This window comes from Lathyrus oleraceus, chromosome 3, assembly GCF_024323335.1.
Source record: "Lathyrus oleraceus cultivar Zhongwan6 chromosome 3, CAAS_Psat_ZW6_1.0, whole genome shotgun sequence".
In the NCBI taxonomy this organism is placed as follows: domain Eukaryota; kingdom Viridiplantae; phylum Streptophyta; class Magnoliopsida; order Fabales; family Fabaceae; genus Lathyrus; species Lathyrus oleraceus.
In genome coordinates, this window is record NC_066581.1 from 318,384,720 (window position 1) to 318,456,808 (window position 72,089).

The following is a 72,089-nucleotide window of genomic DNA, read 5'->3' on the forward strand; positions in this document are numbered from 1 at the left end:
AGATGCCGTGAACCTTTGGATCTATGATGTTGCATGCCATTTCATCACATCATTCAACATATGCATTCCTTCGGGAACATAAAAACCTGTTGTGTTCATGCATCATTGCATTTCATCAGGCCTATTCAAGAAAACTCATTATTGTTTAGCCTTTATCCAGAACCTGCTACAATCAAGCTGATTATTCGACATTCGTTCAAGTCAGAAGTATGTCTCGAGTTACCATGGACAAGTTGCTGGAAAGTCATGAAGCTTTGAGCTTGGAACTCAACAAACTGAAGAGTCATTTTAGCCGTGCCTTAGGTCTCATGAATGTACTGTTGAGCTATCATAGGCCAGTTTTTGTACCAAAATTGACCATTCCTGTGAACGTGCCTGACTCTATTGCACACCAGGGGTTACCTCATGCACACCATCCTCAACCTGGATCTCCAAAGGCTCCATGCCAGCAGTCATTTTCTGCTCCCCGACCCAGGCAGAGTAACCCAGTGCAGAATCAATATCCCAATTAGCAAGGGAACTATGCTCGGCAAGGTCAGAGAAAGAAAAAGAAGTCAGAGAGGCTTATGGATCATGTTCCTATGTCATATAATAGACTTCTCCCTCTCTTGCTCACTCATTGGTATGGCTAAGGGAAGTTAAGGCCCTTCCAACGCCTCCTCCTCCATACTATAATGTGAACGCTAGATGTGTATTTAATTTTGGGGCACATGGACACTCAACCGAAGACTGTCTGAGTCTCAAGTACAAGGTACAAGATTTGATTGATTCAAGGGTTATTGTGTTCACACTATAAGGCCTGAATGTAGTATGCAATCCCAAGACTCCATAGACAGGCACATCTCAAATGCCATGATCACTGCAACTAGAGGCCAAGGTAGATCTGAAGAAGTTGTATCTATAGGACTACTCCGTTAACTTCTGCCAGAACTAAGACCCCAAGTTAAGGGAAGAATAAGGCTGACCACTCGATAGTTACTGGTTTGTTCAATCATTTTTCATGTGTAATTTTTCTTATTTGTCATTTGTAATATTCACTTGTAATAAACTCGTTTGCTTTTGAATAATAATGACATTGAAATAAATATGCATGTTTTGAGTAAATCCATTCGTGTCCACTCATACTTCTCATCAGTATCAAACTTTTGTTAAGCAAAATCAAAAGGAGAATGATGAAATTGAAAAGACTAAGTCACTGCACGTACGCTTTTGAAGAACCTTGTTGACGATGTAAGGCATTACTTCAAATCCCCAAACACCAGAGTTATAAGAAAGATAATCCCTAGTTAACCCCTTAGAGCCAAGGAGTAGGAGTTTATTTCTTAACATGAAACCCTCAATCTTAACTCGGAGCAGGGTAGTCGTCAGTTAGTTTGACCATGCATTCAAAATTCAAAATAGGAGTGTCCATTCTTCAATTAGTTATATTTCCCGCGCAAGAACAACTTGTTAAATGATTTTAATTTCGGTTGATTGCGATTCAGTGTCAAGTTGTAAGCATGGATTCTAAGTTTGTTCTTAAATTCTTCATGAGAGGATGAATTCGTGTTCATGATTCTTGGTTCACTCTGGTGTCTGCGCAAGATTGAGGTGGAGTTGAGCGAGATTTATTGACACCGCGTCAGATACTTGTGTGTTGATTGGGGCGTGGAAGACGATATCTCGTCTATGTGTGAGGCAATGTTGAGCGTTTTCTCGTTCCATGAAGAGCGAAGCTTGGGATGAAGCTCATGTGAAATCCGGTTGGAGTGATTAGAAGCTTGGGTTGAAGCCCAAGTGCGTTTATGTATCCATACATCCCCCTCCATCAATTACACCCCTGGCCCATGTTCTTGGCTCTCAATTTTTCATTGATACTATTTTTGTTAATCTCAATTAGAAATATTAGGTTTAGTTCTTAGTTTTAGATATTAGGAATTAGCATTTTTGTTGATTAATTAGTTCAATCCATAATTAGTTTTAATTATGAATTTACTTAGAAATTAGGTTTAGTCAACTTGTAAGATTAGACTTAGTTTTCTTAATTTTCCAGAATTAATTCATTTGGTTAACCTTGCCATGATTAGAATTTTAGCCTTTAGATTTTGGTTATTTCATTTTTTATGGATTTTGTTTAGATTAATATGGTTAATGTTTGATTTTATTATGATTAGACATCAGGTTAATTTTCCACTCAATTTGACATTTGTGTGATGATTTCCATGATCATATTCATTAGAATTCAAGTTGTAGTTTGGATTGTGAATTTTCCATGTTAGTTGGATCGTAATTCATGTTTAGGTAGATTTTTAATCCTTAGAATTAATGTTCACTTGAATTGTCCATTTAATCGATTCATTTGGTTTGTGATCATATTGATAAATTGAAAATTCCATTTCAATTTAGAGGATGAATGTCTTGTGTACCTAGTTCATTTGTCATGATCACATGATAGATCTTTGATTATATTTCATGATTAATCCATTACCATTTGAACTGATTTAAACCATTGAATATGCTTACACTTGTTGCATCATTCTCATTTGACTTGATCTCATGCTAACTCCATTTGTTGTTTTATGTTTTCGACATATGACATTGATATTCAAGCACACTTCTAGCTAGTCTTGTCTCTAACCAATTCATTCCCATTCAATAGCCTTGTATTGTTTGAAGTACCGCGCCACTTGTATGCTTTAGGCATGGTACATAGTTTGTAACTTGTATAATTCTTTCCATTTCCATTTATGTTGTATTACTTACATCCCCCCATTGTGTGTCATATGTCCCCCACCCCATGATCATATAATAACTTAGGTTTATTGCTTTTATTAATTCATCATGCATGCTAATTAAAAAGATTAAAAAAATGATAAATAAAGCATTTTAAAAGAAACAAAAGGTACTTGATCCAACGTCAAGTTTGTTTTCTAAATAAAATTCACACAATTGTAAAATGAGTGTTTGATCCAATGTCAAGTATCTCCCATTCATTCCTTGATCCATATCTCTTTTCCATTCTCTTCTTAATCTCATTCTATCTCCCTCTTCCATTCTTCACACATTTTTTATAATAAACTTAAACACTTGATCCAACGTCAAGTGCCTTTTTCAAAACCATTTTCATAACAAATGGAATGCAAAAATAGGGTGTACGTGCTTGTACACAACATTCAAGTACTTGGGTTGTCGGTCGTACCTAGCTTGAGGACCTGACACTTGACTCCCCCCTTAAAACATCTAATGATTCAAACAAGTTATATCTAGGTGCTATGAGGGAGAAAAATAGTAGTTAGGACTCCATTATCCTCTTGGCTCCCAAGTATTCTGATTGTTGGCCGTACTTAGTCAATGGTCAGATACTTGTCTCCCTTTAAGTTCCAATGATTAAACTTGCCAAACTCTTTTGAAAATTCAAATCTCTTTTGGACTAAAAAGAGTGGTTAACATAACATTGTCCTCTCAACTCCCGAGTTTTTGGACTATTGATTGTATCTCGCCAAGGGTCTGATGCTTGTCTCCATACTAAAATCAACCCCAACAAATCAAATCATATTTTGCCTTAATGCACTCTTCTCAAAACCTTTCAAAAAGGACGTGTTACTTCCATTCTATCGTGAATGACGCTTAAGCCTCCATGTGTGAGCAAGTAATGTTTAACTGCTAGAGTGTGATCCAAGTGTATCCATTTTATCGCAAACAAGCAAACACTTCTCGCTCCCATGACAGAGTATACAAGCAAGTGAACAGTAGCACACAAACTTTAGTACTGTTCAGTAAAAACAACTAAACAAATGTTTCGTTTGTGAGCCGAACTAAGGAGCTCTAATTTCCTCATTGCACGTACGAGGGTACGTAGGCATAAGGGCCCAAATCTTGGCGAGCACACTAATTTAAAACTTATTCTTTCTCCCATCTCATTCTCTCATCTCATTCCTGATAGCAAGCAATATAGATAAACAATATCCATACACATTGATATAAGCAAGTGGTTCCCATGGAGTATCATAGATGTGAGGGGTGCTAATACCTTCCCCTTGCATAACCGACTTCCGAATTTGCTCTTGGTTGCAAGTCCATTCTTCATTTGGGGTTTTATCGCCATTTCCCTTTCCTTTAAAATAAATAAAATCTGGTGGCGACTCTATATTTTTCGTGGCGCGACAACTCCCATCTTGGGGGAAAACAAGAGATGAAGTTGACGACAACACAACAATATTTGAGTTTTTTAGACTCTGAACAAACTAAAGGATAATGTACTATTGAATTTTCACTTTGATTTAGTTCTATACTAAGTTTGAAATGATGTAATGTTGTGAACTGTTATGATATACCATCACGTGAAATGCTCAAGTTCTATATTTATATGCATTTTATATTTGGATAGTATGGAATTATAATTTTCCTAGTTTTTTTATGTACATATCATGCTAGTACTCATTTTCACTTCTATATAATGTTGAAACTGTGATTGAAATACTTCACGAAGTGACATAGGAAATAACTAATTAGATCCCGATAAAAAATAGAACAGTCACAAATATTACTCTCAATGTGCATTTGAGTACAATTGTATCGTATAAAACATTTTTTGTAAGAACAAGATTTGGTTATGCCTCTAGCCTTATGTTTTGATGATAACAATTCATAATCTCTTAGAGAACAATTTTGTACCCTAATCAATTAGTTTAGTATGCAGATACTAGATTCAAGTTCTGACTCTGAATGAATGACATGTGATGTCATCAGATTCTGAACCTAGTGCACTCTGACTCTGAGATACACAATTTACAAGATAATCAAGCTTTGGACTCTGTACTTTAACGCTTCTGAATCTACATTCATCCAAAGCTTTGCAACTCTGATGCTTCTGACGCTGATATACTCTGAAGCCCGACTCTCTCAACAATTTTGAATTGTGTCACCAAACTCTGAAGATCAGATTCTGATGAACTATGTCAAGACTCTAAAGACCAAGGTTCTAAAGTTTCTCTCAACCAAATTATTAATCTTATCTTATGCATGCTTCATCACTTAACTATAAGAAGCCCCTGAATATTGACGATAAGATTAAAAGGTTTTACATAAGGAAAATAGTACATAGTACAAGATCAAATATTCCTTTCACTCATTAATTTTGTGGGCTAAGGAGTGTACCATTGTACCATTTTTCCTCCCATTTTCTCAATCCGTTATGCAAGGATACATATTCAGTTCGGTATTCCAACTCTACCTTCCAACGGACCTTTTCATTGCCTATATAACAAAGACTTGGAAGAATGAAACAATGCGACGTTACACATTCTAAGAATTCATCATCTACGTGAATAGTACACTTGTGAAATATTTTGAGAGAAAATAAAAACACACACCAGAACTTTTGTTCATACTCTTCATATAATATATTTTGTGTGAAAAACTTGTATTCGTTTGTGTATTTTGCTTTTTGAGAAGCACTTTGTAAACACACCTTTGTATTTCAATCGATTTGATTGTATTTTCCTTGAGTGACTAGGGTTTAGTAAACATATTCAAGAATACATGACTGTAGGTCTTTGTGTTGTAATCAGTTTGGTTATAATGGATTAAGTCCTTATTGATAAGGCAAAATCACCTTGGTGGATGGACTGGAGGTAGCTTAGTTACAATGAACAAGATAAAAATAATTGTTTCATTATTTTTGTTTTTTGTTTTCTGCTTGTTGGGTTGAAAAAGTTTTCATTTTTAAAAACCCAATTCTAACCCTCTTTCTTGTGTTTCTTATCACCTTTAATTGGCATTAGAGCTCCATTTCTGGTGTTGATTACATATCAAACACTTCACCGTATCAGATAAAGATATAGTTTGTGAAACACAATGGCTATTATCCCACCTCCAGTTGCTCTTGTCGCTGACAGAGATCACTATAGTGCAAAACCTTTAGTTTTTGATGGATTTAAATTTGATTACTAGAAATATAGAATATAAAGTTTCTTTATTGGTCATGACGTGAATTTATGGGATATGGTAGTTGATGACTACATACATTCTATTGATGTTAGTGGTAACAAGATGGAAAGAAGAATGATGAAAGGTCAATAAAAGAAAGATTACAATAATCATCATAAAGCAAGAACCATCTTGTTTAATGTTATTTCATTCACTGAGTATGAAAATATCACCAACAGAGACACTGCAAAGTCTACATTTGATTCTCTAAGAATGACTCTTGAAGGTAATGCTCAAGATAAAGAAACTAAGGCACTTGCCTTAATACAATAGTATGAAGCCTTCAAGATGGACGATAATGAAACTGTCGACAACATGTTCTCAAGGTTTCAGAATCTTATTGTAGAATTAAAGGTTCTTGACAAAGGTTATTCTGCTGCAGATCATGTAAAGAAAATTATCATAAGCCTACCCAAGAGATTGAGGCCTATGGTAACTGCGCTGATGCTTTCTAAGGATCTGAACAAAACAATTATGGAATAACTTGTTAGTTCTTTGAGAAGTCATGAGATAGAGCTTGAAGGGGATGAACCTCAAATAAATGTTAAATTAGAGGCTCTGAGGTCCATGGGAAATTCTTAAAAGACTAAAGCTATTCAAGCTGAAGAAGATAAAGATTCTAAAGACGACTCATAAGAAGAAGATAAATTATCTCTTCTCTCCAGACATATCAATCAACTCTAGAAGAAAAGAAAAAGCAAGTTCAGAGGCTCTAGAAGGACATGTGGACACTCTTAGTCTACATCTAGACATAAGAAATCAGGTGTTGGCAAGGACTTTATCTGCTTTGTATGCAAGGAGCCAAGTTACTACAAGAATGAATGTCCCAAGCTGAAGAAAGACAAAACAAAGAAGAAAGACTTCAGAGGGAACAAGAAAGTTCGGATGGCTACCTAGGATGATTCATAATCCTAAGAAGATGACTTTGAGGAAAAGAAAGCTAATGTGGCGCTGATGGCATGCACAGAATCTCCTGATGAGAAAATTCAATCAGGATCAGAATCTGAGTCAGACTCTGAAGAGGTATTCCCTAAGCTATCTCGTTCTGAATTAGAATTTTTTCTTTTTGAAATTCTAGAAAAATATCAGAAGCTTTAGAACAAATACAAGGATCTGAAACAAGTCCATGTATCTGAATCTGAAGCACATAGTAAGCTTAAGAAAGATTTTTCAACTTTGAATGAAGAGAACTTTATTTTAAAAAAATGAAAACTCTGCTCTTCAAAGTAAAAGTTCCAAACTCTAGGAATAAATTATTTCATAAGCTTATATGGATTTTGAAATTGTCATAAAGAAATTTGACAAATCTTTTTAGAAACTTCTATCTAGAAACATAGATAGAAGAAAGATGGCTTCAATGATCCATTTAGTTAGCATAAATGGAAGAAGAGGAATTGTTTATGTGCCTAAAGAAAAACCTATTTCAAAACCTAAGGCAAAACCAAAAGCTCTGAACTCGCATTTCCCTTATGCTTATATTCAACGTTATAATTCTGCACCAAGACCCAAGGGTTCTAAGAACTCTGGGAGGACTAACAATAAAGGGCCCAAAAAGATGTGGGTAAATAAGGACAAGATAATATATGTTGCATACATCCTTAACAGTTCAGTTGAAACACCAATCATGGTACCTGGACTTTGGGTGCTCACGACACATGACCAGAAGAAGGCATATGTTCCAAGACCTGGAACTTAAGTTAGGTGGCTTTGTGGGGTTTGGAGGTAATCAAAAAGGAAAGATCATTGGTTCCGGAACAGTTGGTAATTGTTTTATCCCTTATAATACAAATGTTTTATTAGTTGAAGGATTAATGCATAACTTATTGTCATTAAGTCAATTAAGTGACAATCGTTATGATATAATCGTTAATCAAAAGTCTTGTAACGCTGTTAGTCAGAAGATGGCTCTATCCTTTTCAATGGTAAGAAGAAAAATAAAATTTATAACATAAGAATTTCTGATCATAAAAGTCAAAATGTAAAATGTCTTATGCCTATAAATGAAGAGCAGTGGGTTTGGCATAAACAATTGGGCCATGTTAGCATGAGGAGGATTTATCAACTAAATAAGCTTAATTTAGTCAGAGGCCTTCCTAATTTGAAGTTTACTTAATATGCTCTTTGTGAAGCATGTCAGAAAGGCAAGTTTTCAAAAACTTCTTTCAAAGCAAAGAATGTTATTTCTACCTCTAGATCTTTGGAACTTCTGTACATTGACCTTTTCGAACCAGAGAAAATTGCTTCTATCAATGAAAAGAAGTATGGATTAGTCTTTGTAGATGACTACAACAGATGGACATGGGTTAAGTTTCTAAGACACAAGGATGATTCACATTCTATGTTTTCTACCTTCTACTCTCAAGTGCAAAACGAGATAGACTTTATAATTGTTAAGGTTAGAAGTGATAATGATGGAGAATTTGAAAACAAAGATTTTGAAAAACTTTTTGGTGAAAATGGAATTTTGTCATACTCTAATTTTTAATCCTAAGATCCCACATATCATTTGCATCATTTTCACACAAACAAAGTCACATCTTGATCCCCCATACCCATCTTTGGGTTTGCTTTTGCAGGGATCACCATGCACCTCTTCGTTGGTGCTTTACCTTTGTGTTTATATGATTTATTGCTTATCTAACCACTAATAAATATAGAAAAAATATGTTTTATTTTCCTTAATTTTATTGTGCAAGGTAAGGCTTTTCAATCAAGAGCATCTCAAAGTTTTGTGGTTTACTTCTCAAGAAAAGTCAAAGGTTCATGTGTTTATTTCCATGCCTTCTTCAACAAGCAACTTCAAGCTTTGAGAAATTTAATCAAGAGTCAATCAAGTACACATTATTTTGAGTTCATATGATCACCCATATGCTTTGAAATGCAAGGAAAGTCTAAGTACACAAGCTTGTTCCAAGTGGTTTAACAAAAAAAGTCAACATTTGAAGTCAAGTTCCAAGGATCACAACTCCTACAATTCTTAACATTTTTGAATTATTATTTTTTCATATGACTCTTCTCAACATACTCTACAACTTCTCTTTACATGACAAGATCCAATTATGCTTAGATTAGCATCAAACGTTTGGAGACATTATAGGTCATTTGTGGACTTAGTGAAATTTGACCTATTTTCAAGTGACTTTTTCTCAACTTTCAAAGATCATAACTTATTCAATTTTTAACACTTGAGGCCTATTATTTTTGCACAATGTCATTTGTGATGCCCTCTACAAGGTTTCTTAAATGATCAAGGTCAGATAATGCTTGGAAGATCATGGAATTCATTGAGACATTATAAGTCATTTTCAGCCATGAAACACTTGAATTGTTCCAAGTTATATGATTAGTTTTTCATGCCAGCTTCAACATGCCACAACTTTGTGCTCAAACATCCAAATGCAACATTTTTGGCACATTATAATCTTTGTTAAGATGTCAACACATTGCAAAAAGAATGGGATAAAAAAGCCTCCTGAGTAGGATGCCCCATTGGGTTGAACATGGTAACTTAGAACTGAAGAAATTGCCATTGCCCAAAATTTGAACTTCACTAATCTCAATTCCAAGCCAAATTAACATGTGTTTTGGACCTAAACATGTTTAAACAAGTCTCTAAAAGTTAATTGACCCTTGAAACACATCATTTGGCTGAGTTTTGATGAGTTGCAAGTCACACTTTTCTCACATTCAGATCAAATTCATTTTGCACGAACTCAGCATCATTCCATATGTATTTGGATCCAAACACATTCCCTATAAATAGAGGAAGCTACTGCATTCATTTCCAAGCTTTTGAGAGCCATGTGTTAGATGGTGTAGCAGGTGATCGAGAGGGGGGGGGGTGAATAGATCACCACAGAGAAATCACGAATTTTAAAACTTTCAATTGATTTTTAAAGGCTAAGGGAAAAGCACAGTTCCGAATCGACTTCCGTCTATTATGAACCGACTACTAGAAAACCGGACATGCGATAAACCGATGGATAACAGTATGCCGATAACAAATAAACACACTAGGATAATCGTTTTAATGAAATTCACACACAACACTATATTCCAATGAACAAAAATAAGCAGAAAACTTTTATCAAATAGTTGGTGTGTTATGTTTAATGATCCTTATTGTCAATGGAGTTGCCAAAGCAATTTTCTCAAATAAAAACACGAAAATTGTTTTTCAATTATGCAGATTTTTTTTGCCAATGTACGATCATTCAACAGAAAAGTTAACACCATAATTGAATGATAAACTTACTGAAAAAGTAAAGAGATTAAGGATAGAAAATTGTACGCAGAGATTTTGGTAAGGAAGTTCCCCATTATCGTCCTCGCATGTGGGTACGTCTCCCTTCAATTTTGAAATCAAAATTGAGATCTTATTTCCAATAATGTTGCAAATGCTTACAAGGTTACAACACAAATAACAAACACCAATCCCACCGATTATGTTTAATTTGTCTTAACCCCGCTTGATCCGGTCCGATCAAGTCTTGAACCTCAAAATCAATGATCAATCCTCCGCTCCACTACTTGTTTGCGAAATCTCCCAGATTTCCAAACCCCTTTGCTATGGCTGAACTCGATCCACTTGACTTTAATGAAAACCCCCAAGAAACGATCCTTTCTTGATGGAAAACCTTCCAGTTTTTCAGAGAAACCCCCTTTGTATCCCTTCAACCCAACTTCGATTACAAATCCTACAGTTGAACGTCATCTCAAAGATCTCTTGATGCAATTCACAATGATTACTATGTTTCAATGTGATTGAATGCGAAAAGATGATTGAAAAGATAATGAAGATAAACTATCTTTCAGGTTTCTTGCTCACACAAAAATGCTCTCAAAACGTTTTCATGTGTTTTGTAAAAAGAATAATGTTTTACTACTTATACCAGAAAATAACAGAAAATTTTAGTTGGATGAGTCGATACATGTGATGCATGAGTCGATACATGTGTGTAAAAATTAACTCATGAGTCGATACATGACCCAATGGGTTGATACATTTGGTAACAAAAATGTTTTCCTAAATGAATGTATCATGATGTATCGATACATTGGGTATGGGTCGATCCATACTGGGATGAAAACCAAGTTTTCACAATTTTAATACAGCATGAGTCGATACATGAGTAAATGAGTCGATACATGTTTGGTAGAAAACACAAAACAGAAAGGTTGGCAGGCCATGTATCGATACAACCATCGATGGGTCGATACATACTGAAGGAAAATTTATTTTTGAGAAAAACAATTACACATGTATCGATACATCACCATATTGTAAGGGAAAATATGCCTAGCTCTTATTTTAATGATGTCAAACCTTTCTAGTCGCCCATAACGTGTACTTCGGACGGTGTCATCATATCATAGAATGCATTCATCCTCTAACATGTTCAGAATATAAGTTCAACGTGTCCAGGCATATAGGAGCATATCATAGATGTGAATCATGCACCTGATCATTGTTAATAAAGTTTATAAGAGATTAGTTTAAATTGATCAAAATACATCTCAAAACTCATTTTTGAGAGTTTAAGAACTGTGAGTCGACTCATGACTTGGAGCATAACTCTCGGGTCTGAACAAGTTGAGTCACAAGTCTGCTCAATCCTGGGAAAATTGAATGAGTCGACTCATCCACATGTTGCATCGACTCATTTCCTATTTCCATTTGAACCATGTAGCTACGGGTCTGAACAGGTCGAGTCATAGGTCGACCAAACCCTGGAAAAACTATGTTTGAGTCGACTCATCCCCTGGTTGAGTCGACTCATCGCCTATTTCACTTGAATAATTTTTCCTCGGGTCCATACAGGTCGAGTGACATGTATGACCAGGTCGATTGGTCATTGCTTGGATTCAATTTTCTGTTGTGTAATTTTGCAAAACAATTCTGTTATGTCTGTTATTTGGTCCATGCATCGTATAAATATTCTAGAGTTTCTTCTTCAATAAACAACAAGAAAAGTGAAAGATATACACTAAAGTACTTTTCATCTTCATTCTCTATTGCATTTCTCAACAAATACACATAACAATTTTTGTTGATCATTGTGCATTGTTGTGGTGATAACGTCCAAATAGGATTGTGTAATTTTGTTTGGGTTGAGGCTTTGTGTGGGTTTTTCTTGAATAAAACCATTGGGGTTTTGTCCTCCAAGAATTGGGGGTTTTTGCACTAACCTTTGCTTCACAGATTCAGACGAGTGAAAAGTTTGAAGAACGGTGGGTTCGGTCAAACAAGTAACGGTAACCTGAGGATTATGAAGAAATCTTAGGGTTCAAGCGACTTGCGATCGAAATCAGCCGAGCTGAAGTTTTGGAGAACGTGGAGTTCTTGCAATAAGGTAGCTCTAACCGGAGGTTTGTTTGAAGCGCTTGAAAGACTTGGTTCAACTTGAACCAAAGGGAGAGAAACAAATAGGATCTACAACAACACTAGGGGTTGATTGGTGGTGATCATTTGTTCTCTTGTATCAACTTTGCAACTTAATAATAAAGATATCTCAATTCTAGATTTAGAATTGAGGGCAGGTGTACCCTAAGCGAGGACGGTAGGGGAACTGCCTAAACAAATCTGGTGTTGTTCTCTCTTTCTCTTAACTCTTTAAATTCTACATTAATTACATTTTGTGTGAAATTAATAGTAAAATGAATCTCGCTTGATTGTTGTGCATAGTAGTTGTTCGATAAATTGGTGCGATCACTTTGATTGCAACTGAGTAAAATTCTACACATTCAATTTGAGTGAAATTGATACTTGGTGTGGAGTGCTCACCAAGTGTTCGATAAAATTAATCTCACACAAATCTATTAATATTTTACTTGCTCTCTTATTGTGTTAACACATTATTAGAGGTAACTATATCAAGGATTGTGGTAGTTAATCGATTGATTTAGATAGTGGTTGATTATCTCTATCATAGTTAATTGCATTCGGTTTCACACATATCCTATCTTTCCATTAATGGATCATTTAGATGATTATAATCTAGGGTGCTTCCGCAACCGTTGAAAACATTTTTAAAAAGCACTAAATTTCAAAAAACTGATCTATTCAACCCCCCTTCTAGATCGGTACTATCGTCTAACAAGTGGTATCACGAGCGCCTAGTGCTTCACATATAACTTTTTAGAAAATGAGTAACGATCCTAAAGGGGTGTACAATAGAGTGCCTATTTTTACTAATGAAAACTACAGTTATTAGAAAGATTGTATGTGTATCCATATCAACTCTATTGATAGGAAGGTATGGAAAGTCATCCAAGATGGTCCTATGGAAATAACCATGACCAATGCGGATGGTGTTGTTATACCTAAACCGGAAGCACAATGGAATGAAAAAGATGAGAAAAAGTACAACTATGATTGGAAAGCCAGAAACATACTCATCACCGCCTTAGGTGTTGATGAGTATTATAGGGTTTCCCATTGTACTAGTGCTAAAGATATGTGGGACTCATTGTAAATTACCCATGAGGGAACCAATGATGTCAAACTAGCTAGAATCAACACTTTAACTCAAGAATTTAACCTTTTTCATATGGAGGATGGTGAAACCATTTCCGATATGCAAAAGCAATTTTCTCATTTAATCAATCGGTTAAATGATCTAGATAGAACTACCCATAATGATGTTTCTAGTAATAAAATCTTAAGATGTCTTAACAGGGGTTGTCTACCAAAGGTCACCGCGATTAAGGAAGCCAATGATCTAAGGACATTGGACATGACAACATTATTTGGTAAGCTTCAAGAGCATGAGCGAGAGCTCATAAACCTTGAGAAACATGAGAAGAGTCAAAAGAAGGAAAATAAGGAGAAAGCTAAGGACACCGAAAGGAAGTCTATCACTTTAAAGACTTCAAGATATAAGTCATCCACCAATGCGTGTGAGAGTGAATCAAGTGATGATGATAAAGATTCGAATGAAGACATGGGGTTGTTCGTAAGGAGGTATAACCGATACCTTAGAAAGAATGAAGTTCAACATTCGGATAAAAATCTTGTCAACTATAGAAGACAATCAAAATTCCTGAATCGAGAGGAAGGTAAGACAAAAAAGTCAAAAGGATAATGCTTCAATTGTCGAAAGGTCGGTCACTATAAGACAGAATGTACCCTGTTGAAGAAAGACAAAGGAAGAGACAAACGTCACAACAAATCTAGCAAAGCTAGAAGAGCATACATTGCATGGGAGAGCGATAGTGAGTCCTCAAGCGATGATAACTCAAGTGATGAAGAAGAAAAGGCCAATCTTTGTCTTACAGCTCATCAAAAGAAGAAAAATAATGTAATTCATTCTAAATATGATCACGTTGATAAAATGTCTTATTGTGATTTGTAAAATACCTTTAGTACTCTACACAATGAGGTCAAGGAAGCTTTCAAACGCCTAGCCTCAAATAAGAAAATTTTATGTTATTTAGAAAAAGAAGATTTCTGATTCTGAAAAGGAATTAGAAACTCTTACGAAATCTATGATAGAGGTTACTAAAGGTAAAATTGAAGATGATAAGGGATTTTGGTTTAGATGGTCTGGATGCGAAACTTGTCACATTTGGAAAAGAGAGGTTAGAACTCTTCAAGCTAAATTAGACAAGCTTTACAACCTAAAGTTACCTTTGCTATTGATCAATCACATTTTAGAAATAGCATGAATAATCCTTATCAAAAATACACTTATGTGGTAAAGGATCAAGTTAGCAAAAGCATCTCTCATCCGAACTTAGATTGTTTATATTGCTGCAAAAGGGGATATAGTATTGCTAAATGCCGATTTAGGAGATTTTTGGTTCCTAAAGGCATTTTTCAATGGTTGCCCAAATGCAACCAAAGTTTCACTCACACACTAGGACCCAATGAAAATTGGGTACCTCATTCCCTTGTTTAAATTTGTAGGTGGAATGTCTTGAGGATACAGAGAAAATATGGGTTCTCAATAGTGGATGCTCAAGACACATGACATGTGACATTTCCTTGTTCTTTGACTTTGTGGCTAAGAAGAAAGGGTGTGTAACCTACATTGATAATAACAACGGAGCTATACTCGGAAAAGGTAGTGTAAGTAATCCCTCATCTACTACTCTCAGACGTCCTTTTAGTTAAAGGCCTTAAGCATAATCTTATTAGTATTAGCCAATTATGTGATAAAGGATATAAATTATCGTTTTTAAAAGATTGTTGCATGATTGAACATAATGATAAAAAGAATGATGTGCTTAAGGGCTGGAGGGAAAATAATGTATACATGCTTGACTTGAATGAAGTATCTCTGACTATCGCTAAATGTCTCGTCTCCATGAGTGAAGACTCTTGGCTTTGGCATAGGCGATTAACGCATGTCAACTTTGACTTGCTAAATAAAGTAATAGAAAAAGATCTGGTAGTTGGTCTTCCCAAAATCAAATTTTCAAAAGATCACTTATGTGATGCATGCCAAATGGTAAAACAAACAAGGATCTCTTTTAAATCTAAAAATATTGTTTTCACAACGAGACCCCTTGAACTTCTTGTAGCGGTAAATTCATGACCATCAAGCTATGGATAAGCTAGATGTCAATTAAACCAGAGTCGCCACTGCGCTTTTATTGTTTCCAATGGAAAAGGGAAAAGTACGAACAAAACCCAAAAAGTAAGAAGTTTTCAAATCAAAACTAATAAAATGACAGAGATTACAGGTAGTGGGGTTGGTTACACAGAGGGAAGGTGTTAACACCCAAAGTGTCTTAGGTACTCCTAGGGAGCCCTTTCTTGTGTGCATATGTGTTTTGGTATAAAATGATGTTTGAAATAAACAGAGTGGATGGATGAGAAAATAATTCATTAATTATATTTTTGTGTTTGACAAGACCTTCGGACTTGTGCCTACGTACCAACATAAAATGAGGCATCAAAACCTCGTAGTTCGTGGTAACAATTTCAAAGTGGATGCATTGCTTTAAACAAAAATTTAAATTTAACAAAGGCACAAAAGGGCCTAAAAAGTTTTGAATGGGTATTAGTTCTTTTTGTCTTTTTAAATTTTAAGTAAAGTATAGTTAAGTTCATTTACAAATTTGATTAAGGAACGAGTTTAAAAATTCAATGGCGTAAGGCCAAAGTTTCTAATTTGCAATATGGTCTATGTTTAGAAAACACAAGCAAAGAAGGTTTTTAAAAGGGGGAGAGATTTGAAATTAAAGAAATGGGGAAGAGATGAAGAGACTAATCCTAAGCAAAAATTCAAAAGTTAAGAGTTGAAAAGATCTGACCAATGGGTTGCAATCCAATAGACAAGAATGTCATATAGAAATCCAAATTTCCCTTGGACTTTAGAATCAAGCAATATCAATATACAAATAGCAAGATGAAGAGCAAGGCATCAAATAAAGATAGCCACATCCAAGCTTAGCAACTTCATGATCTTCTTCATAATCTCTCATGCATCAGATGAACTCAAAGATAGGCACTAGACACAGGTTCAAAGTAACAGCTTCAATAAGACCATGTAGCAGATGAAATCAAATGGGATCGCAATACTTGCTTCAGATGAAGTTTCAAATCACAAGCACTTGGTTTCAATGAAAGTTGGCATTGGCCAAGTCCTTTTGCATATGGAGTGTTGCCTAATTCTAAGTCCAATGTCAAAAAGAAAATCCAACAGTCCACACAAATATCTTTTAGGGTTTTTGTTATTATTATGTACATTAAGGTCAAAAGACCACAAACACAAACAAGCATATACAATGACAATATAATCACAAAATAAGGCTCAAATGAGCAAAGTGAAAATGACATTAAAGTAAACAAGTTGAATGGTATGAATAATGGCAAATGAATAAAGACTTAAAGTTAAAGTGCATAAAAATAAATGACTTGAAATTAAATGTTAGTTGTTAGTTGATTAGAAGTTAGTATTGCTTTTGTTTTTGTTTTGTTTAAGTCATTCTTTGGAGAACACTCAACCCACTATTCACAAGCATGGATCCTTGAACCAAGACATCTTCCAAAGGAAGGAAAAAGGCCAAGTTTCCACACAATACCATGAAAGAGGGGAGACTTACAATCTCACTTACTAGAATGTTGTGCCTTTTGTGTCAACAAATTTAGCGCTATGTTAAGCAATCGTAATTGGACTTATGTAGAAGTCACAACTATTTGAGACTGGGCAATAGAAATTTTAGTGTTAATGCATGTTAGAGATATGGTATTATGAACCATACTCCTAAAACATACCACACTTAAAAGAATATGCAAAAGGGGTGGACCTAATCTCATCCACACTTATGTTGATTTTGCAATCAACTAGCCTTAGGATATAGAGACATCATAAGTCCATGAAATGAATGAGAAGAGAATGAGATTGAGATGAAGAGGGAGGGGAAACGGAATCAACACAAATTGGTCAAAGGAGGACTTTTATCAAATTAAAATCATTCATTCATTTTGGGAGATGAAATGTATATTTCATCAATCCCCTAAGTCCAATGATTTTAACTCAACAAAGTCAAATCAACCTTGACCAAGGCCCAACAACACAAGTCAAACTCAACAAGTCAATATCAAAAGCTCAACACAATTTATTTTACATTTAAACAATTAAAATCAATTAAATAATACATTAAATTAAATTATGGTTGGTCAAAATCCTAAAACCTCGTCAAAATACTAAATAAATGGCCATGAGATTTATCAAAGGTCAAACAAGGTCAAAGGACCTTGGAGAAAAAATTTCATTAATTTTGGAAACTTAAAACTATTTTTAAACAATTAAAAATTTGCACACAAAAAATTAAATCATGAAAAATATTAATAATGATCCAAAAAATAATTTTAATTCAGAAAATGAAAGAGAAATTTATTTAAATTTTTTGGTGAAACTCTCATATTTTTTTGGATCAATATTAAAATTAATATGAATTAATGAAAATAAACAAAATAAAATAAAAATCAGAAAATAGCAAAAAACGTGGACCACTTGATCTCCCTCATTAATTGAGGTGGCAGATCAAGTGGTCCCCAGCGCACGTTCCATCATGGACACGAGTCAAAACGCTGCAAGGATGGTATGCAAAACCAATGCACGACATTAAAACATTTCAAATGGATCATGTGGTTCAGATGAGCGCCAGCACACCACCGGAGCCAAAGCTCTGGTCTCCTTCTCCGGTGAGCTTCACCGAACTGGTTCACTCACAACCATCACCAAAATTAAAAAGAAGGACATGAATTTAAAGTAAAAATGCTCAAGAGCTCGAAACTGACCTCAATTTTGTCTAACTCCAAGTATATTGAAATATACAGGGAGTTGAATTTTGAGGATCATGATCTGAGTTGCTTCGATTTGACCTCAAAGCAATTTAATCTTGTTGCCTACATTGGTAGGACTTAAGACAACCAAAGATCAAGAAGAATTATGGAGAATTGAGTGAGAATCGAAGAGATGAAAATTTCTGGAAAATACCTTCAATGCATGTCTGTATAGACTCGATCTTGCCTCCACTTGCTCTTGATCTTGCTCAGGACACTTGAAGGAATGGAAATGAATCAACAAAAGGTACAAGACTCTTGGAGATTTGAATCTCAAAATAGTGAGATTCAAACTCAATTTCCAAAGGAAATTATCAAGGTTATCCTTTGAATGAGAGGGTTTTGGAGATTGGGATTCAAAGCTAGCGCAGAGTCCTTAATTCTAATCACAAGGGTCTCTATTTATAGCCATATGATTGCTAAATGCACATTTGAAATCAAAGTTCCAAAAATAGAAATGTACATTGCATGGGTGCATGGGCATGTGATAGGCCCATGTAATCATCTCTTCAGGTCCAAAAACAAGTACAAGCATTGTTGAAGTCTCATTGGTAAGCCATGCAACTGTGTATGAAAGTTTCAAGTTCACTTATGCCAAATGATCATCCAAGTTCAAGCCATGCGCAAGTCACTCATACTTTGTCCAAATAGGATGAAATTAGACTTTTTGGAAAGTTTAGATCAAAAGGAACAACTTTATTTTTGAACACTTTTTCATTTGAAGCTTGGATCATGATTAATTTTGAGGTAGAAGTTGGGAAAATCAAACACGTCAAAAAAAATTCTAAGTGTCAAGCCATATGTTCACTTATTCCACCTTGGCTAACTTTTTATGTGAGGTTCAAATGAAAAAGGTTCCTTCATCAAAGTTATATCTATCTCAAATTGCTTTAAAATGGTCACAAATTTGACCTCATTTGGATTTAATACAAAGGAGTTATGCATTTTTGAAGTTGAGGAAAATCACTTGTTCAATGGCATTGGTCCAAATGACCTATAATGTATCCTCATATCACATGCATATAAAAGTTGAATTTGCTCATACTTCAAACATAAAAGTTGAATTAGACATCTTTAATTTGATTGTGAAACTTAGAAATATTTCATCTCATAAAAATTGAGCAAGTTATGGCCTTGGGAAGTTGACCTCCAAATTAGGGCTTAGACAAAATGACCTATACTCTTTCACCATAAAAATGACTTTCCAACCAAAACTAGCTCTAGACCTCAACATGAAAGTTGTTTGGAATATCATTTACAGTAACTTTTCTCTTGGAATAATTTTCATATGACAAAAATTGTAGGAGATAGGGTCTAGGGGCCCCTAGTTTTTATCAAATGAATTCCTCTGGTCAACCACCATGAACCAACTTGCCCCAGTTTAAACGATTTGTGGGAAGAAAATCACCATGGCAATGGATCATCCAAACGGGCATTTTCCAGAAAATCTTTCGATTCTCAAGAACAACAATTATGATAATTGGTGCAAGCAGATAAAGGTTGTGTTCGGTTATCAAGATCTTTGGGATCTTGTGAAGGAATGAGTAACAACGCTTGTAGAAAATACGAAGGCTCAAGAAAGGAATGCACATAAAGAATTGAAGAAGAAAGATTATAAAGATCTCTTTATAATCCATTAATGTGTTGATTCAGATAACTTTGAAAAGGTTAGTGATGTAGAGTCAGCGAAAGAAGCATGGGAAATTCTGGAAAAGTAGTTTGGAGGTGGGGAGAAGGTGAAAGAGGTGAGGTTACAATTTCACAAAAGGACGTATGAATTGCTTCATATGGAAGCCAATAAAGCATAACTGATTTCTTCACTAAGGTTATGAAATTGGTGAATCAAATTAAGGTATGCGGAGAAGTGTTGACATCAAGATCTATTGTTGAAAAGATCTTGAGGTCGTTGGCTCCAAAATTTGACCACGTGGTAGTAGCCATAGAAGAGTCGAAGGATTTGTCAAAACTGACAAAGGAAAGATTTAAGGGACGCTTGAATCTCATGAACAAAGAATGGCTAAAAGAGCTGCAGGAAATTCAAAGCGTGATTTGGCTTTACAGACATAATCAACAAAAGAAAGGAAAGGCAAAAGAAGCTGGAATGGAAACAAAGGCAGAGGAGGCTACAATAGTTCGACTGGTCGAAATCAGCAAGAAGGAAATTGGTCGAATCAGAGAAAACCCTGGAACCAAGGCATCCAAAGAGGTGGTGCTTCAAGTAGAGGAAGAGGTGGAGGTCAAAAGCCAGACAAGAGTCGTATTCAATGTTACAATTATCAGAAGCATGGTAACTATTCTAGTGATTGTCCAGAAAAGCAGAAGAATCAAGAAACTTATGCAAAGTTGGCGAAACATGAAGAAAAATAGATGTTACTGATGGTTATAATGAGAGATGAAGAGAGATTCAAGGACCAGTGGTACTTGGACTCAAGATGCTCTTCACACATGTCTCGAAGGAAAGATTGGTTTGTCAACATCAAGCCCTCAATGAAGAACATGGTAAAATTTGCAAATGACAACACTCTAGCAGCTGAAGGTGTTGGTGATGTTCTGATTATGAGGAAAGATGGCAAGAGGTCAGTAATTTCAAATGTGTTGTACATACCAAGCATGAAGAGCAATTTGCTCAACATAGGGAAGTTAGTCGAAAAAAACTACAAGATGTCGATCGAAGACAAGATAATGAGAGTTCTCAACTCAAATGGAAGGTAGATCTTGAAGGCTCTAATGTCTCATAATAGAACCTTCATGATTGAGCTAAATGTGATGGAGCATAAATTCCTTGCAACGACAGCCAACAGAGATGAATGGATATGGCATTATAGACTTGGACATCTCAATTTCAAAGACATTAGAGATTTGAAGAGAAGAAATATGGTTTCAGGATTACTAGAAATCGACATTCCAAACGAAGTGTGTGAAGAATGTGTGCAGGCAAAGCACCACAAGAACAACTCCAGTAAGAATGCAGGAAGCAGGTCGAAGGCAATTCTAGAAGTCATATACTCTGATGTATGTGGTCCTATCCAGGTGGATTCGATTGGAGGTAATAAATACTTTGTTACATACATAGATGATTTCATTTGAAAACTGTGGGCTTACTTGATCAAGAAGAAAAATGAAGTGATCGAGGTATTTTCCAAGTTTAAATCTATGGTCGAAAGATAAAATGGTCAAAAGATCAAGATTCTGAGGACTGATGGTGGTGGAGAGTATGTGTCGAAAGACTTCGACACATTCTGTGTGAAAGAAGGGATTGCGCATGAGGTGGTGCCACCCTACACTCCACAACATAATGAAGTCGCAGAAAGGAAGAAGAGAACTATCAAGAATATGGTGAGAAGTATGTTGAAAGACAAGCATATACCCAAAGAATTATGAGGAGAAGTCGTGTCGACTGCAACATATATCCTGAACAAATGTTCGATGAAGAAGCTAGAAGGAATCATGCCAAAAGAATGTTGGTTTGGTGTCAAGCCTAGCTTGAGTCATCTGAAGGTGTCTGGATCTATAGCACATAGACATGTGCCAGATCAGTTGAGAAGAAAACTTGATGACAATTCGATTCAGATGATCCTGATAGGATATCATTCGACTGGAGGATACAAGTTGTTCGACCCAGTGAATAAGCAAGTAGTGACCAGTAGGGACGTGATCATAGATGAGCTTAAGGAATGAGATTGGAGTGAGAATGTTAAGAAGGATTCAGTGAGAATCTTATGTGATGAATTAGCTAGTGAAGTCGAAAGAGAAGTTCGACAAGAAGCCAGAGGTGAAGCAGGCCCAAGCAGACCTCAAAGAACAAGACGCATGCCTGCAAGGTTGAAATAATGTGTGATTACATCAGATGATGTGGTCAATGAAGAAGTTGAGCTGGTACACTATGATTTCTACGTAGATGTCGAACCAGTCAATGCATCTGAGGCATTGAAAGATTCGAAGTGGTTGAAAGAAATGAACAGAGAACTGAAGTCAATCGAAGTCAACAACACTTGGTCACTTGTCAAATTTCCCCAAGACAAGAGGGCAATCGATGTGAAGTGGGTATACAATGTGAAGTTAAATCCCAAAGGAGAAGTGACTCGACACAAGTCGAGACTTATGGCGAAAGGATTTCTTCGGAAAGAAGGAATCGACTTCAATGAAGTTTTTGCACCTGTTGCTAGGATCGAAATAATCAGGTTGGTTGTTGGTCTAGCAAACATGAACAACTGGCAGATGTGAGATGGATGTGAAATGTGCATTTATGAATGACCCCTTAGAAGAAGAAGTTTATGTTGCACAACCAACTGGGTTTGTGAAACAAGGCGAAGAAAGAAAGGTGTACAAGCTGCATAAAGCCATGTACAAACTTAAACAAGCTCGAAAAGCTTGGAACAAGAAGATAGATGGATTTCTAAGGGAGAAGGAATTTGTAAAATGCAAAACTGAACATGGAGTATATGTAAGAAGAAGCAAGAGTAAATTACTTATACTATATCTCTTTGTTGATAACTTGTTGATAATAGGTAGCTGCAAGAAGGAGATCGAAGAATTCAAAGGTGATCTCAACAAGGAATTTGAAATGTCAGATCTGGGTGACATTTCATATTTCCATGGCATCGAATTATACAAGAGTGGTAGAGGTTTGATGATGCATCAAAGAAGGTATGTATACGAAATACTCAACAGATTTGAGATGCAAGATTGCAACCTAACTTCGACTTCAGCTGAGCCTATACTACAACTATTGAAAGATTCAGATTCAGATGATGTTGATGCAACCCAATATAGAAGACCTATTGGGTTACTACAATACCTTTGTCACACAAGGCCTGACTTAGCATACATTGTAGGTATGGTAAGTAGATTCATGCAGAAGTCAAAGGTATCACATCTAACAGCGGCGAAGAGGACACTAAGGTATCTGAAATGAACTCTCGACTACGACATTTTGTTTCCTGTAGCTGATGAAAGAAAAGAATACAAACTAGTGGGATACACCGGCTCAAGTTGGTGTAGTGATGCTGAGAATCGAAAAGCCACAAGTGGCTATGTGTGTATGCTGGGTGGTGCACTAGTTGCTTGGAGTTCGAGAAAGGAGCCAGTAGTGGCACTATCATCGTGCGAAGCTAAATACATAGCTGCTTCCCTTTGTGCATGTAAAACAACGTGGATGGTTAATTTGGTCAAAGAGATAACAGCGAAGAGTCATGGAGCAATTACCATGAAGATTGACAACATGTCAGCTATCAATCTTGCGAAGAATCTGATAGCACATGGTCGAAGCGAGCACATCGAAATGAGGTTCCATTATCTTCGAGAGTAGGTAGCAGATGGGAAGATGAATGTGGAACACGACAGAATTGAAAATCAGATTGCAGATATCATGACGAAGGGAGTGTAGGTCGAAGTGTTCAAAAAACCAAGAGCTATGATGAATGTAGATAGCTTAGACACAATGAATTAGGTGGTGTGTTGAATTGTAATTCCTTGTGTCGAAGCAGGTTGCTCAACAGAAACAATGAAGTGTCGAATCACCTAGCGTGTTGAATTGTATTAGTATGTCGAAGTATCGAAGCATATTTCTTCACACAGGATTTCGACTTAGGCTTATTTTTAGTAGTGTTAACTATTTTGGACTTTTATAGTTATGGGTTTTGGCTTAGTGAGTAAGCTAACTTAAATTTATAAATAGAGGGTATAACCCTTATTCTTGTAATGTTGTATTCATAACATTGTATTCATAGAATTTTGCAGTTGCAAAGCGAATAAAGAAATTTTCCACATGTTGTGGGTATAGAGAAACTCTTCAGAAAATATTTTTCTTCTCCATCGTTCTTTCTTTTTTTTATCAACTGTTTTTCTCTTTTTCATTGTCATTTTGTAGATGATAACAATCTTATTTATTAATATTGATAGAAATTCTTCATAACATTATCAATTGAATATATAATATTTTTTTAAATTACTTATAATATATTAAACAACACATAATATGTAACAAATGAATACTCACCTTTTCACCCTCCATTATCATTTCTAAACCGGTAATAATACTGGGATCATTAAAGGCATTAACTCTCCACAAAAGTATAACATGAACTTTGATATGTCAATTCAATTTGGAAGGGACAGTGAAGAAAATCATGTTGATAGGTAGTGTTATTCTGAAAAAAAAATTATACCTTAAATATAAGAATTTAAATATATTTAATGTTTTTATTTACAAACTATTCTTGTATTAATTATCTTTTTAATTTATAAATGAACCGAAATTCGTTTAAATCATGATAACAGCATGCCGGGTAAATGTGAACTTGCTGAACTATATAATTTCTGATTTAGAAAAACAATATAAAAAGATAAAGTGGACAAAAAAATAAGAACTCGTAAACACATAACTATTCCAACCTCTTTCTAACAATAGGAAATGGATTCCCGGTTGTCAAATAGTAACCGGTAATCTCAACTATTTGATTGTTATGATTGTTTATATATGTTTATTAAATTTTAAATTTGGGCCTTTTAATTTTAATCCTATGGCCCATAAAATTTCAACGGCGTGACAGTGTGCTTTCTCGACTGCATGCGATTATGGTCTGAAACTCTAATAATATGTAATGACCAATTTAGAAATATTGATTTTCCCTTTGAATACCATAATAATCAATCTTTATTTTCGTGAATATGCGTATAATTGCTGTTTTAATCAAATAAACTTAATGTGAATTAGGTTTAAAAGGAACCAAATTATAAATTAGATCAAATAGAAAAATTTATGTTATAGCTAGAGAGATGAAAAAAAAAATGTAAGTTGGAAAATTCTCACTAGATTAAAAATGTTAAACATACATTCTTAAAAAATGTATACACTTGAAGTTTGATGAATCTCTTTGTACTCTAAACTAGTGAAACAAACCAAGCAGGACAAATAAAAAGAAAAAAGAGAGATGGTCACATAAAAAGAAATCGTGAAGCGGTTAAAAGTTGAGTTTTAGTGTATTTGTATTAGAATCATGATGAGAGATGTGAATGAGTTCAATAGTAGAATTTATTATTGGAGTTATTGCGAACGGTAATTGAAAAACCAAAGAATATCAAAGGTCTAAACATGAGAAATCACCAATTATAAAAAGAAAATGGAAGAAGAAAGTTAATGGTTGTCCACTTTGTCTTGAAATTGCTGTCTTCACGAGTAAATGATATATATATATATATATATATATATATATATATATATATATATATATATATATATATATATATATATATATATATATATATATATATATATATATATATATATATATATATATATTGCCAAGGGCAGCCTAATATTGTGTCATGGGTCAGTCTCAGTGATCATCATAGAGCTGATGTACTGGCCCGTAGGGGTCTTCGATTAATAAAGTCGGTCAATGCTACTATATACCATTGGATGACCTCCAAAATAGTCGGGACTCCTTCTGTTTTGAACACTGTGAATGCAGTAACTCAAGCTGACATCACAATTAGTAATCCTCCGGATTGGGAGATTCCACTAGTAGGCCCGGAGAAGAGGGTATGCAGCTCTTTCGAGGGATGTTCGGTTCCTCTATATGAGTGTCTCTTCACCAGGTTAGGGATACGCTTTCACTTCTCTGATTTTGAGGTGGTCGTGATGAACCATAAAAAAGTTTCTCATCGTAGCTCCATCTTGGAGCTTAGACTTTCATGAAGGTGTTCCAGCTTTGCAACGAGTACAAGTCTTGGAAATCTTAATTAAGGCTCTTGAATTTTTTTTCTATAGCTCGTACTTCGCTGGATGATGTCTGAGATAAAGGATTGATCTCCCTTCGTCTTCAAGTGCCTCAGTTTAGTTATTTTGTCTTTCATTGAGGTGATTTCTTGGAGTTTTTCATATTGGTGAAACCTGTCACTTATGAGGCTTATCTGGTCTTCTGTTCGTCTCTAGCTCCGGCAGGAAGTGCCAGTTCTTGCATAAGGGGTTTTCGGAATTATTTTATAGAGTTCATTTCCACCGGTCTATTCCTTTCTACCATTTCGGGCTAACTCCTCGGTCTCCCGAGGAAGTCAAGATGAAAAAGGATTTATATGTTTGGTATCTGGGGCTCAGATATGAAGAAGGATTTGGTCCCGACGAAGTACATTTTTTTCAGCAAAATAAAATGTGAATAGATACTTATGCGATAATTAATGTTCCTGATCATTCTGAGAGACAAAAATTTCTTGGGTGAAGATGGGGATCCGTTCGCCCTTTTTTTAACAGTGTGATTTGTATCTTGTAGATATCATGGATCGGTTGGGTCAGTTGTGGAAAGCTCTGACACTCACCAATGATCAAGGCCTTACAGATGGTTTGTTTATCTGGGTGCCGGTCGCACCTGTTGTTTCTTATACTTCTGCTCTAGATGCTCGAATTCCTGTTATGGAGGTTGTCCCAATGGTAGTTGCAAATATCATCTCGACCACAACTCCTGAGGAGGATGAGTCGACCACTATGGTGACTAGTTTTTCTATTCAATAAATTTCACTATCTCCTTCCCCTGCCAAGAGGAGTCGGGGTGACAGACTATCTACTCTTGTTGAAGGAGGTTCTTCCATAAGTGCTCGCTTGTCGGAGGGTGGAGAGCAGAAGGCTCTCACTCCTTTTTTTCGGCTTCCTACTATTCTTCCATCCCGAGTACCTAGCACCCCGAAGGAGTTTGTTGTCACCATGGAAATTAAGGACTTAGATTTTGTTCGGGATTTGTTTGCAACTGACAAGTGAAGCCTTTTTATAGATGCTTCCTGTAGCTATTTTAGCTATTGTCTATGATAATGTTCTAGGGTCTAGAGAACTTTCGAGGGAACATAATGAATTGAGGGAGAGGTACGAGGCCCTTGAGCGGAAAAATTCTCATGCTGAAAAGGAATTGGTTGAACTACAAGCGAGTGTTAATGCCCTTAACTCTTTACAGGAAGATGTAGATCAATACGATCGTCCGTCTACTTTGGATTCTCAGATATAGAGGTTGAAGGTTTATCTTGTTGATGGAGAGAAATACTGTAAGAAGTTTTTTGAGGATGCGGCTGAAGTGTGTCGCGAATTCGAAGTGGATCGTAAAGTTCTTCAGCAGAAGAAGGATGATCAGATCAGTCTTTTGAAAGTTCTCGGTGAGGCGGTGGCTGATAGACGACAAAAATCCCACGAATCTCTTCAATAGTCTCTACAAGACGTGTGTGGTGTCCAAGATGAGGTTTTGGACCAGGCACGTGAGTTTTATCCTGACCTTCCATTACGGCTGACCAACTAGATCTAAGATCCTTTTTTTCCTTCTTTCTTTATTTTATTTTCTTGTAAGATTTGGCATGACCTTCGTGTCTCGTTTTGTAAACAATATATTCATATATGTATTTTAGTTATTATGTTTAGCATGCTTGTGATCTTTGGTATAGTATTTCTCTTTACTCAACCGTTGTCATTGTCCAGAAGGGATCCAAGTAGAACTAGGATTCGAGGAAAGTTGGGGCTTGCTTTTGAGCCCTATAATTTGCATAATTTGTTTGCTATAGAGAGTAGTAAATAATATTTTCTTAAAGTGTAAATGATCTTAACTCTTTTGTGAATTTGTGTATGATTATTTTTCTTAAGAGTGTGTTGTGTTAAGATGTAGGCATTTTCTTGATGGGATGCCGAGGTAATAGCATGTGAATGTACTCGGAATGTGCTTGCACATAGGAATACATGGATACAATTTGATGCTTCCATATGTTGGATCAAAACTCGTAAAATATGAGCTTGGCTTTGGGCGTTTATGCTCACAAATGTTTTCTCTAAGTATTTCATGTTGAACCGGCTAGACACAACCATGCCTTTATCACGTTTATATGGATAAGGAACGTGTCTGATTAACCGTGGTTATGTTTTTAATTATACTTATAGACGAAGGATATGAAACCGACTAGAAGCAACCATGCTTTGAACTATGCTTCGCGTCACAAAGGATTATTCCCGCCTAAAGTAATTGGATCCCTGCCTCGGCCCCCAAAGCGATAGCTCGGATCGAGATGGACGTCTTTAGGCTTCACCAGCTCGCCTTTGGATTGGCTATATTCGAAGGGAGGGGGTGCCAATGACTCTTGAAAGCGTGTATTTATTTGACAAGGGGTATTTGAATATTGTATTCGGAAGTTCAAAGCGTCTCCGATAGCACCCATGAGGGAATTGGTTGATATAGTCAGCCATGCAAAGCGTCTTCGACAGCTCCCCTGGATTATGAAGATGCATAAGGCACTATGGGGAGTTACTTTTTGTAGCCGTGTGTATAAAGCATTTCCAACAGCACACCTGAATTCTAAAGACGCACAAGGCGCTGAGGGGAATTGATTATTGTAGTCGGACGTACAAAGTGTTTTCGACAGCACCCTTGAATATTCATGGAGGTAAAGTGCCAGGGGTATTGATTATTATAGTCATATGTGCAAAGCGTCTTTGACATCACCCCATAATATTTACGCCGGGCATCAACTACATTGGTTGTTCCCTAGTTCGTTGCTACGTGCATTCGTGTTTTTGGTGCCCTAAATAAGGGGCAAGGCAAAAAGCAGAACATAAAGAGTATAATAATAATATGTGTATATACTTCATTTCACTATTATATAATCAATTTACAAATACATTAATTCAATCTTGCAATCAAACACAAATATATACCGACACTTGCCCTCAAATGCGTTGTCTGGGTGTCTTGATGGTCGGTAGAGTTGGAGGACGGGGCCTTTGGCTTGGGAAGTGTCGGCTTTTGTTGTAGCATTTTCTGGGATTTGCTCTCGGGTTAAGATGGAATGGCATCTTTGGACTTGGGGTCGTTTTGATACATCTGTGATTCTTGTGTATTATCCAGGATTAAATGGATTCTAGTCGGTATTTGTAGTGCCCGAAGGACCTCCGACGTGCTCTTGGGCTTGTACCGCGCAGAATCTCCTAGGCGGTTATACCTAATGTGTTTTGCCAGACGTGGGTCGTCCTTCTTCCTGACTCGCACCTCGATTTCCCTTCTAATTTTCCCTTGGGGATATAGTCGGGGTGTTGGGTATTTTCCCATCCGACAGAGAGTCATGTGTCCCTTCCTTACTCCATCAACTAAATATACATCTGATTACTTGATCACCTGAGTTACCCCACATTCAGTATTACTCTTCATCTCATAACTCCCTTATCATTCTGTATTCTTGGATCCTTGTTGATTATTCGGGATTGGGCTCTTGTTGTTACGATGATGAGACATCCGACGTTGGCCGGTCATGGCGGTATTTGTGCCGCCAAATCTCCTGGAAGTGATTTCTTTTATTCTTTCTTGAGTCTGTGGTGAAATTTTGCTTGGATCGGACATGGTCTATCACGAGGTTCATTCGGTGGAGAAGAACCCATAACGCTACTCGATTGGTGGCGAAATGACACTCAATAGATCTCAGACCCGTCAATCCGAGCCCGAGTGTTTGGAAGGTCGTAAACCTGAATACAGATCTATAAGATCATGTTAGTATATTTTCACAGTAGTTCGAAACCGATATGAACACTTGATCAGAGTTACATCGAAGTTCGGTGGATCCAAATGAAACAGATCTGAGATTTTGGCTTCTTGAGATTTCGATTTCCTTGCTTGAGACGTTTTTGGAGTTCATATCAGAAGACCGAATGTGGAATCATGGGAATCGCAGAAATGGTAAGTCGATTCCCATATACGACGCCATTATTCTATTGCTGAACTAGAAACGGAGAGGATTACGGTTGACCTGGGGTACCTACATGGTTAACACCCCAACATCCAAGTCCGATTAAGGTTCAAGATAGTGATAATGAAAGTGAAGATTAGAGATTGTGTACCTGAAAACCCTTTGCGAAAGTATTTATACCTTAGACCTGATGGAGCATGTTGGATAATGAGTCTCGTGTATTTGGGCCTTTGGGCGATGTGAAGCAGTTAGTCCATGACCTTTGGCCGACACGATATATATATATATATATATATATATATATATATATTCTAAAAAATAGAAAACATTGAAAATTATATTTTTAGCATGTGATGAAAACTTACCATTTGTGAATGTTTTTACCCAAATAACCTAGTTTTTAAAATAAAAAAAATCATAAAATAACCCACATTTCAAATTATTTCCCAAGCTACCCCATTTTCCAAAAAAAAACTCGTCAAAGCATTGGTGTCAGACCAATTGGCGCATACACCCAAATTTTAAGAGGAGGCGCTAATTGGATTGGTGCATGCACCTAGTGCACCAATCCAATTGGTGCCTATATGTAGTGTTATAGTGTTGGCTCCAATTGGCTTGGAACCAATGTGTGTTATGTTTTTTTAGTATAAATAGAGGTGCTTTTCACCATTTCAACTTCACACCTCTTTTCATAATCTTTTTTTCCTTCTTAGTATCAATAGCCCTATCATGATCGTTAAAAGAAACGGGCATGTAATTTATACCGCAACGAAGCCTTTGATGAAAAATTTTTTTTTGAAACCTCCAAAGTTTCGAGCATCTTGAAAGGAGTTTGAAAAGTTGGTTAGACGGAGAGATTAATGATGAAGAAAATATTAGAAGTATCGAGAGACTTGTCTCTTACATCTCAATTACAGATGACAACAATGATATGCAACGAATATGGGATCAAGTTAGAGATGATAGTGATGTTAGGGATATGATATTTGAATTAGATGATATTATTTTGATTATTGTCATATCTTAAATATGTTGTGGTGTTATATCTCAAGTCTTGTATTTGTTGTTTGTGTTGTTGTTTTTAAGTGTGTTTAAGTTGGTGTGATGTTTGTTATTAACATTGTTATAACAAAAAATATTAATATATCAAAATCTAAGGTTACAAAAATTGAAAGGAAAGAATAAATCATGATGCAGAGATTGCTCCGATATTGGGACATTTTTTTCAATAGTGTCTGGGCTGACGACATATACTACATAATCTTATCATTTTATCAGTCGTTTCCTTTTCTATTCTAATACACGTGTTGTTTGGGCGAACTTTTTTCTTTCTTCGCATCTCATCATTATGCAAAACTATGTCTCCTTGATATAGAGGCCAATATTCTTCCATTACTAGCATTGTGAAGCTTTTGTTATAGACATTCATAACGTTGATGGATTTGTAAATATCTGATAGGTGGTTGTAAGCATTTTGGCCTTGTAGACATGCATGAAAGAATCCAGGCACGTCATAGCCATTTAGCCTATGAGAATCCTATCATGCGCAATCTATGAACGCGCCCGTCAGTTTGGCGTTGACTCTTAATTTTTGAACATGGTCGCCAATTGAGATGACACCACATTAATGCTTGCATGGTACCTATTACATGTTGTTCCCTATAAATAGCCATAACCTTTGTATCCATTTTTCATCAACAACATTACTTATCTCTCATATTTTCATCAGTAACCAACACTTTAATTCATATTTCTCATTGCATAAAAAATATCGCTACTGACTATGGGTGAATTGCACAGAGGAACTGTCACCAACATTGCGACTTAGTTAAGTGCTTATGAAAAAACATATTTTTTTTCTTTCTAACTCACTTTTTTTTATGAAAAAACTTTTTTTCCTTTTTTAAGGATGTTTCTAAGTTTCGTGCTCGTGTTCACGAATTTGTTGCCATCGACGAGTTGATTCAACCTTATGTCGACCTCGCCGATTTTGGACATGTTAGCAAAATCATGTCTTGATCGGTTGATAATAAGTTTATACTAGCTTTATGTGAATGATGACATCCCGAGACATACACTTCTTGGTTTCTAACCGGTGAATGTACCGTAATGTTATAAGACATGTACATGTTATTGGAGCTGCCTATTGAGGGTAAGGCGGTAAATGAAAAATCCAACTATGCAAATTCAATTTGTATGGAACTCTTGAGTGCCGACTTGTTAGATGATAACCCGAGAGGTCAAGGTATATTGCTTTCACGCCTTAAGGTACATTACAACGATTTAGAGTTAGATGAAAATTCTACCGAACAAGTTCGAATAATAAAAATTAGGTGTTATATTATACTTTTAATTAATTTACTTTTATTTTTCGAAGGTAGTGGTTCTAGTATGCATGTTATGTATTACCCTTATTAAGACATGTTGATAATATAAGAAGTTATAGTTAGGGGTCCGATTGTTTGGCTTATCTCTATAGCTCTTTGTGTAAAAATGCACACAAAGATACATTTACATTTTCTGGATGCGGTGTTTTGCTCCAAGCACAGGATTGGTCCAAACTACCATCCCTAACGTCTGTCAACGACAACTCATTCACATTCCCATATGCACAAAAGTAAGTTTTTAACAATAATTATATTTGCTACTGATAATAAGAAAATAAGATTATGAAAAAAAGTATGGAGTTGAAATGGTGAAAAACACCTCTATTTATACTGAAAAAATACAACACACATCGGTGTCAAGCCAATTGGCGCCAACACCATACCATTACACATATGCGCCAATTGGATTGACAACACTAGATGTAGACGTCAATCCAATTGATGTTTCCTCTTAAAATTTGGGTGCAAGCGTCAATTGGTGTGACACCAATGTTTTGACGAGTTTTTTTTAAAGTGGGATAGTTTGAGAAGTAATTCGAAATGTGAGTTATTTTAATTTTTTTTAACTGAATTATTTGGATAAAAAATTCACCATTTGTGACCGAATTTAAAAATGATTTAGGAGATAAATTGAAGCAAATTATTTTGTTTTAATATATAGAGGACATATATAATAAAAAGTGACATATATATCCCACGAGATAAGCAACTCACCAATTCACTAGTGCTATTTTTTTATATATATTTTATTTTCTAAAATAAATAAATATAGAACTACTAGTGATTTATCACACAACTCAATTATATTTTTACTTCACTTTAAAACTGAGAATGAATCAAATCAATTCGAATATAATTTAAAATTTGATTTGAAAATTAAATCCTTAAACCACCTCAATGAATCAAATAAATTGAATATGAATAAAAACTTAAATTTTGTTAATTAAATAAGTTGAATTTAAATTATAGTCATTAAATTTGTTAGTCAATTTGATTATATATAAGAAGAATTCGATTATATATAATAAACGTTATATTAATTCTAAGATTTACTCCAAATCTTAATTCTATATTTTTTTAACTTAATAGTTTTAATTGATTATTTATATTCTTCCACGCGAGCAAAATATTTCTAAACATAATTATATATAAATAAAATCAACATTATATAAACAATTGCTTTTAAAAATAATTTAAAAATCAACATATATCTTGTAATTTATTCTTTAAATTAAAAAAAACAAATTTATCTTCTAAATTCAAGAATTTCTTTTTGGAAATTATTTTAATAAAAAAATGAGCATGATATAAAAATATCTATGTAATACAGTTCGATTTAAATAGTCTCTGAAAAATCAAGAAATTCAGTATAATATGAATATGACTAATTAACTTAATTAACTTGAATATAGTTTCAAACTTGATTCAACAATTAGATTGTTGAACTTGGTTCTTAAACCAAATAAGTTGAATATGAGCACACACAAAAAACGACTTTTCGTTAATTAAATAAGTTGACTTAAACTCTCTATAGTTCAACTAATTAGGTTTATAAGTTAACTCGATTATATGTATCGACTCCAATAATAGATTTTATTTCAATCTTAACCCTCTATTTTCTTCCAATCTTATAACTTATATTTTATTTCAATATTTTTCTTTTAAAAAATATTATTTTAAAATGTCAAATATATGAAAACAGAAATAGATTTAAAAATACGTCTTATAAGTCCGTGAAACAAACGAGTCTAATCAAGTTGTTCGTGATTTTAAAACAAGTCAAATGTGAGCTTAAAAAAACATGTTGAACTTGAATCAAGTTTTGAACTAAACCAATTCTTATCAAGTCGAGTCGAGCTGAGGTTGGTTCGACTCGACTCGACTCGACTCATTTTCAGCCCTAAATATGAACGAATTTTATGAAAGAGAATCCAAACACACATCTTCTTATTTTAATGAAATTCATATCGATTTGGATGCGTTTGGATCTTTTTTTTAAATCTTCGATATCCAACTTTGTGACTAACTAATCTAAAGGGATCAATTCCACCTGTTTAAAATTAGAGAAAGTTCTTGTTGAGTTTCAAGTGTGAAAGTACATCCCACATCAACTAGAAATGTAGAAAATATTGAATTTATAAGAGAGATGACACGTATCTCTGTTACCTAAATTTTTTTGAATAGATACATAACGTCAAAAATCTCTTGAAACCATAAGCGTTTGACCCATTAACAACTCTCATACCTAACAAGATTCAAAATATATCTTCTTATTTTTCTCTAATTTTTCTCTTACTTTCATTACTTCAATATTCTTTCTTCTCGCTTTCTTCCCTCTCATTTTCTTTTCCAGTCCAAACACACCCTCTGTCTTCCTTAGACTAGTCAACCCACAACATTATATAAATAAATAAAATCGACATTATATAAATTTTATTGATTTTTTATATAATTCATGCGAGCAAAATATTTTTCATTGATTTTTTAAATAAATAAAATCCTCTTACTTTCATTGATTTTTTATATTCTTCATGCGAACAAAATATTTCTAAACATAATTATATAAATAATGCCTTTTAAGAAAATAATTTAAAAATTGACATATATCTTCTAATTTAAAATAAATATATATCTTTTAAATTTTAAAAAAATAAAATATATATTCTAAATTTCTTTTTATTTGAAAATTATTTTAATAAAAAAATGAGCATCATATAAAAATATCTTTGAATTTAATATATATATATATATATATATATATATATATATATATATATATATATATATATATATATATATATATATATATATATATATATATTCAATTCGATTTGAATATTCTCTGGAAAAATCAATTAGAAATTCAATATGATATGAATATGGTTAATGAATTGAACTAACTTGAATATAGTTTCAAACTTGATTCAACAATTAGATCGTAATATGAGAAAAAAATGATGTTCATTAATTAAATGAGTTAACTTGAACTATGTATAGTTCACCTAATTGGACTTATAAGTTAACTCGATTATATGTATTTCAAGAGTAGGTTTTAAAGACTTACTCCAAATCTTAACCCTCTATTTTCTTCCAATCTTATAACTTATATTTTATTTCAATCTATTTCTTTTTAAAAATATTATTTTAAAATGTCAAATATATGAAAACAAAAATACATTTAAAAAACGACTTATCAGTCAGTGAAGCAAACGAGTCGAATCAAGTTGTTCGTGATCTTAAAACAAGTCGAGTATGAGCTTAAAAAAAAATCATGTCGAACTCGAATTGAATTTTGAACTAAACCAATTTTTATTGAATCGAGCCGAGCTGAGGCGAGTTCGACTCGATTTGACTCATTTCCAGTCCTAGATATGAACAAATTTTATGAAAGAGAATCCAAACACCTATCTTCTTACTTTAATACAATTCAGATCAATTTAGATCCGTTTAGATTTATTTTTTTTGAATTCTTCATATCTGACTTTGCGACTAACTAATCCAAAACGATAATCCCGTCTGGTTAAAATCAGAGAAAATTCCTCTTGGGTTTCAAGTGTGAAAGTGCATCCCACATCACTAGGAATTGAGAAAATATTAAGTTTATAAGAGAGGTGACACATATCTCTATTATTTTAAAAAATTTAAAATTATGAATAAATATGTAACGGAAAAAATCTCTTGAAGCCATAACTGTTTGACTCATTAACAATTCTCATACCAAACAAGATTCAAAAGATAAAACAAGATTCAAAAGATATTTTCTTATTTTTCTCTTAACATTTCTCTTACTTTCATTACTTCAACATTCTTTCTTCTCCCTTTCTTCCCTCTCCTTTTCTTTTCCAATCCAAACACACCCTCTGTCTCTCCTTAGACTAGTCAAACCCACAACTCTTGACTTTTGACCAACTATGTTTATTCAACAGTCAAACAAATCTTCACCTTCTCGGAAACAACATCTCCCAAGACTTTTGATACTCCCTTCAACACATTCAATCATTCACCTCCTCGTATTTTCTCTCCCTTATATCTCACCACCCTCCTTTCCTCTTCTTACACCTCAATTCAAAAACCAAGACTTCAAAATTCTTCTTTTGACTAACACATAAAAATCCATTCATTCTCTATCAAAAACAGTAACATAACATGACTATGGATGATCAACATCATCATCATCATAATAACTGGGAAGTTTCTGAACTTAATGATGTTCCTAAGTTCAAATCTGTTCAACCACCTTCACTTCCTCTTTCTCAATCACCAATTTCACCTTCTTTTAACTTACCCTTTTCATCTACTTTTAGCCCAACTGATTTCTTAATCTCACCTTTCTTTCTTTCTTCTCCAAATGTAAGTTTCTAACTTGATCATGTTTTTTTGTTTAGGAAATTAACAAATTTTTTATGACGTTTCTAATTCTTGTCTGTTTTCTTTTGTTGTTTTGTTTATGTTTTAGGTTTTTGCTTCTCCAACTACTGAGGCTTTTGCTAACCAGAGCTTCAACTGGAATAAGAACAGTTTAGGGGAAGAAGACCAACAAGGTGGTGACAAGAAGGATGAGAAAAACTACTCTGATTTCTCTTTTCCAACTCAAACCAAACATGAACCTGTCTTTCAATCTTCCTCAAACATGTTTTTACCGGTAAGCAACTTTAATCATTTTTGTGTCATTTATTTGGGTACTTTTTGAATATACAACTTAATTAAGTGCTTATTCTATAAGTTGTTTTTGAATATAGAACTTAGTTTATTGTTGGCTTTGGACCTGTCATAGATTTTTTATTTCTATGCTAATTGAATATTTGTTATATTTTAACAACAGGAACCAGTTAGGAAACAAGACATATGGAAATTCAATGAGCCTGCAAAGATAACCGATTTTTCGTCCGAAAGGACGGCAACAAAATCTGAATTCGCTTCAACTCAGAGCTTTTCCACAGAAATAGTACTAAGTAAACCAGAAACACATGGTAACTCAGTCAATGGATCTGGCTATGTTAACTATAATGCATCGCAATCTGTTAGAGAACAAAAGAGATCAGAAGATGGATTCAATTGGAGAAAATACGGACAGAAACAAGTGAAAGGAAGTGAAAATCCACGAAGTTATTACAAGTGCACGCATCCGAGTTGCTCGATGAAGAAGAAAGTTGAAAGGGATTTGGATGGACAAATTACTGAAATTGTGTATAAGGGAACTCATAACCACCCTAAGCCTCAGTCTAACAGAAGAACAAACTCTCAACCTTCTTCATCGTGCACGAACTCGGGTATTTCTGATCAATCAGCGATGGACCGTGTTTCTATACAAGAAGATTCTTCGGCATCTGTGGGCGAGGAAGAGTTTGAGCAAACATCACAAACTAGTTATTCTGGTGGAAATGACGACGCCCTTGGACCCGATGCCAAAAGATGGTAAGATATAAGAAAAGTTAAAGTCTAATGACTTCAGTCGTGATTTTAGAATGGAATTGTTTGGTGCATTTCGTAAAACTAATTATGAGTCTCGATGTTGCAGGAAGGGTGATGTTGAAAATGATGGCTATTCCGCTGCTGGTAGTAGAACTGTTAAAGAACCTAGAGTTGTAGTTCAAACTATGAGTGAAATTGATATACTTGATGATGGCTTTAGGTGGAGGAAATATGGACAGAAAGTTGTTAAAGGAAATCCTAACGCAAGGTAAATTAATCGACGAAAACAAAGACCCTGGTTGTTACAAATGCATTTCGATTTGTTACCAATACCAAAACCTTAACGTATTCGTTTGTTTAAAATCTGCAGAAGCTATTACAAATGCACTGCCCCTGGTTGTTCAGTGAGAAAACACGTTGAGCGAGCTGCACATGATATCAAAGCTGTGATCACAACTTACGAAGGGAAACACAACCACGACGTACCAGCTGCACGCGGTGCTGCAGGTTACAACATGAACAGAAATTCCATGAACAACAGCATCATACCAGCACCTATTAGGCCATCAGCAGTGAACTGTTATTCAAACGCATCAAGTTTCACAAATTCACTTTATAATAAAACCGGTCTTCCTACCAACGCAAACCACGAGTCATTTCAACCAGACATGTTGCAGGGTCATGGAAGGCTTGGATATTCATCTCTCGGAAGATCAATGGATTCATCCACCAACCATTCACAATACTCAGACGCAACGTACTTAAAGGCTAAGGATGAGAGGAAAGACGACTCATTCCTTCAGTCATTTCTATCAAAAGACTATTAAATTTGGCACCAAAACTTCGAATGTAGGATTTTATTTATTCAATTCATAGAAGATTATAAACATAGAATCATCAATCTTTACTAGTTTACTTGAATGAACTTAGTCACAGGCACTACATTCATAGAAGAAACAAAAACAATGAGTTGACTAATGAGCACTGTTATTCTTTTGTTGTATTTATATGAAGAATTACATATTATTTGTATTTGTATATGAAATCAATATTACGTATTCTTTCACTGTAACTGTAACGCACACGGCCAAAGGGAGGAGAATTTCTGACTCCCTTTAACAACATTGGTATACATCAAAAGCGATTTACAGAAATGAAATTGAAGTGTGAAACAAAATATGGAGAATTTCGTTGTAGTTTCAGATATAGGACTGAGCTGATAGTTTGTAGCCAGATATGAGAGCCGATGCTGCCAAACACAAGAAGGCGAAAATCGACATGCTAATGGCTGTAGATGAAGCATCTGTGAATATATTGTCTGCACCTTCCCGCATTCTATTTGTCATTGGAATTGCTGAAGATGCTGATGATATCAAAAAATATGCCATTATCTGCAACACCAAAAAAACATTGCAACATTCAAACACTGCAACCAAACAAACATTCAACCACTTGATCACAATCTGAACCGATTTCAATCTAACCAAGGCATTGATTTTCAGAAAATTCAGTGACACTCTCACTATCCTCAGTATCATAGTCATGTTACATAAATGTAACACCATATAGAAATGAATGACATGACAAACCTGATCACCGAAAAAGTCAATGATAGTTGCCAAACTTGGTTTAATCAATTGCTTTCCAGTAGAAAGTTCGTGAATTTGACGAAAAACTTGAGCTCCAGTATACAAACTTGACAAAATCCCAATTGCCAGCAAATACCTATAAAATTAAAATCATATTCAAGCTCATTATCAAGAAACTATAAACTATGAAGCATTAGCACAAACACGTCACAATCACGGGACACGTCAATATCGCTAATAATCTTAAAAGATGAGTTGTGTTAGTATACTACTGAGTGAGACAATAGACATTTGTTCAGTATTGGTGCTATACACTAAAAAATGGAACAACTCAAATGAACATTAAACAAAAAATTAAATTTTGATTCAAACCCATTAATCTAAACGCAAAATGATCTAAAGGGGTTTATGATATCTACCTATACTCTTCATATTTATCAAAATCCCTCCAATCGCCATGTTTGTTGCTAGCCATTACAATGAAACAAATAAGAGAGAAAAGCAAAGCGATCCCTCTCAATCCCAAGGATCCTCTCTTTATCAAGTCTTCCCTCTTCCACCGCTTCAATATCCCTGCTATGCCTTCGGTCGGCGGCGGTGGGTTTTCCCGATCAGTCACATCTGGCGCCGGTGGTGGAGTCTGAATGTGTATCCTCGGGGGAGATGAATCTTCTTCGATGTTGGACATTTTCTGAGGATGTTTTTTACTTTTTTAATGTTAAAAATTGTAGTATTTAGATTCAGATATGAAGGATTGAATTGAAAATTGAAAAGAAGAATAGAACAAGAAACTGAAGTTTGTTTTGTTGGGTTGTCTTTTTATTATTTTTTTAATGATTAGTTTCGTGTGTTGCATACATTGTGTTTGGTTTAGGTTGAGGTGGCACTATATCGGTAAAATCGTTATGGAAGTTGTTAAAGAGGTTTCTAGATAAGGGCCAATGTGAGAGCGCGTTAAGTTAATGAGTGCATTGGTGGACGAGTTTGAAGTACGACAAAAACATTGCCAGCTTCTTCTAGTTGTAGGCAACATTCAATTTGGTCTTTTACCACATACTACATTTATAGAAAAATGATGTTAAAATTATAATACAAAAAATGTTTCTAGATATTAGTATTTGTTTAGAAGAATAAAAATTACACTGTTTTATTTTAAATCGATTCTCTTAGTTTCGATTTTTAGACATTATGAAAATATTTTGACCAATCGTACAATTTTTCAACTTTTCATTTTTATATTAAGAGTTTTTTATTTCAAAAAATAAAACTTATAATTGCCAATACATACAACTTTTCAGTTTAATCAAATTGGATATACTTTTTCGTTAATAAATTTTAAAAATATTTATATTGTAGACTATGAATAATAAATGATAAAATATAAAAGATAAGAAATATGGTTCCTAAAGGTTGAATCTTTGATTAATAATTTATGTTGAACTAATCTAAGAAGAAGAATTAATTGAAGCATCGACCGAGAATAAGAGTTCACTTATTCAATCTAAGTGAGTAGAAAGAAGAAGAACTCTATTTATTCAATGAATTCAAATGAAATATGCGTGAAAATGAAAGGGTAGTTGTAACTAACTATAACTTTAGTTATTTTTCTAATCAAGTATTAACTAAGCTTAATCAAGAATTAATGGAGCTTTAGATCCTAAGAGCCACTCTCAAGCTGAACTTGGTAAATGTTTATCATGTCCAGTTTGGATACAAAGTTATTGAATTTAGGAGTTGGTTGAGCCTTTGTCAAGAAATTTGCAAATTGCTCTTATGCTTAGATGAAGAAGACACGTTAAGTCTTGCTGAACCTTTTCACGCATTCACGCAGAAGGTGGGAGTCTATCTCTAAATATTTTGTCCTCTTATGAAAAATCAAATTGAAAGCAATTTGCATCGCGCTTTGACTATTGCTAACTCACAATTTATGATTTATTACATACCTTAACACTTGAACTTATCTTTTTAATTCAATTATTTATTAGTTCAATTTAATGCATTTTATTTATTTTTAGTAGATTATAAAGAGCACAATATGCACTCTCGGTTGTTAGTTTTTATGTGTTTGTGTTAGTCTGGAAATTTTAGCTGAAGAATTCGACAAAGAATGATAATGATCATGTTTCAAAAATGCTAAGTGTAAAGAGACTCAATCATAGTTTTGACATACTAACCATATCAACTAGGATGGTTTGACCAATTTATCAGATGATCTAGGATATAATGTATTTTAACGCCTATGAATCCTGGTTTGAAGGAGTCTCAAGAACAAATCCTCAAGATAAGGATCACTTTCTCTTCAAAACATGTCCAGAATCTCGAAAAGGTTTGTAAAAATCAACTCTTCGATAAGTGTCGAGTTTGACACGTCCATCAAATGGCGGGGACTTAGTGTGAGTTTTAGTCTAGAAGTCAGCCAAACTAGGGATGTCTAGACAACACTATAAGAGTTGATTAGAGATTCTCGACATAGACAATTATAGGGTTCAAAGGCAATTATCAATGTGATGGATGATTTATAACAGTTGAAACATTAAAGACACGTGGAAGCAAACTAGAAAGTTGAAGCCCACATAAATGGATACGTGTCGAGTGTAACACCCCAGAAACTTTATTAAAATTTTAATTGACTTTTGGTGTGCTTTATGATCCATTTGTGTTATTATTTAGAGTTTTAATAAAATAAAATAAGACTTTTTTAATAAAATAGAATAATAATCGAAAATAGGAAGAGTTGTGATTATTTAGAAATATTGGGCTAAATAATGGGAATTAGAAAAATAAGGGAAATTAATATGAATAAGTAAAATAAAAATAAAAATCCAATTTTATAAAAGGGTGAGAGAAGTTTAGAACGTGTTATTAGAGCAAAAACAAGGAGAAGAGTTGAGGCAACCCTAAGAGAGAAATTTTCAAGGCTAGGAACTCATATAACCAAAAGCTTCAAGCTTAATCAGGTAGGGGGAATTGTTTCATAATGGTGTAAGCTTAAGGGATAAAAGAGAATTCCTTTGCCCATTTTCTATTTTATGGTGTTGTTGCTTGAATTGTATGAGGTTTGTGCAAAACCTCCATAATCATGTGGATTGTGAATTCTTTTTTCATGGTGTTAACGCTGATTTTATTGTTACTAATGTGAAATTCGTATGAATCTATGCTGTAAAAATCTATTGTTAATGTTCACATGCTATATGATGAATTGATGAAGAAAAACATGAATATTTGATGTGATATATGTTAGATTTATGTCCTTCCATGTGAAATATGTTGTTTATATGTATAAATAGAATTTTGAATTTTTATCGATATGAAACCGGGTAAAGAAATCGATATCTAGAGCTTTCCATGGCCGAAAATACAGAAAATCATATTCTGCAACGGTGATGGGCGTCACCTGAGCGACGATCCAACTGTCACTGCATCTGGGACGAATACACCAGATCGTCACCAATGATGGACGTCACGCACATGATGGTCGAACCGTCAATACTTTGTTACAAAGGCTACTTCACTAGACCGCCAGGGATGACAAGTGAGTGTTCATAGGGGCGGCGACCATAAGGGTTGTGACGGCCAGACCGTTAGCCCTCTGTTGACCGATTTTTTTTAATGTTTTGTCTAACTTTTAGCAGAGGTTCTAATTCCTCGATTTAATTCATTATGTTAAGTGATTATTTATTGAGAAAATGATTATGATTGATTATTAAAGACTGAATTGTTAACTTCCTTGTGATGAGGCAATGTTGAATATTGATGGTTTAAGGTTCAAGGTGAATGAATGTTAGCCATAACATACAGTGATTGATGTGAATTATATTTTAGGCTTGAAAGGACCAGTGTTAGCCTTAACAGGCAGTGTTGAGGACCACTCAGTAAAATTACTCTGTTATCCAATGTTGGAACAAGATTGTTCATATCTCTTGGATTTTGATGATAATAAAGTACTTAAAGAACAAATGAGTATACTAACATATGCTCAAGTGTGCAGGATCATAAGCATATATTGCATTATAAATAATCATATTGAAAGCATATGTGGAGAAGCAATATAACTCTGATTCTGATTGTTTAGAATCTGATAACTCTGAATGTGTTCATCTGCCTCTGAAGGTTCAGACTCTGGTAATACGTTCCAGCCTATGGTGATAGCTCAGACTCTGAAGGCTTGAGGAGCCTCTGATCCGTACACTGTACCAAAGTAGACCAATATTGTCAAAGTGCCAGATTTCTAGACAAAGTCAACTAGAGTTTCATTTTGCAAGGCTCAAGGAGTGGTGATGTGACCTCTTCAGTTTGTTCTACCTTTTGATAGATACCTAGTTCTTCGAAAGGTGTTATGAAAAATGTAATTATTTAGTGGACAATGCGTCTAACAAGGTACATTCTCCAACGTCTCTCTTGGCATGCTTCATCACTAAGTTTTCTCTTATGCTTAACCCTCCAACGACTCTTTCTTTACCTCTATAAAAGGAAGATGGAGATTTGAAGGAAGGTGTACTAAAACAACGCAATATAAAATCTTGAGCATAACTCTAAGCTTTCATTTGTAATTGTTATTGCATAAGATCTTAAGAGTTCTTATCTTTGTGTATCTTAGAAATCTTAAGAGGTTAAGAACCTTTATGGTTGTTGCATAACTACTATACTTCTGATTGTGTATCTAAGTATAATGGTCACCTTTTCTACTAAACTATTTATTTAGAGTTGAGGAAGTCTCTTGCATGTGTTCTTATGAAGTCTATTGTCTATGTAGTTGAGCAATGAAGTCTCTTGTCTGTGTACTTGAACAATGAAGTCTCTTTCTAGGTAGATTGAGAAGAAGTCTCTTGCAAGGTTGCTTGAGCAAAAGTCTCTTTGTAGGTTGATTGATTAAGTGAAGTCTCTCGCAAGTGTGCTTGAGAAAAGTGTAATATGTTGATTATAGTAAAAAGCTCTTGTTAAGGCAAGGGAACTGGACTACTCTCAGTTGAGGAGAGGAGCCAGGATAATCTTTGTGTGTTGCTTGCTTTTAGTTCTGATCATTATTATTTCTGTTGTTGTTACTATTTCTGATATCATACTTTAAATGTTATTCAGATTTTGAAGTTGCATTATTAGAAGCGAAATGATTTTTGGAATTCACAATTCAACCCCCTTCTTACATATTTTCTCACCTTCAGTTGGCATCAGAGCACAGTATTTATGATAACACTTAATCGTGGTGCAAAAAAGATCTTTAGAAAATACTCTTTCCATCATGGATGATACTTCTGAAGTAACTATCCCTGTTGGAGGTTCTCCTCGTGGTACTAACAATGATCAAAGTACATCTGGTCAAAATAACTATATTGCTAGACCACCAACATTCAATGGTGACTCTATTGAATTTTAATGGTGGAAAACCAAGATGTACACTCACATCATGGTTTGGATGATGAGTTGTGGGATATCTTGGAAGATGGCATTGACTTTCAAGTCAATGGGGTTGGAATGGTTTCTGACAGAAGGTCTCTCACTCCTGATCAGGAAAAGATTTATACAAAACATCATAGAGTGAGAGGAATTCTTGTTGATGCCTTGCCTCATTCTGAGTATATAAAGATTATTGATAAGTCTACTGTTAAGACTATATTTAAATCTTTATGTGCTACCTATGAAGGTAACCAACAAGTTCATGAAGCTAAAGCAAATCTTCTGGTTCATCAATATGAATTGTTTAGAATGAAAGATGATGAAAACATTGAGTCAATGTTCTTAAGATTTCAAGTTGGTGCTCTGGACTTCATATCCTAAACAAAATCTATATTACTTCGGATCATGTCAAGAAGATTTTTAGGAGTCTTCCTACCAAATACAAGCCCAAAGTAACTGCTATTCAAGAAGCTACAGATTTAAACACATTAAGTATTGAAGGTCTTGTTATCAATCTCCAAAGTCATGAAATGGAGTTAAATGGAGATGAGCATGAAAAGTAAGTTAAAATAGTGGCTTTAAATTCTATTGGGAGATATGAGAAATCCTATTATACTAAAAAGCTCAAAGAAGCCACTCATGATGAAGCTTCTGATAAAGAATCTAATGATGATGAATTAGCCTTTATCATTAAAAGATTTTAACATTTGGCAGGAAGAAGAACAAATTCTCTGGTAAAAGAGATGGCTTTAAAGGGTCAAGTTCTGGCAGTAAAGATCCTGTTACAACTATAAGAAGCCTGATCATTCCATTGTTGAATGTCCTGATCTTTAAAAAGATAAAAGCAGTAAGGAAAGCTTCCAGAAGAACAACTTTAAAATCAAGTTCATGGGAAGAACTTGACAATGAAGAAGAAGATGAAGAAACCAATCTTGCTTTGACGACCTCAACTTTTTCAGACTCAGAATCTGAAGTTGGTTCTAACTCAAAGTCATAAGACATAGAGCATGTACTTTCTAAACTCTCTAAATCTGATTTGAGTACTTTGTGTCATGATCTTATTGAAAGATGCCAACAGAAAGCCAAACATATGAAAACATTAAAGAAGCAATATGATCTTTTAAAAGATTATTTAAATATTTCTAGAGAAAAAAATTGAAAAACTTGAAAAAGAACAAATTACATCAATAAAAGACATGTTTGACAAACCTCTGGATAAAAATGAATTAGCTCTTCAAAATTTCATTATATCTAGATGTGAAAGAACCAAACTTGCTTCCATGATTCATGGAGTAAGTAAGAGCAAAGGAGAAGATCTTGGTTATCATCAGAAACCTTAAAATCCAATGATTGATATCTTGATGAAACCATCAAACCCTTTTTCTTTAAGCACTGGTCAAAAAGGGATGAATGCTTACTTTATGCTTGCTGCTGAAAATGGTAAAATTTTGAACCAATCAGAACTTGTAATAAATAACTCACAAGTTCTAAAGGATTCAAGATATCATACTCAAGGGTCAAAAGTTCTAAGTAAAATAGAACCTAAAACTCTCAAGTCAAAGTTTGAAGAACTCATAACTCAAAGTTGTTATGTCTAAAGTTCCCAGAGGTTGAGAAGTCAAGGTCAAGATTTATCCTAGACAAAATCTTAACAGAAAAAAAGTATGGGATGAGTCTATACCTTAATATAAGACCAAGGCACAAAGAAAGAGGAAACCCTATAAAACTAACCTCATAGGACCCATAAAAGTATGGGTACCAAATAATGAGATTGTTTTTGCTGCATATATACTCAAAGGAAAGAACAAAGCAACAATTGCTCTAGGAAATTGGTTGCTTACAACCTTCAACAAGAAGAAGACCTACATCCCAAAGCCTAACTCTAGAATAGGAAGGAAATATGGAATCTAGAAGAAACCAATAAGACAAGATTATTGTTACTAGGAAGACTAAAAGTCTCCTATGTTGACCGGTGCTTCAGACTCTTGGCTATGTCTTTGAAGTTTATCCAGTAGTTTTGGGAAGTCTGAATAGACTTCTGGTGGTGTTTAGAAGAGCATTATTGGAACTATATTTTTCCTCTTGGACAATCTCAAAAGCTGAAACTGCAAAGAGAGGTATGATTATGTTTTTATACAACAATTTATGATCTTGACATTTTTAATGTTTGTTAGAAAAACTTCATATTGATGAAAGAAGAATTACAATTTAATGTGATGATTCTACTTCTATCAGTTGGGCAAAGAATATTTCTCTATATCAGAATCTGATGATGTTTAGAAGCTACCTTTATCATAAGCTCCTTATCAGCTTCTGATGAATAAATAGCCTCTAAAGTATTACAACCTTTGTTACTATAAATAAGACTAGCTGCCTCTGACGTGCACACAAATGGACACTTCGTGGTAACTACCTCTGGCACCTGTCCTTTTATGTGTCATAAATGTGAAACGTCTCCTCACATGTGGAATGAAACTGTTGGGTAAAAATTCCCCACTTCTTGGTTATTTTGTAATTATTTAATTTAATTTTTGTTTCCTTCTGTATTTATGTTTATTGTGTTTAAAATTTATTTTTCATTAAAAAAACTCTACTTATATCAGAAACACACACTTCAATATTTCACTACATACACTTTTTCTTTCTCTAATCTTCTCTGAAAAACCTCTTTTCAAAAACTAACCCTAGAAACCCTAAAAGCTTATTTAACAATGGTGTCCTCTTCAAATGCTCAACATGCACACATGATCGTTGAATCTGGAAAAAGTATGACTATCAAGCCAAAAACCATGCACTTGAATAAAAGTGATATGAAGCTTTTGGTAGAGAAAATTGTCGACTTTGACTCATTCAATTAGAACGAGTATGATCTTTTGAGCTTCTTCAGAATTCAAGAGTGGTCTCCAATATTTGAAATGTTGAATGGTCCTACTTATCCTTATCTTGCGAAAGATTTCTGGGTTAGGGCAAAAGTTTTTGATGAACTTACTGCGTATGAGAAACTTAGACTTATGGTGGAGAATGACAGTTCTTTGAAGGGGAAAAGTAGAAAATAAATGGGTTTGAAAAAGTTTGAAGATGTTGAAATAAGATCTGTTGTAATGGGTGTCGATGTGATCATCACTCAGAAAACTAATGCTAAAATTTTAAGTGCACCAAACTTTGGAAGGTTTGTTGTGGGCACCAAAGACAACAATCATGAAGCAGATGCTATCAAGAGGCGTTTGTTTGATAATGCTGAATATTTATATTCTTCTGACTTTGGAAAGGTCAAGAACATGAAGAAAGATTCCAAGCTTCTGTTTAAGATTTTCATTGGTTGCCTGATCCCCAGAGAATGAAGTACTGATCAGATTTCATGGGATCACAAACATTTCATTTTCTACCTGAAGAATGAAGATAGGCTAAATCTCTTTGCATACATCTTCAATCATATGTGTGAAGCAATCAAGAATAGAACAAAGCTTCACAAGAAGAATGTGCCCCATGCTAGATTATTATCAGATATGTTTTATTAAGGTTGCTTAATCGAAGCCCTTAAAACTTTGCCTGACAATAGGGATCTGGAGGAGATCTATGGGAATATCTTATCTGCTTCTGTTCTGGCTAACATGAAGCTAATGAATAAAAGTGATGTTATTGTTTCAAAGGTACTCATCTCTGTTAGATGTACCAATTCTGATTATCTTGAGGATTATCCTATCATCACCAAGATGGATAATCCTGAAGTAATCAAGAATTTCATTGAACATGCGTTCAAGGAAGGAAAAGTCATAAGATACAAAGATATTCCTGATAATCCTACTGATGTATTTAAACCTTATAATAAAAGGAAGCAGGTGGCATCAATTGCTCTGAAGGATTTTCAGAAACCCTATAAGAAGAGAGCAGTTCATCCGAAGGATATTGAGAAGAAAATTGAAGAAGTTATTGCATCCACTGAGTTGACGCCTTCCCAAACTAGAAGTGAAAAGTCTCCCAAGAAGGCTGCTTCTATTTATGTCATTACAGAAGCACCTTTAAAGAAGAAGAGATTGAGGAAGATATTTGAGATTGAGGAGGAAGAAGAAGTAGAGGAAGTTGGTGTATCCCTTATCAGGAAAAAGAAGGATGCAGATGACATTGATCATAAGAGTGTAATTGAGCCTACCTTCATGTGTTCTCAATTGTTAACATCTATTGTCTTAGATCAGTCAGAGAAGTATCTAGAAACCTCTATTGTTAGGAATCAAGAGGCTGATGTTGTTGATGAATTGGAATTTGCTGAGGTTCAGGTTGCTATAGTAATGGCTGGATTAAAGTCTGATGTAACTGAAGCTTCTGATGTTCCTAAAGAATTTATCTCAGAAACTGTTGCTACTTTAGAAGCTTTGAATAATGGTGTAACATGTATTAATATGAACTTAATCTCTGAAGATGATTTTGATTACACCACCCTTAACCACAAATCTCAAACCCCTCACCAATTTCCTCACCCAATCAATCTCCAAAACACACTTCACTCCCTATTTATGTATCCACTGAAGTCCAGAATCAGTTAATCATATTCTCTGCTTCTAAACAACCATCACCCTGAATATAATGCTTGAACCCCCCATAGATGTTTCTAGTGGGAAAGCTACTTCTTCTAGCTCTGGGTTAGAGTATGATGAAGTAGGGTTTTAATCTCATCTTGACCTCAAATATACAAAACCTTTGTTTATGGTCATTAAACCTATTTCTCCCATTCTTATTCAAACTTTTTCTCCTGAAGACCAACCTTCTAACCAAACATGTTCGGCTTCTGAAGATGAACATGTAACCCTTGTCCAACATGAAATTACCTCTCCACAAGAAACTCAGCCACCATATCAACTTTCACCCCCACATCTCCTCTTATACAACCTAGCCCTATTCAGAGTCAACCTTTAGATTAATTTGTATTTGAATTTCAGAGTGAAACTGAACAAGTTGTTCAAGATCTATCTCTAGTTCAATTTGCTTACAAACCTAAAGTTGAGTTTGAACAGATTCTCTTTGACCACCTTCACCCTGAAATCTCCCTAAAATAACCCGACCTTGCAAACAAATCTTCTGAACCTGAACCGTCTCATACAAACACTTCATCTCTCTCACAAACTATCCAATACAACATGGATGTAATCAAAAAAATATTTTTAGATAAAGTACAGAGTCTAGTCAGTGAGAGACCTTTTTCATTTGTCCCAGTAACATACTCTACTAAGTGGGATTCTCTCCAGGCCTCTGTTGCATATGTTAATCAAAATATGAAGGATGTCACTTCAAAGTCTGTTGCATTCTCCTGTTCAAGTCAAGATCTTATGGAGAAGAACCTGGCTTATGTTGTTGATACTCAACAAGCCATGGTTGTCAAACATAATGACATGGATGAAAGGGTGAGGTCTATAGATGTTATACAAGACATCACGGGTGCATATCTTAGAGCTATTTTGGATCTTTTGAAGAAACCTCAGTCTTAGGATCGAACCCATTTTTTTTTCTATGTTAAACTGATTTCTTTATAAATGACTTTACTTTCTTTATCTGTTTTTCTTGTCATTTTCTTTCATGCTTATGTGTTTTACTATAAGCTATATTTTTCAGGGAATCAATATTTCTTATTTGATAATTGTTAGAAATAATCTTTGCTTTCTTTGAGTTATTTCGTGGATGAATTATTTCTGAAAAATCTCTTGGATGATTAACACATTCAAATGGAATAACTAATTAGAAAAATTATTGCAAATAAGGAAACTTTTTTCATTGATTAAATGGAAAGAGTACAAGATTTCTGAGGTTACATAAGTTTTTCCGGATCTGAACAATAACCCATAGCACTAAAAGAATCCTCCCAGTCAACAACGTATTCCTCACTTCCTTCATCAGAGTCATAGTAAAAAATACTCCTTGGCACCCTTCTTCTTCTTCTTCTTCTTTTTCTTCTTCTTTTTGGGATTCCTTACTCTTAAGGCATCCCTTATATCAATTGACCTAGATGGTTGGGCCTCCTTAATGGATTGCTGAAGTTGTTGTAACGTAGTAACGATTTTGCTCTCAACATTGACCTCTGTCGAGATAATGCTCTTAGCCATCCCTGATGGAAAACTCATGTTGCTAGGAAGATAAGAATAGTTGGTTGAAAAGATGAGAAGTATGTCTATGAAGGTATGTTTTTATAGAGGATGTTGAGTGACTTATACGTTGGAATTGGAAGTTGGAACTTCTGATGATTTAATACCTGCAATGTTTACTTCTGATGGTTGATATTCTTAATGACGTGTGGCCGTATTGAGAAATGCAAAAATATTTAAACTATTATAGCCGTTTCTCTTAATTGGGAAGAGAAAAGGTTGTTCTTGCTATGTGTTATCAGAATTCAAATTTCCCATATAATTTTTTCCCATTCATAAATATTTTTATCTTCTTCTATGATGGCTTGTTCGATCTCACTTTTTGTTGATGACAAAAGGGAAAAAAATTCATGGGACTATTGAAGAGGATTAAAAGTATTTATTGAATGCTTTTAATTTACTTGAACCCTAATTATTTTGATATTTTCTTCATCTGGACATTATTTTATCAAAATAAGTTTAAATTAACTAGGATAAGACTTAGGGGGAGCTTACAAAATTCAACCTATGGACTATTAGACTCAGGGGGGCTTACAAACCTCAAACTTTGATGTTGTCAAGTTAGGTAAACTGACCAACCATTATTCTTAAATACATTTGTTTGTCATCATAAAAAATGGGGATATTGTTGGAACAAGATTGTTCATATCTCTTGGATTTTGATGATAACAAAGTACTTAAAGAAAGAATTGGTATACTAACATATGTTCAAGTGTATGGGATCACAAGCATAAAATTCATTCTAAATTAATCCTGTTGAAAGCATATGTTGAGAAGCAATATAACTCTGATTCTGATTATTCAAAATCTGATAACTCTGAATGTGTTCATCAGCCTCTGAAGGTTTAGACAATGGTCATGTGTTCCAGCCTTTAGTGACAACTCAAACTCTGAAGGCTCGAGGATCCTTTGATCCGTACATTGTACTAAAGCAAACTAGTCTTGTCAAAGCGCCATATTTCTGGACATAGTCAACTAGGATTTTATTTTGCAAGGCTCAAGGAATGGTGATGTGACATCTTCAGTCTGTTCTACCTTTTGGTAGATACCTAATTATTCTAAAGGTGTTGTGAACAATTCCATTATTCAATAGACAATGCTTCTAACCAGATACATTCTCCGACGTCTCTCTTGGCATGCTTCTTCACTAAGTTTTCTCTTATTTTCGAATGACTCTTTCTTTACCTCTATAAAGGAAGATGAAGATTTGAAGGAAGGTGTATAACAATAATGCAATACAAAATCTTGAGCATAACTCTGAGCTTTCATTTGTAACTGTTATTGCATAAGATCTTAAGATTTCTTGTCTTTGTGTATCTTAGAAATATTAAGAGGTTAAGAACCTTTATGATTGTTGCACAACTACTATACTTATGATTGTGTATCTAAGTATAGTGATTATCTTTTTTACTAAACTATTTATTCAAAGTAAAAGAAGTCTCTTGTCTACGTGCTTGAGCAATAAAGTCTCTTGTCTGTGTACTTGAGTAGTGAAGTCTTTTGTCGGTGTACTTAAGCAGTGAAGTCTCTTTCTAGGTTGATTGAGCTGAAGTCTCTTATAAGGTTTCTTGAGCAAAAGTCTCTTTCTAGGTTGGTTGAGCAAGTAAAGTCTCTCGCAAGTGTGCTTGAGCAAGGTGTAATCTGTTGATTATAATGAAAATCTCTTGTTGAGGCAAGGGGACTGGACTACTCTCAGTTGAGGAGAGGAACTATGCTAATCTTTCTGTGTTGCTTTCTTTTACTTTTAATCATTATTATTTCCGATGATGTTACTATTTCATATATAAGACTCTGAACGTTGTTCAGATTCTGAAGTAGCATTATCAGAAGCGAAACAATTTTTTGCATACACAATTCAACCCCCCTTTCAAGTGTATTTTTCTCACCTTCATCCAGGACTTCGGTCCTGTGTTTAGGAATCCGGTCTAGTGTTATGTTTTATACTTTATAATGGGAGTAAGAGATCCAGATAAAGATTGTTAGCATTTGTTTGATCATGCATTATGTATATCAAAGATTAACTTAGGACTTCGGTCAAGTGTTGAGGATCACTCAGTAAAATAACTGTGATATCCAAGACTTTGATCCAATGTTTAGGAATCTGGTCCAATGTTTAGGTTTTCAGTTCAGTGTTGTAGGATAGTACCACCTCCACAGAAGTAGAAGAGATACACATTGCATCATGATATATATATATATATATATATATATATATATATATATATATATATATATATATATATATATATATATATATATATATTGGACATCTATGTTGACTGAATATTTGACATGAACTATCCTTGTTGTTTATACACCGTTTAGATTTTGGAATGTATTCTCAACCCTTTCTTGTTTCTATGTTTCCACCTTTGTACTTTTATGCAGATAATTTCCAAATTGAGACTGAGGAGTGATGGCTACGTAATTTACAGAGGATGACGTAATTGGCCTCTTCAGTAGTTTTTATGTCTACTTATGTCCGTCGTACCTTTAGTCACCCTTTTAGTAATCATTCTGGTTTCACTCTGTTATTGTAACATCGAGATGATATACTTTTTGCTATATCTTTTGAGTTGTTTTTTTATTTAACTACCCTATGATGTGTTTTGAATTAAATTTTCAATTGGAACATGAAAGTTGAAGTTTGTTAATGTGATACCCTTATTTTATCTTCATATTTTCCCGCAATGTTTTATAAATTACATTTGGGGTTTAGGGTGTTAAATTGAGTTAGGTGGCGATAATCATTGTCGGCGGTTAACATAGTGTTAGTATATAAGTTGATCTTATTGTTGTGATTAAGGGTCACATATTTCATTTTATTCTCTATAAAACTAAAGTACCAAAGTCATAGACAAAAACAATTAGGGAGAAAACGTATGAGTCTTTGTCCTTTCTTTTATTCCTTTAAGTGTTTTCTATTAAAGCATTTACTTTTATGACATTTATTATGATTTTTTTTGTCTATTTTCTTCTTACGTAGAAATTCTACATCTTTTTAATTACAACTTATGGTCAGTTTGTCAACATTCAAACATCTAAGGTTCAATCACAAACACTTTTCGTTGTACTTTTCTGCACAAATTGTCCTTAGGATTTTTTTCGAGTTTAATCCATTAAGTGAATTAAAACTCGTGATTGTTTAGTAAAAATACCAGTAAACAAATTGACACGTCTAATGAGTCCCTTTTATGCAAGAAATTTTAACTTATGCAGAAAAGTGTTTTGTCTTTTATTGTTTATTTTGTTCTTTATACATGAAATGTATTCAGTTGTCGAATGTTTATGCATCTAAGGAGTGGTAAGAATTTGGCTGAGACGACTCTTCCAATGTTACAAAATCATCCCCTCCCCAGGATAATGCCACAAACATGGAAGAACAACCAGTCAGATCAATAGTTGCTAAAGTGTCAGTTTTGAAACCCATACTGTTATAAGCCAAGTGTCCGTTTCGAAGATATCACTCGAAGTTGCGGTTTCACTACCACAAGTAACAAGTGTTTTGACTACTCTCAGGGTTACAAGAATATGATAGGATACCAAAAAACTTATTTCCCCTAAGTTTTAAACTACCCCCTGTTAGTAGGGAATATCCTTATGGCATGCCAACAACAATGATGGCAAGCCTACAAACTAGTGCGTCCACATATGCAGATAACATATTGGCTATTGCATCCCATCTTAATCCATACCTAGCATCAAAATCTTCTATAAGGAATCCTGATCAAATGACACAACCATAATGAGGGTTAAGATATATCCCTCAAGGTATGCCACCCTTGACCACTAGTTTCCTCCAGTCTGTGAGGCAACAAATGGACGAAAGTAACTGTGACATGGTTAACATGCTTAAACAACAAATTAGTATCATGTTTAACTATTTGATTCAAAACATTACCTATACTTACCAACAATTGGTGCACTAAATAGGTCAAATTGTTGATTTCTTTGGTGTTCCTCAAACGCCTACCAATCCAGTACCTAATAATTAAATGCTCCAGTAGGTCACACCAGTCAAACAACCTGTACCCAGGGTAGTCGAAGGCAACGCATGCCAAAATGGCCATGGGTTAGTGTTGGTGTATAGGAACTATGATGTGGGCTAAGTGGTTAGGAATGTACAACACAATAATTTTGGAGGGAAAAAATAACAAAGCTAATATGGTCGAACAAATCCTAGCCTAGAATGGCCTTAATGTTGACTTGCATGGGCCAAATTATGTCTCTGCATTAGCTCGAAAGGGCGTTCCATGAGCAATTTTACATGGGTCAACTGAAGATTAGCTTGAAAAAACTAGCTAGTGTGAGGCAAAATTTGGTTGAATCAATAGATTGCTATCTCAATAAATTTAGGATAATGAAGTCGTGGTGCTTCACTTAAGTGCATAAACATGAGTTAGTCGAACTGGATGCCAGAGGTTTGGACTATTCAATCAGGAAAAAGTTAGATACCCAATACTTGAGGGAGATGGCCCAACTAGCACGCAGAGTTCGACAAGTCGAGCGTTTGAAAGCTAAAAAGGCTAGGTCAAATAAATATTATAAAAAAGAAAAAGTTGCTTATGTAGAAGTAGGTGAAAATGATCAAGAATCCGACATAGGTTGTGAATATGTCGAAGAAAATGAGGCTAATATGGCATAACTAAATACACGGCCTCTTTACGTTTGTAAGGTTTTAAAACCTTCAAATGGGAGAAATCATGTTGAACTAAGTAAAAATGAGAAGTTTGTTACAAAAACATATACATTTGATGTAACCAAGTGTTACGAAATTTTTGACCTGTTAGTTTCTAATGGCCAAATCATAGTCCCAAAATGGCTTAAAACACCTCCATTAGAACAAAGAAAGATTTTTTTTTTGTGTAGATTTCATAAATTTTCGAGTCATAAAACTTCTCAATGTTTTCTTTTCAGGGATCTGGTGCAGAACAATTTGAAATATTGAAGGCTAAAGTTTGCTGAAAAACAGAAGGCTCAAATTGAAAGTGATTCAGACCCCTCGAGGTTGAAGAATCCCTTTTCGTAGAACTTGTAGAAGTTATGATGGTCGACGTTGTTGAAGGGCTTGACACAAAAGTGGACGAAGTCAATATGCTCGACTACACTGAGCAGATGAAAGTGGTTTACCCCAAAGATGAGGAAGAACTGATTGACTTCCTAAATAGGTGAAAGATTAAAGGCTCAGAGGTAATGCTTTGTCCATGTTGTAATTCAATATTCGACAAAGAGTCTGCAAAAGAAATAGAGAAGGCCTCGCCTCTGAAACCAAGACAAGTTGATAGATACGGAAGGAAGAGCAACTTCGTCTTCGATAAAAAAGGAATATCTCACAAAACACATAAAAACAAGACTTACGTCCCACCTACGAATGTTACCATAGGTAATGAGCCATGTATATAGAAAAAGCAAACTCGGATTGACGAAAATGGAGATTGATCAAAGCGGGTGTAGGATCATCGTACCTTGATAACTTATAAGTATCAAAGAAGTATTCTTATACTTCCAAAAACTACATGGGAAAAAACCTATGACAAGGACCTAATAGAGAAGGCACCAGCACAAGAAAAAGGCTTCCTTCGAGGATGAAAGCTCGGGTAAGAGTGGTAGTTGTCAAGCCATGACTGAAGTTCAGACGGCAAAAAAGCCTGTGAAGCAAATATTTTTTCCTCCTTTACTAGCTATGGAAAAATCCAAGGAGAAAGAGGCCATACATAATAAAGACGAAGGCACGAAAACATACAACTTTGATTCTGGTTCTGAAGAAGAACTAGATATAATATGTAATATGATCTCTATGTTACCCATAGAGTTCGATCAAATCAGTGAGGTGACTGAAAAGGAGGACAGTGGATTGGCTAAAGAATTAGCAACCCACAAACCTTAGTCTTATTACGTGATGAATAATGATTCAATAGATGAAGATAAGGCCATATTCGAAAGGCCTGGTTATGGAATGCAACAACACTTGAAGCCCCTTTTCATATGGGCAAAGGTCGAAAATCTAGGGATTAATAAAGTCTTGGTCGAAGGGGGGGGGGGGGAGGGGTGACAGTCAACCTGATGCCACACACTTTATTTAAAAATATGACACTAACATAAGACCCCACAATATGGTTCTCTCAAACAATGAAGGGAAAACTAGAAAAATCCTAGGAATCATACATGCGGACGTTGTTATGGGAACCATCACAAGACTAATGCTAATTGTGGTTATTTTGACCAAGACAAACTATAATGTTTTGTTGGTTAGAGAATTGGTCCATGATGTAGAAGTGGTCCATTCGACCATGCACCAAAGGATTGCAATTTGGAGACTTGATAGGTTTGTTGAAAATATTGAAGCATATCAAAGTTTTTTCTTAACAAAGGTTAATCATGTCGATAAGAAAAAATTTGATAGAAAATTGGCCAACATCGTGTCATGCACACCTACATGGATGATATTTTCTCTGGAGGAAGATGTATTTCACCCTATGAAATTACATGAAACAAATGGGTTCTTATGGAAGTATGAAACCATGGGAGAAGGTTCGACCAATGCCACTAGATGGTCGGCAGAAGATAGTAATGACTAAGTCAGATGCACGAGCTCAAATTTCAGCCTACATATTCGAAAATAGAATAAAAATGACTTTAGAATTTGGTTTCCAACAAAGAGTGGATGTTGAAGCCAATCATATTGAAAAGAATAAAACGGAGGTTACGAAAAACCCAGTGCCAGACATCCAGAGGCTTGATTGCATATATGATGACGTGATTTTGGGATTTGATAGAGATCATTTGGTTTCAAACAAGAGGATTAAAGCCCAAGATCCTTTGGAGGATGTTGATTTGGGAAATGGAACAATCAAAAGGCCAACATTCGTAAGTGCCAAGATTGAGCCAATCTTGGAATCCTAGATAATTTAATTGTTGAAAGAATTGAAAGACTGTTTCTCCTAGGACTATGATGAAATGCCAAGACTCAGTAGAGATTTGGTGGAATTGAGACTATCAATTCAACCTGAAAAAGTCATGTGAAACATATGCCAAGGTGGTTTGCACCAGAAATAATGTCAAAAATCAGAGAAGAGATCGAAGGGTTTCTCATGAATAAGTTCATAAGAACTGTCAGGCACGTAGAATGGTTAGCAAATATCGTCCATGTGATTAAAAAATGGTACTCTTAGAGTGCATATTGACTTTAAAGACCTTAATGATGCTAATCCAAAATATGAATACCATATGCTAGTGAAAGAAATGCTAGTCGATTTAGTGACATCCTTTAAGTATTTAAGTATTTTAGATGGTTATTCTGGATATAACTAAATTTTACAATAGAGGAAGATGTGTCGAAAATGGAATTTTGATGCCTTGAAGGTTTAGGAACTTATGAATGGGTAGTGATGCCTTTTGACCTAAAGAATGTTATGCTACGTACCAAAGGGAAGAAAAATTATATGTCTGGTGATTTCGTTGAGACATTTATGCATGTATACATTGATGATATAGTCATTATATCCTCGTAGAAAAATGGTCACTTAGACCACCTTCTGCAATCCTTCAAAAGGATGAGGGAACATGGACTTAAAATGAATCCATTAAAATGTGCTTTTGGTGTTCATGTAGGTGACTTTCTGGGCTTTGTAGTTCACAAGAAAGGCATAGAAATAAACCCAAATAAAAACAAAGGCTATATTCAATACAAAGCCTCCATCAAGTAAGAAGCAACTCAAATCTTTACTTGAAAAGATAACTTTTTTAAGGAAGTTCATTTTGAATCTAAGTGGCAAGACAAAAAAAATTCCCCTTTGCTACGATTAAAGAAAGAAGAAGGATTCAGATGAGAATCAGAGCATCAAAAAGCCTTTGAGGATATTAATATGTACCTGTCGAACCCTCCAATATTGTTACCTATTGAGAGAAATAAACATATGAAGTTGTATATTTCTGCATCTGATTTGACAATAGGCAGTATGTTAGCACAATAGGATGATGATTGCGTCGAAAGAGCCATTTATTACCTTAGTCGAGTTTTAAATAATGCAGAAACTAGATATAACCCAATAGAGAAATTGTGTATATGTTATACTTCTCTTGTACAAAATTGAAATATTATATAAAGCCAACATATGTTTCTGTCTATTCTCATTTTGACGTTATTAAACATATGTTGTCAAATTTATTTTACATAGTCGAATTTGAAAATGGACTCTGGTTTTAACTGAATATTCTCTAACTTATGCGCCTTTAAAGGTCGTGAAAGGCTGAATTGTGGCTGATTTCATTGTGGATCATGCAAAAGTCGAAGTCATACAAAGTTATGTTGAGCTAAAATCGTGGAGGTTATACTTTGACAGCTCCAGACACAAGGATGAAATTGGTATTGGAATTCTGATTATTTCCCCAAAGGGATTCCAACCAACTTCAAATTCAAAATCCATTTTTTTTTAAAATAACCAACATTTCCAAAATAATTCAATACTAAAATAACGAATATTTTAAATAATTTACCAAACTAACCATGTTTCAAACAAACGATAAGAGGAGTAGCCACTAAAGGTGGCACATGCATTGCTTTTGTTAACATGGGTGCCACTAGGGTTGCCGCATGCATGTAAGTGATGTCATTGCAAGTGGCGCATGTATGCATCCATTAGGAGCATGCGCCACAGGAAGTGACTACTGCTTTGTTTGTGAATTCTATAAATACTGCATCCCCTCCCCATCATTTTTCACACATTTTCTAACTATCTCCTTTCACTTTTATTCAAAATGTCTTCATAAATATATATTCTACCGATTTAATTCATTTGGCAGTAAAGCCTCCGAGGAAGATCCGACTATAGAATAGAGAGACATTCGAGCATCTTAATAGGAGCTTGATTCGTTAGTTAGATGGAAACATTACAGAGGGTGAAAAGATCAAAAGAATTCAAAGGCTTGTTACCATGTTCAATGACAATGGAGAAACTCGTTTCTGAGACAATGTTAAAACTGACAGAGATGTTCGCATTATGATGCACAGTTCTGAGGAAATTATCCTGGTGGATGCAATCATATAGTTATGTTTTTTAGTCCTTGTATTTATTTGTCTTATTGCTTAAATTATTGTTTAGTTGTTGTAACTGAATGTTATGATATTTATGAAATGAGCGTTGTTTTCAATATAAAGTAAAATGGTTACATACAAAACTATATTGTTGTGATTGGTCCAACATTGGGACAATTTGTATGATTGTGTCTGGGATGACGACATGACCTACATAATCTCACCAATTTGTTCGCCGTATCTATTTCAGTTCGACTACGCGTGATGTTAGGGCAACCCTTTTTCTTTCTTCACATTTTTTCATTGTGCTAGACTATCTCCCCTTGATATGCATGCTAATAATCCTCCTTTGCTACCACTGAAAAGCTAGTGTTATAAAGATTACATATGTTTATGACTTTGTAAATGGTGGATAGTAAGTTGGAAGGGTCCTCCCGATCCTTTGAACATGCCACTATGATATGGGAGCAAGGCATATGAAAGGATTGGAACTTTCCGTAATCGCACCAACCTCTATCTAGTTCCACTTGATAGTATCCCCTCGACCTCCCTTCATTGTGATCCATTGCCTCATCTACACTGAACTAACCTTTATGACAGTCAAACACTGTGACCACATGTGTGTTAGCTTTGACAGCTTCCTCCTTAATGAATTTCACTGAAGTATCACTAAACAGCTGCCCCGACTATAACACGGAACTCCATTTTGAACGTTTGATCTCAAACAGTGACCCTAACCTAAAATAGGTTGCTCTAACCAAAACGTTTATCGGTAGGTTTCATATGCCTTTGAAGACATAATTCATCGATTCCACGAGATTTGTTGTCATGTGTCCCCATCGTTGACCATTTTCGTATGCCCTGGTCCACTTCTCCAATGGAATATTATTAATCCACCTTACTACATCTGCATTTGTCAGTTTGATGTCTTCGTGGTAGTGTTTTAAGTAAGGTTATGTTAATGCACACCATACGTTGACAACCTTCTTCCGCAACGTCTTGTCTTTTGATCTCCCACATGAAATTTTGAGTGATATGGTGAAAGAGCTATTTTTGTGAAATACAATGTATTTTAGTGTTCTGGTTGTGATAACAGAGTGTGAGTTAGTTCTGAAACGATGTAGCATGCACTTAAATAGGGATTATATTGAATTGACAAAAAGAAATCCATGCACCATAGGGTATGACACATTCTCTTTTGTCTTCACCTATGCACCATTTACAGTGAATTTTCCTTTTGTTTGCATGCATGAGCCTAGTGACACAACCTACCACAAATCTTGCATGTACAAGCCTAGTGACACAACCTACCACGAATCTTGCATGCATGAGTCTAGGAGGCTATCCTGCCAGAATCTCTGCATGCATATGCCTAGGAGGCGCCATTTTGATCGGTGCATGCTATCAAGAAATAACCTATGCACCATTGGGTATGGTGCATACATTAGAGGTCACATGCAACAAAGCTTCACATGAATAATATCTCCTATCTGTAAATATGACTATGTTACTCAACATTTCCATCAAACACACTCAAGTTATCCACTTTGTCAGTAACAAACACTTAATCTATCAACTTTATCAGTAACAAACACTCAAAAGCGTTCCGAAAAATGTCTCTACTAACCATGGATGGTAAACATCGAGGAACTACCAATAACGTTGCGAAGTTTGTAAGTTACTATTTCGAATGTACTATAAAATTTCCCGCTAATACTTTTCTTTATTTATTTTCTTTAACTATTTTTCTTAATTCTCTTTTGTTAGGATCCAAAGAGATTTTGATGTCGTGTACATGAATATGTAGCACACGACCCATTGATAGAACCATATTTACGAGCAGACGGTTTTGGTCATTTTCTCAACATAGTCTCATACTCCGTTGATTACAAATTTATCCTTACTTTGGTAGAAAGATGGAGACCCGAGACACACACATTTCACCTTCCGTTCGGGGAATGCACTATCACACTAGAGGACGTGCACATGTTATTGGGTCTATCTATCGAAGATAAGGCTATTAATGGTAGAGTTAACCAAGATAATACAATATGCGAAGAGTTGAAGGGTGTCTCTTTGTGTGAAGACATATCTAGGGGTCAAGGTATTAATCTAAAATATCTTAAACAATACTATTCAAGTTTAACATTAACCGAAGATTCGATGAGTGTAAAAAAAAAACTTAAAGCTCGGTGTTAAGTTATGATACCATTTGGTAATTTTTTATTTTCTTAAACTACTAGTAATACTATAAATATTATGTATTTTCCGTTGTTAAGAAATATAAATAAAATAGGAACATATAGTTGGGATTCAACTGTTTTGCCCCATCTATATATTTTTTTTTGGTAAAAATGCACACAAGAATACTTGCGCCTTTTTGCTACAAGGATGTGGTTGGTCGAGAATCTCGTCACTCGCCCCGGTCAACGAGAAGCCATTCACATTCCCTTTCGCAACAAAGTAAGTTTATTTTATTTTATTTCTTCGAATTGATTACTTTATACAACAACTGTCTGTAAATAATTTATTTTCTATCTTTTTGGTTTAGGTGATCTGTTCTGGGGATGAACTACAACAGATGTCCCAAACACGCTATAGTAGTCAACTACAATCTTTTAGACCATATTGGACCAGACAATGTATTACAACTAAACAACTCTAAATTTGGTTTTAATCTTACCAAATTACAAATATTCTAATCATGTATTTTTCTTATACAATTTGTCTGCAGGTCGTATTTGGGTCTCGGCCATCAGGTTAACCCTGATGCTGTTGTAATTTGGACAGCAAAAACACCAATTATCAGGTTCACTACTGTGGAGATGCACCAGAGTGATTGTGTCAAATTGCAGTTCGGCATGCAACAACAAATGCCAAACCCTCCGACGTGTTTGGGAGATTGTCATCAACTAAGAGTTGATGCCCAATGGGGCTATTCTGATTGAAAAGAGTTCGCTAAAGAGACGTGTCGTCAATGGAGGAATCGACATCGACACATCTTAACCGATCCTATCATACATGGTGCTAGACCAACTCAAAATTATATCATTTGGTATAAGTCAGTTACAATGACACAGTTTGTGTCTGAGCCGGGATATTTGATCGATCCACACCAACAAGCTTCGTCATCACACGCCCAACAACAAATTCTGTCCAACAACCAACCCCACACCATTACCTAACCCAACAACAATGTCAATCCACCCAAACCCAACGAACAACCTCACAAAGTCACCATACCAGATACACATAACCCCGCAACCAATTCATGCCACATACCAAACACAAAACCAAGAGCATGACCCATACCACCAACAACCATATAGTCCCAATGATTCATACGATTCCATACCATATCACCGTGATATCCCCCCAATGTACATCCAAACATCACATCGTCAAAGCACCCAACCATCATATGACTTTCTTACATCACAAGAACCATTGCTTCATTTTCAAAATGATTCATTGTCCCAATTTAACCAACCAATCCGTCCACACGTAACCCATCCACCCCGACCCAACTACGAGAACATTGACACCGAACTTGATTGCACAACCTCTGGCTCCTGGAGAGAAATGATTGCAGGCCTTAGGATCTTGTTAAACTTGGGAGCAAAAAGAGTTGTAATTAAAGGCGACTCAGAGTTGATTGTGAAGTCATTGACAAAAGAATATAATTGTTTAAGAGAGTGGTTGTGAATTAGTGTTAGGATTGATATGATATTAGTAGAATGGTTTCTTTAGTTTGATAGAGAAAGGTGTGTGTTCATAACATGTGATATTTGTAGATTAAAAAACTTCTTTACTATTGACATCATATAGAACAACTCCCTTTGTACCATTATTGTAGCCTAAGAAAACACACTTTCTACTCCAAGATTTAAATTTTGTTTTGTGAATCCGGAATGTGGAAGCATAAGTCTAGAAACAAAAAAACTGTAAGTGTATGCATGTATTTTATCATGCCATACAAAATGAGGGGATTGGTTTTGTAGGAATGGAGTGAGAATTTTATTCAATATGAATGCAGCATTTAGGAAGTTTTGATTGAAAAAGAAGTGAAACTATTTGATTTCAATATCTTTTCTTAAGCAGTAAATTGCACTTAGCTATAACTATTTGATTTCAAAAGAAAAATACATTTTGTAAGATTAAGCAACAACATTTTCTACATTAAAAATAAACCAAGTCCTAAAAATTCATTTCAAAGAGAAAATACTTAGGTCATGTTTCTTCTTTTTGCAACATAACAGGTTCCACATCCTACAAAACCATAGGTAGTTATTCTTCCATTTCATTTGTTCACTTTGTTTTCTCAATCCCTCTTGATATCTTCAATGATTTTAACTCATCTATTAACTGCATCAAGTTGTTGTAAGAGGATCCACCCTCCTCTATACTCCTATTTGCAGCATCACCAAGTTTTCTTGCTCTCTTCCTTGTTTCTACACTCTCTTCTTCACTTCCCATCAACACTGCCACAGCCTTTGCAATATCTTCCCTTCTCACCATTTCATTCTCACCTGTAGACCAAAACTTGTTCACTTTAGATCCTACTGAAACTCCTATCTTCAAAACATCAACAAGCAACTTCTCATTATAAAATTGCTCGGCAAACATTGGCCATGCTATCATTGGCAAACCAGCACTCAAGCTTTCAAGTATTGAGTTCCAACCACAATGAGTCACTATCCCTCCTGTTGCAGGGTGGCCTAATATAGCAAGTTGTGGTGCCCAATTCCAAATCAAATAGCCCTTTTGGTTTTCCTTCATCCTTTGCTCGAAATCTTGAAGAAACCCGTCTTTGTCTTCATCTCCGTGTTTTTTCCTCACGACCCAGATGAAATTATGACCTGAATTTTCAAGTCCATGAGCTATTTCAACAATCTGAGCATAACAAAGCCTTGTCAAGCTTCCAAAACTTACATACAACACAGAATCATTTGGCTTAGAGATAAGCCAATTCAACAATTCTGACTCTACCGGAATGTTTCCTTCATCCTTGTTAATCCATGTTGAAACTGGTCCTGCACTCCATGCCTTGATTCCCAATGTTCTCTTGTAAAGTTTCTCATAATCACTTTCAAGTTCATGAAAGCTATTATATAGTGTTCCATAGCTTTTGCTTTCTGATTCATATATTACATTTAAAATTTTTGAGAAGTCATTTCTAGTTTTAAACCACTCTTCTAGCTGCAGAGAGGTAATTTTAACATTATGTGGAATTCCAGGAATTGAAAAAAATTGAGAATCAGAAATTAAATTCTCATGAGGCTTATACTTTGTAATAAAATGAGCACAACAACTAGAGAAGTAGCTTGAGCTGTAATAGTAAATCCTTGGAACGCCGAGTTTGGCAGCGGATTCGACTGTCCAAGGATAAAACATATCTGATACTATACAGTCTGGTTGAAGATCTTGAAACAAAGGTTCAATTTGATCTTGAAGCATTGAAATTCCATGACTGATTTTACCAAGCATTTCTAAGGAAGTTCCGTCTTTGATGTTTTCAACGCCATCCGGGAGACCAACTTGAGCTGAAGGAAACTGAATCACACAAGTTTTGATTGAATAACCAGAAAACAAGTCACTGTCTATGGCTTTCTTGAACAACAAGGCATTGGCTTGTGTAGTGATGATGGTGACATTCACACCATGTTTTGCAAATAATCTAGCTGTGTCAATCATAGGGTTCATATGGCCAGGAGTTAGATATGGTAAAAAAATAACATTGAGTTTTTGGGACTGTGATTCCATTTTTTGAACAAGTTGAAAGGAGAAACACTATTTCAACTTCGGTTTCTAGACACAGTTTGTGAATTTATGGTAAGTGAAATTAATTTTATATGATTTGTTAGTGTTGAATGTCTTTGTTTTAATCAATTAATGACTAAGCCGGTTCATATGCTCTTTCTGTTTGTCGTTGAGTATTAACATAATTGGGTGTTTCTTTTATTCTTTTTATACTGTCATTGGAACTTGTTTATAGCAATCATTGGAATTGTCTCCTCCTCTTCTTGTACTTTTCTTTTTGTATTTTTTAGTATGAAATTGGAATCTTCTTTAGTATAAGCTAGCTTTGAATTAATTTGAATAATTCATATAAGATACAAGACATAGTTATAATCACAATTTCATGTTATGAATTTCTCAGAAATAGAAGAGTGTGCAACTCACACAGCAACATAGGTGTCATTACTCATTCTCACCATGAAATATTCAAAAGTATCTTAGGTTAAACAAAACATTCACAACACAAACTGTCACAAACAGCAAATATAACATAGATTAGATATATGAGATAAAGGTCATCGTAGTAAAATACAATTAAGTGATAAATGTCAAAGGTCATTGTAGACAAACTGTCACAAAATAGAAATAAGGAGATCAAAATTATAATTAAACCTTCAATTTTTAATGTATCGATAACAGACATTTATAATTTTTTTTATACTTATTTAATCGTTTAAAGAGTTTCTTTGGAACATTCATTAGCATTTTCCTTAACTTTAAATGCTTAAAAGATTAATATTTATTGAGCCAAAATAGTTTTCTAATATTTTCAAGCAAAATGATCATGATTTTAAATTAAATAGATTTTAATTGGGATCGAATTTGAATTTGATAGAATTATTTTATTTTAAAATGAAAATTTTGTAATGTGTGAAAATAATATATGGTATTTAAATTTTATATGATATTATCTTGTTTTGAATTTATTTAAGTTTACAATGTTTTAAATAGAAATGATAATATTTTAATTAAATAGTTAATTTAAATTCATTATTAAATATGTATTGTTATGATTATGACTTAAAAGTTTTGAAGTTTATTTTATCTATTTTAAATATGATTTGTGTGTCATTTTATTTAATTATTTTATTTATTTATTTAAATATTATAGGTTAAATTGTATTTTTTCTTTTTGAGTTTTGGTCCATTCATTTTAAAAATTGCGATTTTGATTTTTTAAATTTTGAGTTGGATTTTGATCCCTTTTTTATTTAAATCGAAGAATAAATAATATCCAACATAAAAACTTAAAAAATGGACTAAAAATATAGTTTTTAAAATAGGAGGACCAAAATTCAAGCTTCTTCTTAATGGTCACCCGAAGCTTTTTAAAGGCCCTAAAGATATTACTATGCCCTCACATTGCTTCTATGCTGATGATTTGATGGTGTACTGTAATGGGAGTCTGTCTAACCTTAATGCCTTGAAGGAGGTTTTCTATATATATGCTTCTTGCTCTGGTCAGTTTATTAATCGGATAAATATATTATTTTCGCATGAACCATTTCACATAACAGGATTCGCAGAATAATAAAATTATTTTTTTGTTATGGCTGAGTATTGAACCCAAATTCTAATCCATGACATTCATGAATGTTACTACTGAGCTACTTTGTTAAACACATATTTTGATTCGGTTCATATCAATATGATTTCATTTTTACCGATCATTATGCCTTATTATTTAATCTTTGAATTAAATTTGTGCATAAATTAAAATTGATTTATAATTTTATTATTTTGTTAAGCAATTGTATAAGAGATCTTATTTATTTATTTTTGTTCTCTCATATAATTGAGTTACTATGTCTAGTGATTGTTATAATTTTGATTAATTTAGATTAGCCACAACATCCTTAAATTAATTAAGATTAGTTTTTTAAAATTTTGAGATCACATTAATTATTATACATAAAATTGTAATTAATTATATGTGGTATAATGAATTTTATCCTATAGGAATTTTTATTATATTTGTATGATTAATTGGGATAAAATGTCAAAATATTTTCATAACTTGCCCACATGAATTATGAATTGATACATAATTTGATAGTTTTATCATAAAGTATTAATTTTGGATAGAAAAATAAAATTATATCATGCACGTAAAGTGTGAGGTTTGAAAAATCTATCGCAATATTTTTTTTAAATCTTATTACATTAAAATTTAGCCCAAATATAATTTTTATGTTGCAAGATTTATTTTATGGTATGTTTATATTGATAATACATACAATTTAGATAATATTTATGCCTCAAATTTTGACATCAATTTTGTTTATCTTTTTAGCTTCTTAACCTGTTAATTTTTCTGATATCCGATGTGATATTCCCGAGCTCAAAGGAGATAACTATAAGGTGTGGAAGAAAATAATTCTCCTCCATCTAGGATGCATGGACATAGATTATGCTATTAGGAAAGACAAACCACCTGCAATTACAGATGAAAGTACTTCAGCTGCAATTGCACTATATGAGCGGTGGAAGAGATCCAACCGGCTCAGTGTGATGTTCATTAAGACTAAGGTCACAGGTGGAATACGTGGTTCTGTCGATCAACATGAGAATGTCTGTGATTTGCTGAAAGCCATTGACGATCAGTTCATCAATTCTGAAAAGGCTTTGGCAAGCACATTAATTATGAAATTTTCCTCCTACCGACTCACCAGTGTGAAAGGTGTGCGTGAGCACATAATGAAAATGCGTGACATTTCAGCTCAACTTAAGAAAGTTAAGGTTGATATGTCTGACTCCTTCCTGGTGCACTATATTCTGAACTCTCTTCCGTCTGAGTATGGCTTTTAAGATCTCCTACAATACACATAAAGACAAATGGTCAATCAATGAATTAATGACCATGTGTGTTTAGGAAGAAGAAAGGCTTGTAATGGAACAGAGTGAGAGTGCATTGCTGACAAGCACTCGCGGGAAGAACATAGCTTTCAAAACTGACAAGTCACAAGCCAATCAGAAAGGGAAATTCAAAATACCACCACAAGGTGATATCAAGAAAGAAGCAAAGTGTTACTTCTGTAAAAAGGGAGGACACATGAAGAAGGAATGCCTTGGATTCAAAGAATGGCTTGAGAAGAAAGGTAATTTATTCTCATTTGTTTGTTATGAATCTAATATGACCGATGTTAATATTAACACCTGGTGGATTGATTCTGGATCAACAATCCATATAACAAATTCCTTACAGGGTATGCAAAACCTAAGGAAGCCAGTGGGAAGTGAGCGGGCTGTCCTATCAGGAAGCTGGATGGGCTCACATGTGGAAGCTATTGGAACTTGCAATTTAATTTTGAATAATGGTTTTGTTTTGAAATTAGAAAGGACCTTTTATGTACCAAGTTTCTCACGAAACTTGATTTCAGTTTCTAGACTTGTACCTTTTGGATATTCCTTTAATTTTAAAGACACCTTGTTTGAATTATTTTATAATTCGGAATGTGTTGGAAATGGTATATTTTCTGATGGTCTTTATCGTATTAATTTACAAATCGAATCCATTTATAGTTCAATGCATGTTCAAACTGGCACTAAGCGGTGTAATATTAATGAGAATTCTTCTATGTTATGACATTGGAGATTAGGACATATCTCCATAGAGAGAATTAAAAGGTTAGTAAAAGATGAGGTACTTAATACTCTAGATTTTGCTGACTTTGAAACTTGTGTTGACTGCATTAAGGGAAAGCAGACCAACATGTCTAAAAAAGGTGCCAATAGAAGTTCAAGTATATTAGAAATAATTCATACAGACATATGCTGTCCTGATATGGATGCACATGGTCAGAAATATTTTATCACTTTCATAGATGATTACTCACGATACATGAATAATTATTTGCTTAACAATAATTATGAAGCATTGGATTCCTTCAAAGTCTTTAAGGCTAAAGTTGAAAACCAGTGTGGAAACCAAATAAAGATAGTGAGATCAGATCGGGGTGGTGAATACTATGGTAGATACACTGAGAATGGACAAGCACCTGGTCCATTTGCCAAGTTTCTTAAAGAACATGGGATTGTTGCCCAATACACCATATCCGGTTCTACGAACCAAAATGGTGTTGCAGAAAGAAGAAATCGAACATTATTGAACATGGTGCGGAGTATGCTTAGCAACTGTAATCTTCCTAAATCATTATGGAATGAAGCACTACAGACGGCTGTGCATATTCTAAACCGGGTTCCATCCAAGGTTGTCCCAAAGACATCATTTGAGTTATTTAAAGGATGGAAGCCGAGTTTACGACATATGCGCGTTTGGGGATGTCCGTCTGAGGTGAGGATTTATAACCCACAAGAAAAGAAACTAGATCCGAGGACCATTAGTGGGTATTTCATTGGATATGCTGAAAGGTCTAAAGGTTATAGATTTTATTGTCCATCTCATACAACTAGGATTATGGAGTCAAGAAATGTAAAGTTTCTTGAAAATCATTTGACTAGTGGGAGCGATCAAATCAAAAAATCAATTTCTATGCATGATCATATAGAGTATGAACCTTCCACTTCAAGTAATAGATTGGTTACTATTTACAACATCCCTCAAGTTCAAATAGATGTTGATCAACGAATCATCGAGACTCTACAAGCTACTGATGATCCAGTAACTCAAGTTGGTCATCAAGATGATGAACAATTAGTTGAACCACAAGATCCACAAGAAAATGTTGAGCAAACATTAAGAAGATCTACTAGGACAAGAAAATCAACTATTCCTAATGATTACATTGTGTATCTACAAGAATCTGACTTTAATATTGGGGCTGAGAATGATCCTGAGAGCTTTAGACAAGCCATGAGTTGCAAAGAGTCAAATTTGTGCTATGATGCCATGAATGATGAAATGAATTCCATGAAAAACAACGACGTATGGGATCTTGTAGAGTTACCTAATGGGGCAAAGCCCATTGGTTGTAAATGGATCTTTAAAACCAAGAAAGATTCATTAGGCAACATTGAGAGATACAAGGCCAGACTCGTTGCTAAGAGATTTACTCAAAAGGAGGGAATCGATTAAACTGGTACTTTTTCTCCTGTATCTAAGAAAGATTCTCTTCGTGTCATCTTGGCATTAAATACACATTTTGATCTTGAGTTGCATCAAATGGATGTGAAAACAACCTTTATTAATGGTGATTTAGAGGAGGAGGTTTATATGAAACAACCTGAAGGTTTCTCTTCTAATAGTGGCGAGCATTTGGTTTGTAAGCTTAAGAGATCCATATATGGTTTAAAACAAGCCTCTCGTCAATGGTATCTTAAATTCCATGAAACGATATCTTCATTTGGGTTTATTGAAAACCTCATGGATCAATGTATATATCAGAAGGTCAGTGGGAGTAAAATTTGTTTTCTCATTTTGTATGTGGATGACATACTACTTGCAACCAATGATAAAGGTTTTCTACATGAGGTGAAACAATTCCTCTCTAAAAACTTTGATATGAAGTATATGGGTGAGGCATCTTATGTCATTAGCATTAAGATCCAAAGAGATAGACTTCGAGGAATTTTGGATATATCACAAGAAACCTACATCAATAAAGTTTTAGAGAGATTTAGAATGAAAGATTGTTCACCAAGTGTTGCACCCATTGTCAAGGGCGGTAGATTTAATTTGAATCAATGCCCTAAGAATGATTTTGAGCGGGAACAAATGAAGAACATTCCATATGCTTCTGTTGTTGGAAGTCTTATGTATGCTCAAGTATGCACAAGGCCCGACATTGCATTTGCTGTTGGAGTCTTAGGAAGATATCAGAGTAATCCAGGTATGGATCACTGGAAAACTGCAAAGAAGGTGTTGAGATATCTTAAAGGAACAAAAGATTACATGCTAATGTATAGGCAGACGGACAATCTTGATGTGATCAGCTATTCAGACTCCGACTTTGCTGGTTGTGTTGATTCTCACAAATTAACATCAGGATATATTTTTATGATGGTTGATGGAGCTATTTCATGGAGAAGTACTAAGCAAATCTTGGTTGCTACTTCTACTATGGAAGCCGAGTTTGTCTCCTGTTTTGAGGCTACTTCTCACGGTGTATGGCTTAAGAGTTTTATTTCTGGGCTTAGAATCATGGATTCTATTTCTAAACCTCTGAAGATTTTTTGTGATAATTCAACAACTGTCTTTATGGCTAAGAACAATAAAAATGGAAGTCGAAGCAAGCACATCGGCATAAAGTATTTAGCCATTAGAGAATGAGTTAAAGATAAAATAGTAGTTACTAATCACATCAGTACTAATTTAATGATCGTTGATCCTTTGACTAAGGGCATGCCACCAATAAAATTTAAGGATCATGTAGAGAACATGGGACTTGGGTCCTCCTTATGATTGTATACATACAGTTTATT

General features: G+C 34.7%; 3 protein-coding genes and 1 non-coding gene across 5 annotated transcripts; 1 reads left to right on the forward strand and 3 right to left on the reverse strand.

Annotated features, from left to right (window-relative positions):
* Positions 1 to 4,127: 4,127 nt before the first annotated feature.
* Positions 4,128 to 4,232, reverse strand: LOC127134266 (small nucleolar RNA snoR97). The gene has a single exon (XR_007808018.1). It is a non-coding gene; the product is annotated as a small nucleolar RNA snoR97 (small nucleolar RNA).
* Positions 4,233 to 36,346: 32,114 nt separating this feature from the next.
* LOC127127378 (probable WRKY transcription factor 33) lies at positions 36,347 to 38,836 on the forward strand. Its single transcript, XM_051056550.1, has 5 exons — positions 36,347 to 36,702; positions 36,809 to 36,994; positions 37,175 to 37,767; positions 37,871 to 38,032; positions 38,135 to 38,836. Exons 1-5 carry the CDS (start codon positions 36,499 to 36,501, stop codon positions 38,589 to 38,591), a joined length of 1,602 nt encoding a protein of 533 aa, XP_050912507.1. The 5' UTR covers positions 36,347 to 36,498; the 3' UTR covers positions 38,592 to 38,836.
* LOC127127380 (CASP-like protein 4B1) lies at positions 38,735 to 40,271 on the reverse strand. Of its 2 annotated transcripts, XM_051056552.1 has the most exons (3): positions 39,773 to 40,261; positions 39,354 to 39,489; positions 38,735 to 39,155 (listed from the first exon to the last, which is right to left on the reverse strand). In XM_051056552.1, exons 1-3 carry the CDS (start codon positions 40,039 to 40,041, stop codon positions 38,964 to 38,966), a joined length of 597 nt encoding a protein of 198 aa, XP_050912509.1. In that variant the 5' UTR covers positions 40,042 to 40,261; the 3' UTR covers positions 38,735 to 38,963. The 2 variants fall into 2 exon arrangements, with proteins under 2 accessions (XP_050912509.1, XP_050912508.1); XM_051056551.1 differs by having other exon boundaries at positions 38,735 to 39,489; positions 39,773 to 40,271.
* A 23,946-nt stretch (positions 40,272 to 64,217) lies between these two features.
* On the reverse strand, positions 64,218 to 65,672 carry LOC127129211 (soyasapogenol B glucuronide galactosyltransferase-like). Its single transcript, XM_051058479.1, has one exon. It carries the CDS (start codon positions 65,670 to 65,672, stop codon positions 64,218 to 64,220), a length of 1,455 nt encoding a protein of 484 aa, XP_050914436.1.
* Between the last annotated feature and the right edge of the window lie 6,417 nt (positions 65,673 to 72,089).

Bases quoted from the DNA above. Each gene is read 5' to 3' on its own strand.
- LOC127127380 (XM_051056551.1), bottom strand. From the start codon at position 40,041: ATGTCCAACATCGAAGAAGATTCATCTCCCCCGAGGATACACATTCAG. The intron at 39,490-39,772 runs GTAGATATCATA...TTAATTTTATAG, and splicing joins GATAAATATGAAGAGTATAG to GTATTTGCTGGCAATTGGGA.
- LOC127129211 (XM_051058479.1), bottom strand. From the start codon at position 65,672: ATGGAATCACAGTCCCAAAAACTCAATGTTATTTTTTTACCATATCTA.
- LOC127127378 (XM_051056550.1), top strand. From the start codon at position 36,499: ATGACTATGGATGATCAACATCATCATCATCATAATAACTGGGAAGTT. The intron at 37,768-37,870 runs GTAAGATATAAG...TCGATGTTGCAG, and splicing joins GGACCCGATGCCAAAAGATG to GAAGGGTGATGTTGAAAATG. The intron at 38,033-38,134 runs GTAAATTAATCG...TAAAATCTGCAG, and splicing joins AAAGGAAATCCTAACGCAAG to AAGCTATTACAAATGCACTG.